This window comes from Amblyomma americanum, chromosome 7, assembly GCF_052857255.1.
Source record: "Amblyomma americanum isolate KBUSLIRL-KWMA chromosome 7, ASM5285725v1, whole genome shotgun sequence".
In the NCBI taxonomy this organism is placed as follows: Eukaryota; Metazoa; Arthropoda; class Arachnida; order Ixodida; family Ixodidae; genus Amblyomma; species Amblyomma americanum.
In genome coordinates this window covers 53,854,069-53,926,157 of record NC_135503.1, presented here as the reverse complement: position 1 = coordinate 53,926,157, position 72,089 = coordinate 53,854,069, and the positions used below count along the sequence as shown (strand labels likewise).

At 45.1% G+C, this 72,089-nt stretch overlaps 1 protein-coding gene and 1 pseudogene across 2 annotated transcripts; both read right to left on the bottom strand.

Moving 5' to 3' along the window:
• Nucleotides 1–25,596: 25,596 nt before the first annotated feature.
• On the bottom strand, nucleotides 25,597–29,806 carry LOC144097695 (tubulin beta-1 chain-like; annotated as a pseudogene). The gene is made up of 6 exons (XR_013307091.1): nucleotides 29,791–29,806; nucleotides 29,615–29,722; nucleotides 28,478–28,722; nucleotides 27,919–28,115; nucleotides 25,906–26,342; nucleotides 25,597–25,757 (listed from the first exon to the last, which is right to left on the bottom strand). The product of XR_013307091.1 is annotated as a tubulin beta-1 chain-like (transcript).
• Nucleotides 29,807–40,819: 11,013 nt separating this feature from the next.
• On the bottom strand, nucleotides 40,820–52,735 carry LOC144097113 (tubulin beta-4 chain-like). The gene is made up of 7 exons (XM_077629898.1): nucleotides 52,435–52,735; nucleotides 51,594–51,702; nucleotides 50,061–50,171; nucleotides 45,349–45,593; nucleotides 44,789–44,988; nucleotides 41,197–41,633; nucleotides 40,820–41,061 (listed from the first exon to the last, which is right to left on the bottom strand). Exons 1-7 carry the CDS (start codon nucleotides 52,489–52,491, stop codon nucleotides 40,889–40,891), a joined length of 1,332 nt encoding a protein of 443 aa, XP_077486024.1. The 5' UTR covers nucleotides 52,492–52,735; the 3' UTR covers nucleotides 40,820–40,888.
• Nucleotides 52,736–72,089: the final 19,354 nt, after the last annotated feature.

Here is a 72,089-nt window from a genome sequence, read left to right as displayed (position 1 = left end):
GTCCCGTTCCCTAAGGTTAGTAGCATATGTGAAGACTTTTTTTCCAGGTGACCTGCTCACCTTTCCACACATTAAACCTTTCTCTCTTACTAGGAATGCTGCTGCATTAAAAGGAGCTGCCTGTTGCTGCTGCTGGTGCATAACGGTTGCGTTATAATAAATGAATCACTGAGCTCTGCGTGACAAATTTTGCTTCACGTTCTGTGTTCTGGTATTAACTTCCATCAGACGACCAGTCATCATCATCAACATCAGCCTGACAACGCACAATGCAGGGTTAGGGCCTCTCCCATGTGTATTCATTAAACCTGTCCTTTGCCAGCTGCACCCACAGCGCCCGCCTTTCCTCGGCCGATATACTTATCATCGGGCGCGAGGGCCAACGCGCGGCGATTCTGCATTAAGTTGAGCAGAGCTTCCAGTTGAATAGCGTCGCAGCCCGGTGCCGCTATCGCCTTCACTGCTTCCCTCTGCAGAGTCCATGTTCATTCTGGCGCTATTTCGTGCTTCCGTGAATGGACAAAAGTACATAATTTTTATTTAAGTTGTTTTCTTTATTGCTGTTTTTCGTGCGACAAAGATGAGTTATGAAGCGGTAAATCTTGGCTATATCATTTTGTTTTGCTTTAATTGTATGGGCGCGCGAAGACTTACCGCCGCATGTGCCAGCGAAGCGGCAGTCAGGGACTGCCAAAGAATTCTCAGTCATAGCGTTTTTCACGCTCTGCCGCCAAGTTTCGTCGCTTCTTGCGGGTATAGCAGCGGCAGCGTCGCGAAGAACGTCACTTCACGCAGTTGCCGCTAAACTATCTTCGCTATTCTTGCGACTATTCGCGTCGCGTTAAGAACCAACGCCAGAGCCATATTCCTTTGCTGGCCAACGCATACGTATGGACTGATACGCTTAGACCGCAGCGCATTTCACTGTTCCGCTCAGCGGCTGTAATGCTCGACGTGTACGCACCTACGCGCCGCAGATCGGCTTCAGGCAATAATAATAATAATAATAATAATAATAATTGGTTTTTGGTGGAAAGGAAATGGCGCAGTATCTGTCTCATTTATCGTTGGACACCTGAACCGCGCCGTAAGGGAAGGGATAAAGGAGGGAGTGAAAGAAGAAAGAGAGAAATAGCGTTTTTATGGAGGAAAAACGCTAAGGCGCCCGTGTGCTGTGCGATGTCAGTGCACGTTAAAGATCCCCAGGTGGTCGAAATTATTCGGGAGCCCTCCACTACGGCACCTATTTCTCACGCACATCGGTGTTTTTGGAACTTGGCGCCAAGTAGCAGACGACAGTAGCTGTTGTCATACTTTTTTCCCTCTTTTCAAATCTCGTCATGCGATTCTGCGTTTCTCTTCCTTGGCACCGCCCCGCTCTGGGCGGATGAGCGAATATCGAAATGGGGCCCCTGAATTAGCTGAGCTAATCCACATTAACTTTTTTCCAGGGGAAATAGTAAATATTAATAATGGTCAATACGTCTTTCAAGTGTGCCATAGAATGAAACGTGTCGCACACATCCCTTTCCCAGGGATCACTTTACTAGAAAATTGAGGGCTACAATATCTGTAACGACTGCCAAACGACCCGGTTTCTACGGGACTTGCCTGCGCTCCATTACCCTGCAGAACACGCGTACGTGCACCACCGAAGAGCAAAGGTTGCAGCAGTACAGTTGTGGTGTTTGCCGCGAAAATCACTTTGATGAAAGTTGGGAGGTCCGCTTCTAAACACTGCATGCAGCTTTAAACTATTCTTACCGCTCCGCCCTAGATGGGTGCACCGGGGTAAGCAACCGTAGTGGCGTTTGCACTGTGCACTAATGCAAAGTCCCCCAACCCGTCAGGTGGATCTGATATGAATGCACGTGAAAATTGGTTTTTGGGGAAAGAAAATGGCGCAGTATCTGTCTCGCTTCTCGGCGGACACCTGAACCGCGCCGTGAGAGAAGGGATAAAGGAGGGAGTGAAAGAAGAAAGAAAGAAAGAAAGAAAGAAATAAAAAAAGAGGTGCCCGTAGTGGAGGGCTCCGGAATAATTTCGACCACCTTGGGATCTTTAACGTGCACTGACATCGCACAGCACACGAGCGCCTTTTGCGTTTCGCCTCCATAGAAACGCGGCCGTGGCAGCCGGGTTCGAACCCGGGAGCTCCGGATCAGTAGCCGAGCTCCCTAACTCCTGAGCCACAAGCGGCGGGTGGATGTCTTTCTTGCTTTGCTTGTAATTGCCTCGGAATGTACGACGCTTAGGCCAAAAAATTGGAGCTAGGTTTTTAGATTTTTTGTAGTGGCTGTACCGGCAATAAGCCTAATGTGTGGAAATTCGGACATGCAAAAGTACTTCGAAAGATATTATTGCTCATAGACGTGTTGGCACCACCGTTAAACGAACGCGATAACAGCAACGCTGAGCATCGACCAAATGCTTATCAGATACTGAAGAAAAACGCGCCTTTACCCAAAACGTTTCATGAAGTCTTCTGAATAGCTATGCGAGGTGTGATATTCGTAGAAGGGTTGATCAGGTAGCTAAATGGCGCGAACAAAAAGATGTGTCGGCCGCAGTAGGAGTTGCTTCATCACAACGAAAGCGCATATTTGAGAATTATTATAACTTGGACCTAGGTGTGGTCCCACAACGGTAGCTTTGTCACACATGTACGAATTGTGATAATTTGGACGCGTTTCTTCTGACGTCTCTACTTACTTGATTTAAGAGTGACGACGACAGCCTAAAGCATCTCTCTTGCATGAATGCCAAACATCGTTCACAAAGACTCAATAATAGAAACAATATCACTATTTATTTTATTTCACGAACATTGGAACTGTGTATGACAAGAACATATTTCATCGTCATCATCAGCAGTAGCCATCAGCAGGCTAACTACGTGCACTGCCTGACAAAGGATTCTTCATACTACCAGACTCCATCAAGACGCTATTGTGGCCGCAGGGCAGTGCGCGCACTCGTGAGCGAACTTTGGTGAGCCTCTGTGCATTCCTCGAACACACGGGCTTGACGTCCCGTCTGTTCTCCGTCAGGTAGTTACACGCAGTGACCGAACGCTCCGCGAGTTCTACCTTGAACGATTAATAACTGGACGCCCCACTCCAGTTGTAACCTACACAGTGCTGTGCGCGTGTGTGATTTATTTTTTCTTTAATGAACTAATCACGCGCACAACCTGGACACATTACTTATTGTGTAAATAGTTTGTACATATTACTTCTCCCCCGGTCCTCTATTCCTGTCCCCTCACCTCTTTCATTTCATTTCTCCATTCTGCCTGCTGTCCTTTATTTCCGCTGCCCCAGCTCAGGTGCTTCAGTATCGATGGCAGATGCCGGGGCTAGCAAAAATCTTTTCCTTCCTTTTTACTATAATTTTTAATAAAACCACTACCACCACCACCACCACCACCAATCAACCCTGCCCTGTCTCAGTTGCTGCTCCCTTGCCCGTGAAAACTTTCTAATACCCCCCACCCCAGTGAAAGGCGACCGGTTCCTGTTCCGCGTGCCCTGTCTTGGAATTAATGATAATAATTGGTTTTTGGAGGAAAGTAAATGGCGCAGTATCTGTCTCATATATCGTTGGACACCTGAACCTCGCCGTAAGGGAAGGGATAAGGAAGGGACTGAAAGAGGAAAGGAAGAAGGAGGTGCCGTAGTGGAGGGCTCCGGAATAATTTCGACCACCCGGGGATCTTTACCGTGCACTGTCATCGCACAGTACACGGGCGCCTTAGCGTTTTTCCTCCATAAAAACGCAGCCGCCGTGGTCGGGTTTCGAACCCGGGAACTCCGGATCAGTAGTCGAGCGCCCTAACCACTGAGCCACCGCGGCGGGTGAAACACTTGGAATTCACTGCGTTACTCTTAAGAACCATTGGCCATCTTGCTCTCACATTACACGCCATGTTCCTGCCCAATTCGTCTACCTGACTTAGACCAGAATAGCGTTACTTCGAGTTTGTTCCCAGATGCATTCCGCTCTGTTCCTGTCTAGCGTTACCCCAATCATTTACCCCTACCCATAGCAACACGCTTCTACCCGTAGCATAAGTTTTAATGTACCATATTTCAGTGAGCATTAAAAGTGCTTAGACTAGAAGCACATTATTCCCTGCTTCCACATATTAAGCGTGGTCAGTAGATTAAATAAATGCTTAAAATCTTTGTAAAAGAAAAATATCAAGTATTCGTGTAGGTCGCTCGTGAAATTGAAATGCAGGCGTGAGAATAAAAGACTGGCTAAGTCTACCAACTGGTTTAACAAAAACTAGTCATAATTTCTTTTCTAATTCGACATATAAACAAAAGTGCTCGCTTGCAGTCTCTAGCATATACCGATTCACTTGTCTCCTGCTACTGCTCATTGCCTAGGAGCATTTAGGGCGCACATCTCCGGAACCAATTGCCTGTTTTACTCTTAAAACTCAGGATACTGTGCTTTCTCATTGACTCTTTGAAGCTAAACCTATTCCGAATCTGCAGCTGTGTTCCGAAACTTTCAGATATCTATCAAGAATATCAAGAGGGCAACACCAGTCCGTCCTGTTTTTTTTTCCTTTAGTTTTAAATTTTTAATATGAATGGTACCCTGCAGGAAAACAATCGCCCACCACGAACTGCTTCCTCATTAGCATATCGATTAAGATCGCCCTCTGCATTCTAAAACACAGTTTTATGCGAAAGTCTGATGCATAGAATCCTATAACTAAAGGATGTATTCCAGTAAGGTAGCGCAGGCCGCTGATATTGTAGTGCGAATGCTGGCATTAAAAAACAGCTTCAAAAAGTGTGGTAATAAATATTGGTTGAGTTTAAAGCATGCGCGGAAACAAAGCGTGAATCCGGACAGAGCCCTCAAAACTTCGTCGTGGCCACTCAGACGGTTAACTAAATGGTTTAAAGCTTACAGGCCGCATATGAGCACAGGACGAAGGAAAGGCGGAAATAAGTCCCAGTCAGCCATAAACAGGCGGCCAATATTTGCTTTAGTTGGGTTTTGAGGGTTATTTTGTGGAATATTGTGAGAGATGTTTTGAGATGTTTTCGCTGAAGAGGCGTCTGTGAAAGGAAGTATTCGATGTCTGGAAAAAAAATCAAACAGGCTGCTGGAAACTTATCAAGGTGAAATTATCATCTGGAGAGAATCACGCTGGACCATAGTCAAAGAGCGTGCCCTCCGCAGACTATCAAAAGCAGCGGTAATGACCACAGACTTGTCGGAGATCAAGCAAGCAATAGGATTTGACATGCCACGTACGAGTCATTTGGGTCCCGTCGATGACTTCGGACCAAGAAAACTCTCGCAGCTGAGGATCTGGGAGCACTATGTTATAATTTAACCCTCTGTGACGTCCACCGCCGTGAACTCTTATTAGTGCGGCGCAACACTCCCGAGCGAGCGCAGAGATAAATCCTGTTTCAGTGGAGCCTCCTCCGGTTTCCCAACCCTTTGATTCTGACTTCATCGCTGCAATATTAGGTTAGCCACCGCTAGTAATACTGAGGAAACGTAAGAACAAGTTTTCCCGCGAAACCACAAACCGAATACATACCTCAACGTAAGCTCTTAATAAAATCGAAAGGAAAGAAGTTTGAGTTCTGCCCCTTGTCAAAAGAGCCAAGTCGAAGGTAGAGGAAACGCAAAAGGTAAAATATGAGGAACAGTAAGGAGGACAGAGAATCACAGGCAAAAAATGTAGACGACACCGGATGGCCCGGGACGCAGCAGATGAAAACTGAAAAGGAGGAAAACAAAGAAATAAATGAATAACGGAAGAAAAAGGGAAGGAAAAGAAAGAAGGAAAGAAAGAAATAAACAACGAAAGAAGGAAAGAAAGAAAAAAGAAGGAAAGAAAGGCAGAAGGGAGGAAAGAAAGAAAGAGAGAGAAAGAAAGAAGGAAAGAATGAAAGAAAGAAAAAAAAGAACAGCGGGAAATGTCGCAAAAGCAAAATGAGAAGAAAAAACCTGCTAGTAAAGATCGTTAGCCTAGAAAATACCAAGTTAACTCAGAAACAGGGCCGCAGAATGTAGTAGAAGACGTCAGTAAGACAGATACGAGGTGAAAATAGGAGATGAAAGAAATAGACAACACAGAGAGCTAAGGCGACATAAGCACCTTACAGGAAACAGTGATGGGAAAAAAATAAATGTGATACGGTGGCCACAGTGGAAAACAAGGGCAAACATTTACAACAAATGAAATAAATGAAAAGAGAATACATGCAGAGGAACCGTAGAGGCAAAAAGGTAACGAGTTATTATGCAGTAGAGAATGGCCAGAACAAAAAAAATTGAACGAAAAAAAGCCCACAAGGCCTGTCACACTACGTCCCTAATAGAATAAGACATATTCCGAATGAAAATGACCCAAAAGCAAGGTGCAAAAACAAAGAGGAAAAAAGGAAATGTAGAAAGAAAAGGGAGGCTGCCCCTCAAAGCATATTACTGGAGGCAGGAAACTTAAATATCCGTGTCCTGTTGGGTTTAACGGCGCATAAGCATCCAAGGTTTTTCGGCAACAAGTTGAATCTTAAACAAATTGTAAATGAAGTGAAGCGATTGAAGTAGCAAAACGAAGGCAAGATATAAAGATGTGAATAATTAGGGAAGACGCCCAACAGGAGAAAGCACGAAAGAAAAGGGGGTTTGGTACGAACAAAAGATGTAGTTTTGGGGGCGGGCTTGAGCACTGGAATGTAGAGAGACACACGGAACACATTGCTGTGTTCTGTATGTGCCCCTACGTTTCAATGTTCAAGCTGGGCCTACTAAGTAATCACATCAACTAACTCAGGAGCACGGTTTATGCAAAAAACGTTTTCTGGCACTATCCTCAGAAGAATGCCATTCTGCGGTAACACCACGTTGAAAAAGGTGCATATATGCCTTTAAACCATAGGAGAAATAGTGTTAAAGGGAAGGGAGAAAGGGGAGAAAGGCGAGCTGGGAGGACCTCGTCTGAACGACTCTTCTGGGCGCGGTGATGGGCGAGGCGCATCGCGTAAACGGGAAGTGAGCGTTATCTTTCTTGCTCCTAAACCTTCTCCACATGCGGGACGAGTGTTTCTCGGCGTAGTTTCCCTTCATTACTAAGCTCTCCAAGCAGCCACGGAGGAGATCGTCAGCGCCGTCGGACAGCTTGTTCGCCACTGTCGCAATTACGCAACAAGAGGCGCCGGGCTGGGCGCCCAGGTCAATTTCCCACTGACCTGCACGCCCGCTTTCACAGCTCCCGGTGAAGCATTGCTTGCTCTACGCGTCACGGTGTTTGCTGTTGATTTTCTTCGCCTCTCTCCCTGGAATCACGCAGCAAATTTTGGCCGTTTTTGCTTATTTGCCTGTCCGGGAGCCCGTGGAGCATTCTCTCGTGTGTTTTTTTTTTCTTCCCACTCTTCTCTTTCACGGGTCCTGCATTTTGTTTACTGTTCTTTTAGTCCTCCTACATGTAACGTTTGGCGAGACTTGCCCGCAGTTTTTTCTGTTTTTTTTACTTTCTACAAGTAGTGAGCTGTTTTGTGTGTCCATCGATGGAGTAGGCTGCGATGGCATGGCCGGCGAGTGTCTCCACCTACGTCCTTCTCGAGCTCCGACCGCTCATTGGCCGAAACATGCGAAATTGCTGCCATGCCTTTGTTGTCTTAGGGAACGGTCGATCGAAGATTGTTACTTTGAGCGAAGCTCTCCATTGTAAGGAGTACTGTGTTCAGCGGACGTTCTCGCAATGGCATCACAGAACTCCCTTCTATTCCTTGCATACTTTGGCTCGAGTATAGAGAAATCTATGTCTGACTACGCTCACATCGATTCACTGTGGTATTCAGCCATAGAAACGATTATAAACATTCATGAATGCCAGAAATATCTTTCGCCAACAGAAAAAAAAAGAATTGTATTATGCTCCATTGTCGCCGCCTTCAAAAGAAGGAAATAATTTATTTCAATAAAGAGTTTGATCATCTTTGTTCGTTGGAAGGATTAATTCGTTTGATCATATAAGGATAGGGTTAATTGGAGAGACATGGGACAGGCATTTGCCCTGCAGTGGGTGTAGTAAGGCTGCTGCTGATGATGATGATGATGATGATGTTCGTTGGAAAACTTTGTTGTTCGAAGCACAAAGAGTGTCCGTTACCGGCACTGGAGACAAGTGCTGCGGGTATATATAGTAAGGCATACCTCTGATGTAACATACGAAGTTGAAGTGCGGAATGTCTCGGTACTGCTTGAATTGCTCTTTCGCCACGTGGTGCCGCAAGTCACGTGTTTAATCAAATTTTCTTGTCAAGAGCTGCAATGGAATTTTTGTTTTAGTATAGACGTCATTTGCACATGCACACATATTTTGCTGCGCACTTCATTTACACATTGTAGTTCGTAGAAAACATATATTGTATATCTTTTATTAAGGGTTGAAGAATTTTCTGCCTTTTACAGAGAAATGTCTCACATATCTCGATGGAGACCCGAACCGAGCGGTAAGAGAAGGGAGGAAAGTGGGAGTGAAAGAAGAAATGAAGAAAGAGTTGCCGTAGTGAAGGGTTCCGGAATAATTTCGATCACCTGGAGATCTTTAACGTACGCTGATATCACAGAGCACACGGACACCTTTTGCGTTTCGCTTACATCGAAACTCGGCTGCCGTGGCCGGGTTCGAACCCGGGAACTCCGGCTAAGCAGCCGAGCGCCATGTGAACAGAATGGGAATTTAGGCACGTCATACAGTGGATCTCTTTCAGCATCGAAGAATTCCGTCAGCTCACAAGCCAGCCTACGAAGAAAGCCACATCGAAAGGACGAAAAGGCTGAGCAAAATATCTGTGTTACGGCAGCCAAAAAACTACGTCGCCAAACTATGCTTCACGCATCAGAGTGGTGCAGAAAGAGCACAGACAGCGCTGGAAATGCAGCGTAACCAGGCAAGAAGGACGACTATTATTTTGCTTAGCAACAGCCCAAGGACGCCGCCTTAACACTATTAGCATTAATTCTTGACGTCAAACAATTCATTAGTATTCAAAAAAGGAGAGGAACAATCTAATATACCATTCTTCGAAAGTCTGCTGCTCCAAGTTCTTTATAAAACTGGCACTGTGAACCAAGCGGCTGAGACATCAATTATTCCAATCATTCCAGCGAATAATAAACACCGTAAAGCTCTTTGTTTCTTGAGTATTCCAGCTGCACTCGCTGCAAGCTCCGGAAGACTATGCTTTGTTTATATTTCTTGTTATTATACAAGTTTTTTCAAGGATAAAAATTGCTACGAAGTTATTGCCACAAGTGCAATAAATGTCTGCGCTTGGATAGGTGCCGTGTTGAGATGCTGCTTAGTTACCAAAGCTTCAACAAAACGAAGCAGCAGTTTTGTGGTGTCAGAAATGTGCAGCAGGACCATCAGTCTAGATAAAAGTTTCCTGTCCAGCAGTTTTACAGAACATTAAAGCTCTCATCTCTCAAGTCATTTGTCACGTCATGGTCGGGCTTCTTCCCTCTTCGGTTCATTAGATCGTAAACTGCGTAAAAGCCACGTGAAAGAGTTGAGGAGAAAGCAAATGTTAGAAGGTGAAGGGGTAAATTTACATGTGCTTGGGGAACTGCTAATTAGAGCCTAGTCCTCTCGCTGTCGCAGTCTCCAGCTTCACTGCGCGACAGATCGGTTATCGAACGTCGCGGAGTGAAAAAAAATGAACCAAATAAGTTTAGTCGCTCTTTTACATGACATACTAAAAAGGGCTCGCGTATCACCGAGCTACAAGAATAAAGTTTGCGGCGTAAAGCTACCCAAAGCTTTTTTTTTTCTCGACAGAGTTCAACAGCGCATAACTAATAGTTGCTAAGATAACGTTAGCAGGAATAGTTCAAGCATGAGCGCTGCTTTAGCACAGTAAGGAACTCTGGACGCAATTAGTCATTGTTTTAGATGGCAAAGAGCAAACCAGGGGGCGTGCTCTTTGCTGGTACTTTTGCTGGTACTAAAGTTTGTTGGTACATTGCACAATCCCCTTGCAGGTATCGTCGCTAATTAAATGCGTCATGTTCGACAAGCCCTGAATTATTGTTATAGGTTTTGCGTTTCATCCGCTAGATAAATTTTTAGTTCTATTTTTCGGGTTGTTTGCGAGTCATGGTGAAAGCCAGTTGCTTTACCCTTTGCTTCCCAATAAGAAAACAGGAATTTTGGCTTCGGAAGGCAGGTGAAACTTTAAAGAAAGCATTTAATGAAAGCATTAAAAGTGGGTGGCATTACTTTACTTAGTGCGATGGATTATGTTACGCTTTAATCGTTACACAGACACACACACACAAAAAAGAATTACATCGACTAAGTTGTGCCTTAACATCAACAATTCAGCGAAAAAATGCTTCCGCTGTGGCCTTGCCCCTGCTGTTCGATTCCTGCATAACAACTTCTCATGGAACCATTAAACCTTAGAGCATGTGTCTCGTGCAGTTACATGCCTCTCATGCGTCAGAAAACTCGTAGCAGTTTTAAGCAATTCAAGGGAATACATTTCAAGTGATAAACTTTCCAAAAGAGCGACAAATTTGCTAGCTTCTGGATTGCAAGCCAGAGGAAAGACCTTAACAGAGACACCAGTACCGAAGCCCAGTCCCATCCGCATAAATGCATCGGATTCTAAGAGTACTTGAAATGTGTCACCACAGATGACACATAGAGCTACACCTCACATGCTGATCTTTAAACGTGGGCAGCTGGTGAACGGTAGTGGTTTCTTCGGTGACAGATTACGACACTGAAGGCGATGTTCTTGACGTCGGCAAGAATCTTTCATGGCATCAGCGTTAGGAAAAAAACGAAAACGAAATTCCGGATTAGCTAACGTAGGTGCGCATGTTGGAACCACAACACTGAATATTTGTGAAGTTTTCACGAACACTAGGACATGCTGTGCGTGCCAGATCACATCGAAGAACGGGACGTTTCTTGAAATCTTGCATTAAACGCACGTCTCAATTAAATCCGTGAGAAAATATCCGACAATGGGGGCCGTCTTTCATCGCCAGAAATTCGCTACCTTTCCACTGTGTCCGGAAGCTGGTAATAAGATAAGATAAACTTTATTTTCCATCAAAAAAAAAAGATGGAGGGAGACGGAGCTAAAAGCTGCAACCGCAGCTTGACTGGTCCCCGCCCCCCTATATGAAAACGACAGGTGGCACTTGACAAACATTTAACAACAAAAAGCATGTCAGAAGAACAATCGTTTTGACACGACTAAATGAAGAAATGCCTATTGTAACAATACATGGCAACAAAACATGAAAAAAAAAATAATAAAAAAATAATAAAAGATCTCAGGAAGGTACATTGAACATGGTTAATTGAACATGGAATTTGAACATGGTTACCGAAAAAGTGATACATCAGATTTCACGACTAACAACAGAACATCTCTATGAATTATACAATATTAATAGCGGTTACATACAGTTTGCGTTTTATTGAAGAAAAATATTCTTAAGCTGCGTAAAATTCAGCGCTAAAATGTCTACATCTTCAGACAAATAGGAGTTTAAGACCGAAGGAATGCGGTGTTTTAGGGTTTGTGCAGCGTAATTTGTTCTGCAGGAGCCAACTTTCCAGTATTCTGGATTTCTTGTGAAGTGACCTGACGAACTTTTAACGGCTAGTTGTGCTAATTTTGTTAGGATTGTGCTATTTTGCCTCCTTTCTCGAATTAATGCGAGACATAGGTTGTACTTGTACATCTCTTTAATGTGTAATAGGCCCAGCTTGTGGAATAATGGCTGTACATTAGAATCATGGGCAGAGTGTGTAATGACTCTAACTGCCTTACTCTGTAGTCTGCTAAGTTTCTGGATACCGGTCATTGTGGTCGTTCCCCACACGAGTATGCAGTAATTTAAGTAAGACAGAAAAAGAGAGTTGTATAGAAGCATCATGACATTTTTCGGTAGAAAATATTTGTTTCTGTGGAGAATCCCAACTACACTCGCGATTTTTGAGGCTATATATTCTGTGTGCTTGTTCCAGGACATCGTTTCTGTAAAAATAACCCCTAGTGTTTTAAATTCGTCGACAACATTTATCTCCGAACCATTCAACTTAAGTCTTAACTCAGACGGAACTTGTCTTGATTTCGCGCGGAAAACGATCGCTTTTGATTTCAGGCTATTAATTATTAGTCCATTGTGTTTTGCCCAATCACTTACTTTAGCTAACACGGAATTTGCAGTGCTAAACAATTCTGTACATTTATCGGAAGCACAAAAAATGCTAGTGTCATCGGCATAGATGACGAACTTAGTCTGCATATCCACGTTCACAATGTCATTTAAGTATATATTAAATAAAAATGGCCCCAAGATACTTCCTTGCGGGACTCCTGATTTAGTACAAGTCACGCTTGAAGAATAACCATTTAGCTCAACATATTGTACGCGATTTGAGAGGTATGATTTAATTAGCTCAAATGGTAGCCCGCGAACACCGTAATTTTTTAATTTTTCGAGGAGGAGATTTCGGTTGAGGTAGTCAAATGCCTTGGTAAAATCCAGAAATATGCCTACTACATACCTTTTACTATCTATATTGGTTAAAATGTATTCTTTCTGGTCAAGCAAGGCAAGTTGGGTAGATCGAAATTTCCGAAAACCGTACTGGGAATCAGTTATGCTATTCATTTTTTCAAAAAACGTTTCAAAGCGTATTAGAATAAGTTTTTCTAACCCTTTAGAAAACACGGGAAGAATAGAAACTGGGCGATAGTTATTAAGATTGTTATGATCACCTTTCTTGTGTATAGCTCGTACTTTTGCTATTTGCATGTCATTAGGAAAGACTCCAGAGCTTATGCACAAATTAAAAATGTATGACAGGATAGGTGATATAACATCGAGGACATACTTTACGGGCTTGATTTTCACGTCATGGACATCACAACTGGTTGAATTTTTTAGTTGCATCATTGTTAAGTACACTTCATTGGGGGTAACAGGATTCAGGAAAATACTACTAGGATATTCTTTATTGAGGGACTTTGCATGATCATGATTAGGTAATGCTGGTACAGGTAAATTGGCAAAGTGGTCGTTGAATGCATCCGCTAAGGCATGGCCAGATACCGTCGTGCCATTTATCTTTAGCTCGCTAACCGAGCCCGAAATTGATGAACGGCCAAGAACATCATTGAGTTTTCGCCAAGTAGACTTGCAGTCATGCTTGATTGCATTAAAATAGTTTTCAAAATAGGCACTTTTAGCTTTCTTTATTTCTTTATTAAGACAATTTCTATATTGTTTAAATTCTTTCAGCTTAGCCATATCTCGGGTCTGTATAAACCTATAGAACAAGTCATTCTTAACTCTAATTTTACACCATAGGTGATCGTTTATCCAAGGTTTCCTGATCTTCCTAGACACTCTAATAGTTCGGAAAGGAAAATGTTTTCTGTAAAGCTCATTGAACCTATCTGTGAATAAGCAGAAGGAAACATTAGGATCATCTGATTCTAGAACGTGTGACCAGTCCTCCTTGTTTAGTTCATCCCGAAATTGGTCTAATTGCGCTGGTAAAATTTGCTGGTAGGTAACTACGCGATTTACTTTTTTTCCCCTTTCTAGAGGCTTCACACATATAAAAATAGGAAGATGATCACTGAGATCGCATACAAGGACACCTGATTTAGTTTTATTGGCTGTGTAATTAGTTAAGAATAAGTCAAGCAGTGTTGATGTGCTGGATGTAATTCGTGTTGCAAGGTAAATGGTGTTTCTTATATTTTGTGCTTCAAGCAACAGCTTAAATTCTTTGATACGACCTGAAGTTGTTTCAAGCATGTTTAGGTTGAAATCTCCCCCGCAAACAAGGCCAAGTTCGCAGTCATTAACGTAAGAGAAAAGGGACTCAAGAAAATCGAAGAAAACTGGCAAGTTTCCTTCGGGGGGTCTATATACCACAACAAGAACCATCTTGTTGCAACGTAAAGACAATACCTCAAAATCTGTTGTTGATTCCGTGAAAGCTGTCAGCAATTCGTATTTTATGTCCTTCCTTATCAGCATGGAAACACCGAAACACAGTTGGTTGGAACCTTTGTTCTAACCGTTAGAATTTAGGTGTTTTACAGCTGCCTTTTTTTGTTGCTTTATCTCGACGGGAAGAGAAAGAGCCTGTGAGCACGTAATTCATTTGGATGAAGGTTCAGTCGGTCGTTACGTTCCTCTGCGTGTTTTCAAACAAAACAAAAGAAAACCTGATAGTCATCTCTTGTTAAGAATAAAAAAGAAATTTTATTTAATGTAGACATCATGCAACTCGCCTAACCTCCAGACTGTGAGTTAACCTTTGCTCCGCTGCTTTTACCCTAATTAAGTATTATTTTATGGCAGGCGCTCTTAAGAGCTGCGCTTTACTTCACTTTAGAAACGAAGTTCCACAGGGCTGTTTCTTGAGATAGTTGCTCAGATTGACGAAGACTTAAGCGCATAAAAAAAGTATCCGGGTCTTGAGCGCTGAACTCTTCGCCAATATTTGACCTTGAGACATTTAAACACCCCTGCGGTGCTTGTGTATTCTGTGAGAAGTAGTGCACAAAATTTATTATTTCATTATCGCTTTTTATATTGGAGATATGCGCTTTCGCCAGTTGCTCTTTGATGGCATTTCCGGGCTTCTTTAAGACGTGTGGCCATATTTTATTAATAAACTCAATTTTATATCATACTACTAGTAACAGAAAAGCTGACCAAAAGAGGCTAATGATCGATGGTGTCTGGGATAAAATGACCCTGTGCCACAATCGAAAAAAGCTGTTATTTCTCTCCCGAAAAAATTGAAAGTAAGGCTCACCAGAGCTGCTGCATTTTATTTGTTCTACAAACCATTCGAAAATAGAAGTCGCGGATTTTCGATGTAATCGAAACAAAAGTATCTGGAATAAAACACAGTGGAAGCTCGACTGTAGAGGTCAGCGCTTGGATACCCGCTACTCAGCTTCCCACAAAAGCTGTCCGGAAACTGTCAACACAAACGGACTCCAATGCTCAGCAAGCGAAAAGCGCGGAAATTGGGTCGCCTGAACACAACCGCGAGTAAATCAGTTCTGCAAAAAAAAGAGCTGCAGGGTCTGCCGGTTGTCTCGTTCGCTGTCACTTGTTTGTTTTGAGCGTGACTGTTTTTAGAGGCATCCTAATTTAGAGCTCCTTAAGTCTTTCCAAGTTTCAGAATCTTCTTGTTTGTTTTACGAGCAGAGCGTTTCTTCTCCGGCGTAGATTTCATGCGGCATCAGCGTAACAAGACACAACGAGGGGGGGGGGGGGGGGGGGGCTTGTGCTGCAGTGAAAAAAAAGAACTGTTGGCATATAGGCATTACCGCTCCTGTGTGCAAATAGGGCACATCGGGTGGTTTTAGGACGGGAGCAACCGGTGCTGTGTGTTTATTTGAGTTATTTAGCGAAGACAATTCGGAGACCAGGAGTATTCGAAAGAAGTGACCATGCAGCATACAAAAAGAAGACTTCAACATCGCCAAGTCATTCAGGCGGCGAGCGTGGCATTTCCGCCACCGATGTTATTACAAGCTTTACTAACCCGTTTAGCGCCGATTGCAAGTAGTATTAAGATTGATTAAATTCAACAAATATACTTAGCAACGAGAACAGAAACGCTATTCTACTGCGTAACTTCCAAAGCGCTTAACACATCTTCAACAGTTCTGTTGGCTATGAAAGACGCCCATCCGCTACAGCGGCTCTTATAGCTCACGCGATGCTTTGCAGTATTAAACACGCCGCACCAAGCGATGCCACCCCACATCATGACATGTTATGTCATATATCATACATTATATCATGCCATGCCATAACATACCATAAGTAACCATACCATACGATAACAACAGTATATCATGCACTACCATGCCATACTATACCCTACCATCGTATACGATACTTTACCTTACCATACCATACGAATATCATGCCTTGCAATACCACACCATAATAACAAACCATACTATACAAGTCTTTTCTTTGTCGCCTCCTTGTGTAACTGTGAATATGCAATATATAATTTTTCTCTTCCCTTTCACAACGTTCATTTTGAATTATCCGTCGGTGAACACAGAAACAAAAACTACAATTGCCGCGTAAAAATGAGCGGCTTTGTTATCTGCGCACGGTGTGGTGCACTTTCTCCTGGAGCCCATAAATTTTTTCCTCTTTATGGTGGCTTCACTGATGTAGTGAGGCGGGTCAAGAAAGGCAGGCTTAGTCTTTCTATTATTTATAAGAAATCTGCGTTCAGGATAAGTGAACCATATAAGAGTTGCAGGAAATTCGAAGCAAGCAAGCTTCCTATACGAACGAAGCTCGTGATATAGTGAAGCCCTATCATCTTGAGAAGGCTTTGCGTCGCATGTTTTATCGCCTCATAGGTGCGAGGCCATGACGTATTGTTTTCGGACTTGTTTTTTTCTTCAACAGCAACCTGCCTATATTATGCCTATTTTTACTCGTCGTTTAAAAAATTGTAGAAAATGAAATTTTTCTGCTACTTCTCACGAACGCACAAAATCATAACTTCTGTTTATTTGTTCATCAGTCAGAACATAATGTAACGCGAACAACGCCTGTGAACAAAACACTCACGTGCTTATACGCCCAACGTCAAGCTTTGCCAGAAGCGCTCGCCTGTTCGCAAAATGCAACGACCGATTAGTCTTAGAAGCCAAAAGGCCGCCACCGTCTGGAAGACGTTGAAGCAACGAGCGTTAGCTGTTTGGTTTACTAGAATTGATATGAATGAGATTAAAAGGAGGTTTCGGCGGCCTGGCGTTCTCGGCATATGTGAAGCGTTGACAGCGAGGCTCTCCGCCCTGCTTACTTCCATGGCCCTTCCGTAAGGCGACTGTTTTATAACGTCGCCGCTGGCAGATGCAGCACACTTAACAGTGCAATGACAGATGCAGCACACTTAACAGTGCAATGAAGCCGGCTTTCCCGCACCAAAGCAGGAAATACCATACTTTGGCGCCTAGGACTAGGCATCGAGCTGGCACCACTAGATGCCAAGACAAAAATATTTAAGCGCTTAAGCGCATCGCTCAGGCAGTACTAGTCACGCCACAACCTTAAAGTATGCATCCTGCTAACCACGAGAGGAGAAGGAAAGCTAGGGAAAAAGCTCTACACAGAATGTACAGCCAGAATGAAGAACGGGTATTTGTAGATGCCGCAGAATACCCGCAAAAAAATCGTTCGCACTAGCGGCGGTGGACACGCAAGACAGACTCATAGTCTCCGGCACATCTGAAACGAGATCCTCAGAAACAGCAGAAGAGGTGGCTATCGCCCTTATTATCATTAACACAAGGGCTGATGCTGTGCTAATCGACTCTAAATTCGTCATACGCAGTGATGCGAGGGTCAGAATTTCTCAGGACGCAATTAAGATACTGTGTCAAATAAAAAACTTAGAACAACTGATTTAGTGTGGGTTCCGGCTCACTCGAGGAATCCTGGCAACGGAACAGCACGCATTAAAGCACGAGTATTCTTCAGCCGAGCAGGGGACGCCGTAGTTAATGAGAGTTTCTCGAAGGACGGCCTAGCATAAAATCACGGCATTACTAATCATTGTAAACTAGAAAGAACGGTCTTCCCCCCTCCAGACAAAACTTTGGATAGGGAGGAGGAGACCACCTGTAGGCGACTGCTGACGCCATCCTTCATGACTTCGTAATATCGAAATTTTATCCCTGTGATTGCGAGCCTGAATGTCTGCTATATGTGGCAAAAAAGCCACTTACGATTACATATTGGAGAATTGTAAAGGGGAACCGCTTCCGGAAGCTCTAATACAAGGTCCTACTCTCGGAGAATGGGAAGCCGTATTGCTCAGCTCTGAACTGGGCGTTCGAACAACCCGAGCCACTGAATGGGCTACTTGGGTCGCTGTCAGCCGTGAACCGATAGACACCTAGCATGGATCATCTGCATTTTGCCTTTTCTGACGAAATAAATGTTTTGCAGTCTACTCATAACTGCGTGGATACTACGCAGCAGGCGCTCAAGAAACTGTGCCATCCAGTCATTCAGGGTGTTTTCTTAAGAGTCGTTTCAGGGCATTTGGCGAAGTGTTTTTTTTCTACTCCGCATGACGAGGAAGATATATCGAGGCACTGATTGTACGCACATAGTCGTCACATGACCTCAGGCGCGAAATTGCTATGAACACGGACATGCCTTTCCTAAGAACCTTTGCGCTGTGATAAACCAAGACCCAACCGTCGTTTTCAGCGCCCTTACAGCTGCGTCCTCCTAACTCTACCTGCTTATTCTACCGCCATTACTAGTTTTCCGCAGTTAAAGAACCACCAGCATTACCTTTCTACCCGCTTCCAGTTGCGGCCACCGCTTTGACGTTGCACAGCACACAGCCGCATTTTGTTTTTTTCGCATTCATCGAAACGCAAATGTCCCGCATACGGGTTGCTTCTCAAACCAGTCTAGTGATGTGTTCGGCTCATGACCATTTGTGGAGTGCCTGTGGAGTAATTTGGGGCCAAGCGTTCGGCTAGGCGACACTCAGGTGGTACTTACCGTTGGGTAAGGACTGGAAGTGCAAGATTGTAGAGCACAGGGCTGCCAAACTGACTGGCGGTGAAGCACGTTTCACTGCCGTCGTCCAGTTGGCGGAAGCAGACGCCCCATGCAGACAACGCTGACTGCGCAATAGAACTTCGCTCTGGAATGAGTTCGAGCCGGTGCAATGAGTCCAGCAAAATTTGTACACAAAGCCCTCAATGACGTCATCAGCAAAAACAAAAAAAATTATTTCGAAGGCTCGGGGAATTGAAAGAATTCTAGATGCGCGGTGACCCATGGGTCACATGGGGATTGTGTGACCCATGGGTCACACAACCGCGGTGCTTCTTGGAGAATAATGATGAACCTAGTGTATGCGTTGCCTTACGACTGCATGCTAATGAGCAGGTGTGTAACAAGAAAGGAAGGAAAAATATAGCTTAAAACTTGATGTCTTCGCCTTCAAAGAACGTAAGAAGCCTTGCCCTTCGTAGTTTTTTTAACGTGATGTTGGATCTCATAACAATGCACTGAGGCGCCCACCGGCCGACAGCGGAGAGCTAGCAACACTGTGACCAACGTGTTTTTCTTTGATGAGGAATGATTTTTAAAACTCGGTCGATAGTTTTCTTCGTACAGCGGACGGCTGAGAGACTGCTGGTGTATCCTGTTCTCCTGCACTCAATCACACCGTACATTTCGGCTGTACTATGAAATAAGGTTTTTGTTCTCCGTAACAGTACACACAAGATGACGCCACACCTACCACGTGGCCAATATTGCATTAGGAATCGTGAACATTTTGTTTCGAGGGTTACTCTGCACCACAAACTATAACGTGCATCGCATGCGGTACGGACGACGCTAACAGCAAGGATGCGTAAGCCACAAGCGAAATCCCGGCTTCCAGCTGCTAGCACGCATCCACACGTGCATAGGTTTAGTCGTTGCTAACCGCTGCCGACAACGACCGGTTTACGCTTCGCCACCTGCACTGCGCACGCCTATCCCAATGAGCTCACGTTCCTAATGTTCCTCTTACTAAATACGCAAACGCCTTTTCGTAATGTTGAGCCCCAGCCGCTACTGCGTATGAACTCAGATTTGTTATCGCGCCTTGGAGACCACAGCTGAGAAGCAGGGCACGATAAGTGACGACTCTTTGCCGGTGCTCTGCGCATTCGTCTTGGACTATAGTTACGCGCAAATCGTGAAATACCTACCTTCCATCACGGAGGCAGTGCGCCTAAGACAAGGATATCTGCTTGTTGGCATACTTCCGTTCTACAGTACGTTATAATGGTTTATGGTTTATGGTGGTTTAACGTCCCAAAGCGACTCAGGCAATGAGGGACGCCGCAGTGAAGGGCTCCGGAAATTTCGACCACCTGGGGTTCTTTTACGTGCACTGACATCGCACAGCGCACGGGCCTCTTGAATTTCGCCTCCATCGAAATTCGACCGCCGCGGCCGGGATCGAACCCGCATCTTTCGGGCCGGCAGCCGAGCGCCATAATCACTCAGCCACCGCGGCGGCCACAGTGCGTTATGAAAAGGCAACTGAGGCAGCATAGGAATATTTAAAGAAGAAAAAAGACAAGCTCAATTAAAGGAGCGCACGTTGTTGTGTGCGAAAGGTATGTGTATTTTTCTTTTCAAGTTAGGTTTAGATTTCATTTTAATGTTTGTGCCTAGACGCACTGTGCTATGCCTGTGAAAATGGAGACTTTCCAATGCTCACTAAGCGCACCTGTCTTCGCTTTGTTCATGGAATGACGCATCGCCAGATAACCTTAATTCCGTCGCCAGTAGACCGACTTTACAAGCAGCTGCGCTACGCCAACGACGCCGCGTTGCACCCTGGGAGTTGTCGTGCACCGGCTGGTGGCCGTGTCAATGCAGCACGTGATAAATGCGTGCGGTGGAGTCCTGTTTGCGTCTACACAGTGTTTTTATGTGAGTATGCTGGTTTCATTGGCAGATCCTGATCGCGCCATGGGCTTCAATAAAACTTCTTTTTTGGCGAGTTGGTGCACATCGATCATGCAAAAAAATTTTAGCACAATTAGCAATTTTAACATAAAAGTGTGGCACACACAGACAAGGAGAAAGACGGCGCACAGCGAAGCATTGCTTGTTTTTAACTGAAACGGTAGCCTTGTGGTAGAGCATCTGCCTCGTATTCTGTAGGTGCTGGGTTTTGATCTCCAGTGCCGCCGGGTCCCCGCCGGTTTTCTAATGGGTACAAGATTGCCGCGGCCTGGTACTTGGCTCTTCTGGAGCGAAATGCTTCATAAAGGGGCCTTTGGTCACCTCACTATACCTCGATGGAAAATCTATCCGCGAGGAGCCGAAATCCACCTTTTCCTGTAAGAGCCCATTGTGGCCCTTTTCAGGAGTGACAGATCAAGTCTTCAGAGGCGGAATTTGAAGTCGAGGGCTTCTTTCCCGAGCTATGCAACACTAGGAGTCGAGCACCAGGTCAGACAGAGCTTTTAACCATTTCGAGAAATCGGTGGGCACTCGGCAGGCAGCGGGAATCGAACCCATCACCTCCCAAGGCCGAGCTGTGACACCTGCCCCAAGCAGAAAGCTCCGGATTCTGCGTTTTCTTGAAAAGAAGAGCGGTCACTAAAGGAGTACGTCGAAGTTAATAAGAGGGACTGCTCCGAAGTTCAGTTCAGAGAATTCGGCTGTCAGCTACCTGTAGATTACATGCATGTCGGCGACTCGTAAAGGAAAATTTTAAGCTCCACATGTTCCTTATATGCGCCGTCAATGTCTGCGGAAGGCACTTAAGTAATCGTTATCCAGGAGGCGGTCAGTTTCACTTTCCCGCAGTTCATGAATTCTTTTTTACATCGATTTCTTGCTCGATGTAAGGTTATAGTGGAGGAAATGTGTGAATTTTTTGTATCATATTCATCATTCCCAATTGCCTGAATGCTCGATGTACACATTCACCTCTGATACCTCAAGAAGTAATTTCTAAATATTTTTTTTACTATTTCATGCAGTGAGAAAGGGCGGCGACAAAGGAGTTCAAATGTGACGCAATCACTCATATTTTGCTGCACATTCATTTTTGGCCAAAAGTAACATTGGCTTTCAAGCCATTTGCTATGTACATAGCAATATCACGTGCGCCTTACTGAGAATTTTCGCAAAAGATCAAAAAAGAAGAAACAGGGTCCACAAGTTAACATTTAATACCAGCGATCAATGAACATGTTCAGGCTAGTAATGAGAAATTAGTGAGTCGTATGATAAGGACCTTCGCCGCTAAAATTATTATTTTCAAATAAAAAGAAAGATTTTTTGTTTCATTCAATAATGAACCTGAATGTCACAAAAGTAATGACTAAGGAACGCAAGCGTTGTGCACAAAGAATCTTCCCTATTTATACTTCGTTTCACCTTTTACACAGATCACAAGCATTTTTCAAAATCTTTTTACTGAAAGCGGCATTGTTCGCTCGTGCTACAGTATTTTCTTGCTGGTAAGCAACCAAACACTGAGTGAGTAAATTTTTGCTTGTTTTTGTAAGAAAGAGAAGATCAAATCCGTGATTATTTTTCCAACAAAGAGTACGGTAAATAAACAGGACAAGAGAACGTCATCAAGAACCATCGTACGTTTCTTGACCTAGGTGAATGGTTATACGGCCACTATGAAAATTACCAGGGCATATGCTGTGGCAACAACTGCAAACATTGTATGAGAATGCAAAAACACGCGCATCGTTCGACGTAACGACATTGTGATGAAAAAAAAAAAGGTCGCCACCCTCTGAAAGACGTTGAAGTAACGAGCGTTAGCTGATTGGTTTACTAGATGAAGAAAGCGAAGCAGAACGCGCCGCTCATCTCGAGAAACGGAATGTAATACCCTTTGAAACGGGGTGGATTGCAACCATGCTCGGCTACGCGTGCACGCACGCCGCCTAGCGGAACGATCGCCGCCTAGCGCCATCGAACACAGAAATTACGAGGCACGTCTACCCATTGTCGAGTAGCACCCAAACGGTATTTGCTTCATTTGGGGGGTCAAGTTTGGCCTAGAATTCCGCTTGCGGTGCGATATGGTAACGTTTCAATTAGTAATGTATACGAGGCTTGTATACATATATAAGAGGCTGCATGTATACAAGGCTTACGTATTATTTAATTGTGGTTTTATTTCTATACCACAACACTTAGCGTTTTATTTGCCAACCAAATTCGGTATACAAGTTTCCCCGGATGGGTGCCCATTGTTGTCGGAGTATATATAGCGGAACGAATGTATACATGAATAGCGGACCCGTGACGAGACAGTTTCTCTACCCGTTTTAGGATATTTTTTGGTGAGGAGGGGAGAAAGAGATGAGAGGGCACAACCAACTATAATAGCCGCCATCTTGGATTCAATATATTGAAACTATGCCGCTATTTCGTCCCCTGACGTCATACATAGTTCCAAGCCTATCCGCTATATTGGACCGTGACTTCATCACTGGCACGTGGCAGGTGGTTGTTTCTACGATGCTATTGTAGATAGTGCTACAAGTCTGAATGCGAGATGCCCTGTTTTCTAGTTTCAGCCACAGATGGCGCTTTGATCTCGGCTGAACACTTGATACTTTTCTGTAAAGGGCTTCTTCACCCTACAGTGGAAAGCAGCGGGGCTGATTTATCCAAGGCACTGGGATTTAAGGACAGTGAAGGGAAAGTAGATTTTAAGCGGGCAGAAGTAACCAAGAGAATGTTGTCTGATTGGTGGCTAAAATCAAGGCAAGAGTAAACTTTTACAAGTCATGGCTAGGTGGCTTGAAACACCGCCCGATTTAAAGGGTTCAACCTTATCCATCCATCCATCCATCCATCCATCCATCCATCCATCCATCCATCCATCCATCCATCCATCCATCCATCCATCCATCCATCCATCCATCCATCCATCCATCCATCCATCCATCCATCCATCCATCCATCCATCCATCCATCCATCCATCCATCCATCCATCCATCCATCCATCCATCCATCCATCCATCCATCCATCCATCCATCCATCCATCCATCCATCCATCCATCCATCCATCCATCCATCCATCCATCCATCCATCCATCCATCCATCCATCCATCCATCCATCCATCCATCCATCCATCCATCCATCCATCCATCCATCCATCCATCCATCCATCCATCCATCCATCCATCCATCCATCCATCCATCCATCCATCCAACCATCCGTCCTTCCATACATACATACTTACATACATACATACTCGAACCTGCGCTAACTCTTTTTTTCCGAAAACTGTCCGTGAGTGGAACCGGCTTCCGGCCAGCATTGTAGAATGCCCTACTACTGAAGCATTTATGAATGCTGTCAGAATGCGGTCAGATAGTAATTGATGATTACGGAGTGTTCTTGAGATTTTTTTTTGGGGGGGTTTCTGCACGCAACTTTCCTTCATCTATTTTTGCTTGTGAGTGCATCTCATTTGTTGAAGGCAGCGTGTTGTGCCTTGATTCGTTTTGCGCATGTCACTTATGTTTTTTTTCTTCTCCCGCTCCTGCTTACAGCCTCACCTAAAGGCTAGCACTACTGTGTAAATAAATAAATAAATAAATACATAGATACATGCATACATACATACATACATACATACATACATACATACATACATACATGCATGCATGCATGCATGCATGCATGCATGCATACATACATACATACATACATACATACATACATACATACATACATACATACATACATACATACATACATACATACATACATACATACATACATACATCCAACCATCCATCCATCCGCACACATCCATCCATCCATCCATCCATCCATCCATCCATCCATCCATCCATCCATCCATCCATCCATCCATCCATCCATCCATCCATCCATCCATCCATCCATCCATCCATCCATCCATCCATCCATCCATCCATCCATCCATCCATCCATCCATCCATCCATCCATCCATCCATCCATCCATCCATCCATCCATCCATCCATCCATCCATCCATCCATCAGTAGGAGACCTCACGAAATCTCCAAACGTGCTTAGTAGTTGCTGCAACAGATGGCGCTGTCATCAAGGGCTGTAGCAGACCCCACGAAATGTCGAAACGTGATGAGTAAGAGCTAACGTTCTCAAAAAATGCTTCTAAGCGACGCTCAAACACATTTTAAATGCTACTTGTAGAGGCTAGAGTAAAAAGCGGATCAGCGCCGCAGTTACCCCATTCCTCCTGTAGCAGCAGTAGGCGTACTCAGGCTGATGATGATAGATTAAAAATCGAATAAGCTGTCCTCTAGAGCGAGGAGGCTAGAGGACATCTTGCTCACTTTTTACTCCATTCTGCTTATTGTGTAGTGACGGCTCTGGTTTCATAAACTGAGCGCCACAGACACCACGACGGAAAGAGACTACGGGCGGGTCTATCGCCATTTAGACGCCGCGAACAATCAACAACATACAGCCGGATGGCTTGGCTACTTCTGGTAACCGCGCGCTTGCCTAGTGGGGTCTGTGAAATTATTCGGGAAGCGCCAGAAGTTTTTAGTCGTAGGTTTGCGCCCTTAACCTTTAACCACAGATGAAGAAAACCGCCGAAAGCCTTAAGGATTACTGGTTACAAATCTGGCCCCGCCAAAAAAAGATCCTAGAAACAGCATTAAAAAGAACTTTCAGCAGCAAGTAGAAGCCTCCTAAAAATAAAAAGGAAATTTTCAGCCACAGGCAAGCGGTTTCATTAGCTTACACACCGCAAGAACACTGCACATGAAAGCTAAATGGCCCAACGAATCTCCTATGGTTCATTTGTGAACCTTGTTCGCAAGGTTAAAGAAGAAAACTTAAATAAACCCGGTTCAGGAATTTTAAGACGAATTGTGGACAAAAACACACAACACTTTATTGAATAGCTAGAAACGAAAGCTCTTATGCCTCCACACAAGTAAAAAGAAAAAAAAAGTTATTCCGCCTACATCTGTTCGGACTCTTCCTCATCGTCAAATGTGGCCTACTGGTACTGTTGGTATTCGGACACTAGGTCGTTCATGCTGGACTCTGCCTCGGAGAACTCCATCTCGCACATGCCCTCCCTGGTGTACCAGCGCAGAAAGGCCTTGCGGCGGAACATAGCTGCAAACAATTTCATAACAAGGGTGCACGGTCACACTCCTAGAACTGCCCCCGAAGATGCGCTTTCCAAAAAACAGGCAGCAATGGGCACCTACAATGAAAGCATGTGCTTTTAAGAAGCAACTTTCAAATCAAACACGATAGTTACCTGTAAACTGCTCAGAGATTCGCTTGAAAAGCTCTTGAATGGCTGTGCTGTTCCCAATGAAAGTAGCCGACATCTTAAGACCTCGATGCGGTATGTCACAGACCGCAGTCTTGACGTTGTTCGGTACCCATTCGACGAACGAGCCAGAGTACTTCTTTCGGAAGTTGAGCATCTGGTCATACACTTCCCGCATGCTCATTCGGCCTCTGAAGACTGCAGCCACTGTCAAGTAACGGCCTTGGCGGGGGTCGCAAGCAGCCATCATGTTTTTGGCATCGAACATCTGTTGCGTCAGTTCCGGCACAGTCAGAGCCCGGTACTGCTGGCTGCCGCGGGAAGTGAGCGGAGCAAAGCCAGGTATAAAGAAGTGGAGGCGCGGGAAGGGCACCATGTTAACGGCCAGCTTGTGAAGATCAGCATTCAGCTGTCCAGGAAACCTACAAGAGCAGTGAAGAGCCCTGATAAATGCCAATATACGAAAATCCCGGTTGCTTAAATAGGCTGAGATATTTATTCGCATGTGACAAAAGTCATTAAGAGGCTAATGTTTCTGCAGCAACGTAACGATATAAAATGGCTTGTCGTTGCACAGTGTGTGCTTTTAGAATATTGCATAGAAAATTGCAGTATTCCGGTATTGAGATAATTCGTGCAAACGATTTGGATGTGCACGAGACTTATCACGAAGAATTGCACTGATTTTCTGGCTGTTCGAAGTCCATATAAAGTGGTCGGCCAATATATTCAATTATTACGACAACAGCACTCAGTTTAGGAGGTACTTCAACGGACTTTAATGCTGTTTAAGAGGCGCGAATGTCTTGGACCACATTTATAGATTATGACAAATTATAGTTTCAGTCAATTAAATAAATAAAAAAGAGAGGCTCACCGGCACCACTACTGTATCGCGGGCATCACATAAGACATCCAAAATAAGATGCGGTGCTATTCAGGCGCCTTCAAGCGGCTGATGGGTGCCTAGCGCAGTCGCTCAACAGCATATCTAAATTGTCCTTAATGCAGCGCAAGCCTGCCTTACCATCGAGGTGATCGAGCCTAGTATGTCCATGTTTTGGATAAATACGGAGTGTTCTCGAAAACATACCTGCCTTGTAGACGCTGCTGTAAACCTTCGAAAATAAATGACAAGCTCTTCACGATAACTGAACCCTATGTATCCTCAGAATCATGTGCACGCTCTCTGCTACGCTGATTCCGAAAAAATATTGTTCGTCTACGATGCTGCACTCATGCTGAAAACCTGACAGGACCTGGATGGTCCTTTCGACCCGTTAACATCCGGTGACATGACTGCGGCAACTTCATTGGCCCTCCGCCCTGAAGAGTAATACACCATGGTAACAAGGATAAAAGTTGAAAAAACATTTCTACATTTAGGCCTCCATGGATTAGAATCATAGGCATGGAAACTAGATTTACGGCAGACCTTGCTGAAGTAACCTTGTACTAGAGTAAGACCAGCCACGGTACGACAACGGCTTGCCATTCACACGCCAGCGCACTAACACAGCGCTTACATCGTCGTCGATATGCAAGCCTTCTACGCTGACACTGAAAGACCTCTACAGATCTGCGCCGCTATGCAAGATATGTAAAACCATCGTGCTGCCCATCACCACGCGGAAGGATCGTACGGATGTAACGCTGCCAGGTTCCTGGTCATGTGGTAGTAGTGCTTCCCCAACGAAGATATACACCGATTATCTCCAATCCCACAAAAGTTTCAATTAAAAACTGCCCACAAACGTGGTCATTCTTTTCCTGTCCAAAAGTGAACTCGCTTTTCAGAGAATCTACGTGCTTGCTAACCTGACTACTGCCTCGCGGAGTACTGCGGTGAAAGGGTGTGCGCCTGTCCTGAGACATGCACGACTTACATAGTTGTCCCCATAACAGACTGCGGGTCTTTGCAGCTATAAATCTGATTGTTTTTCGAATTTTGGGCCGATGATTATATTGCGCTTGTATGCAGGAAAGCTGAACACTCACCGAAGGCATGTAGTCACACCAGACATCGTTGCGGCGACCAAGTGGTTGAGGTCTCCGTACGTGGGAGTCGTGAGATTCAGCTTTCGGAAGCAGATGTCATAGAGCACCTTGTCGATGCAGTACGTCTCGTCGGTGTTCTGCACGACCTGATGCACAGAAAGGGTAGCATTGTACGGCTCGACGATGATGTCCGAAACCTGCAGAAAACGGCAGAAGGACCACGATGACCAGGTGCAGGTGGGCATAAACTAAAATTATACGAAGACAAGAAAATAAAAAAGAAATAACATGTTTCATGTCCAGCGGCGGTCACCGTCACCGTGAACACGCGAGTGAATTCTGTTCGATGTTATTCTGATACTTTCTTGCGCAATTCGAGCGATCTTCGCCGCTTTTAAGAAAACGAAACTAGCAGATGACACGGTACAACCACACGCGACGCGAAGGCGTGTTAATGAAGTGGTGCGCAGGAAGCACATGAACCCTTGTTCGTGCTAACGCCGTTCAGCACTGTAGCACAAGGACGTTCAAATTTGTTCTCATGGGTATTGTCACACACCTTTGGAGAGGGAAATACACTGTAGGTGTTCATGATGCAATCTGGGTACTCTTCGCGGATCTTCGAGATGAGCAGTGTGCCCATGCCAGATCCAGTACCACCGCCAAGGGAATGGGTCAGCTGGAATCCCTGCAGGCAATCGCAGGACTCCGCTTCCTTGCGCACGACGTCGAGTACCGAGTCCACTAGTTCGGCACCCTCAGTGTAGTGGCCCTTAGCCCAGTTATTGCCCGCACCACCTTGACCTGAGGGGGGAACATTGTCACAGGTGTACACTTGTGCAAACTCTATCCTGAAGGAAATAAGTACTGGAATATGCAATTAAGGAAAGCCATGCACTGGGCGCACTACACACAGCAACGTGAAAGGCGGGAAAAACACGACTTCTGCTGCGCGGTGGACGTACCGAGTAGAGGGATAAGGAACGCACAACACAGTTGAAGTTAACACCTTGCGCAATTTTACGATAATGTGGCGTGTGAAATAAGTTGAAAATATATGTTACGGTCTCCAAACAATTCAAGAAGTCATGGCTTGTATTGTACTCGGCTGCAGAACACAATATCTCAAGCGAGTCACTATGTAAAACGGGTGAGAAATGACATCAACACAGGGGCGAGAGAACCTCCTCCTGTGATCATATCCTGTGTTATATCTGTCGGTAACCTTTTGTTTTCTGCCGGATTTCCATCGCAGAGGGCCACCTCTCTTCCTTGTTTAATGCGCCACCTATCCGTTTTGCTGAGTGATGTGGTGTTGTGTCAAAGGCGGATGGAAGCTTTTTGGAAATACCGCATTGCTGAATCTTCCCTATATGCTCATTTCACGGCACACCACATTCTTGACGAACCGCCAAGCTAAGCCTAAGTTTCGCCAGAAACTGATATGAATTGCTTTAGATTAAACTCATATAACTTGATTCCGTTGCCGGATGAATTTGACTGGCACTCTGGCTGAATTAAACTCAGCGAGGATACGTATTGCGTACAGAAATATGGGTGCAAATTTAGCCAGTTCTGCGCTATCATATTTAGTCTATATTGTGCGCTCTGGTGAGTGTTTTGATCTGGTGTGTTTTAAGATGAATTTGTGCAAAATTATGGATGTTGCTACAAGAAACGATGAGCAGCCTCTTACCAAACACGAAATTGTCCGGCCGGAAGAGTTCTCCGAAGGGTCCCGAGCGGACGGTGTCCATGGTTCGCGGCTCCAGGTCAGCCAGGATGGCCCGAGGTACGTATTTACCTCCTCAAACAAAAGTAAATATAACATAGCGGCAACAAAGATACCCTACAGTTACTACAAATACCTGCATCTCGACAAAGCCATCTAAAGAAGAAATGAAAATACAGCGCGCCAACAAGAGATGTGTGGGAAAATAAAAGCAGCACATAGACCCTTGCCCCACCCCCCGGCTTTTAAGAAGCAAATTTCCTGTTGAGATTCCTATTTCTGTGCAGAATTATTAAACGTACGGTGTAGTATATGGGACTAATATTCCGAAACTGTCCGAAGCGACCGGGAAGCTTCAAAGTGAAATCAAAGCAACAGCAGGAAGACGCGTACCTGAGGCCTCGTTGTAATAAACATTGATGCGCTCCAACTGGAGGTCCGAATCGCCACAGTACGCCCCGTTTGGATCGATTCCATGCTTATCGCAAATGACCTCCCAAAACTGCAGGTAGGTAAAGATATCAGCAATAAATGTCGTGTCACATCGCCCAGTGGCAACCATCAAAACGCATTTAGTGGCTGGAATTCACAGCCAAAGCAACATAACTCTTAGAGCTCCACATTTAAACTGATGTCTGTCGTTAACTAATCAACTGCCATCGATTCTCAAACCTCGTGTGTCTTACTGATGGCGGAAAGCTGGCAGGGCTTAAGACCACTTTAGGCCCTTGAGTTGCGTCATACACGAAAACCTGACCATGCGAAAAAGAAAAAAATACGGCAAAGAATCCCCGCCCGCTTCTCTTATGCAGCAGTCATTTGCCACGTCAACTATTCACCAAGACCAATTGTCACGAAGATTCTTACAACTGAGGATAAAGTCTGAGCCATATGTCATAAAGGAACAAAAATATTACAGCGCTCCTAGAGCGCGAGCGGTACTTAAAACGTCAGAGCGAAAGCAGTGGTCAAGAACAAGAGATTGGATGCGCGCAGGGGCACAACGTTGTCCCACGAAAGAGGCCACGACTAAGCACAAAATTAGAGCGTCTGCTAAGAGCCACGACTGCTTCACACGTAATTACTTTCGCCCATATCCTGAAACGAGATTCCAGACCATGGCGTGTAGGAAGTAACGTAATCGCCCAAGTAAAACAGGCCGGGACAGGCGCTAAGACCTAACGACAACCGCGATCCCCTGAGCCGTGAAATAACCCACGAGGTGGTAGAGCCTGCTTACCTTCGCCCTAATCTGGTTGCCACACTGGCCTGTCTGGATGTGGACTATCTCGCGCATGTTGGATGCCACTCCGAGACTCAGCTGTCAAGATGCCGACTGCCTGCCCGGTTCAAGGGTCCACGTATTCGTAGCCTTGCGCCGTATCAACACCCACTTCTTCCTCACCTGTACATGTTCCTATGTGTACGCGTGTCAACTCAATAGCGCCTAAAGCAGTGCCGCAGCCTGTTCCTGCCGTGGTAAATGCGTTTCTGAGCTCATATATAAGACCTTCAGTTCACGTACAGGATCCCGTGTAAAGGATATGCGCCGTACAACGCGAACTATTTCTCGCTTCGAGAAGCGTCCGGCCGAACGGGATACTTTGAAGGAAGGAAGGAAGGAAGGAAGGAGGGAAGGAAGGAAGGAAGGAAGGAAGAAAGGAAGGAAGGAAGGAAGGAAGGAAGGAAGGAAGGAAGGAAGGAAGGAAGGAAGGAAGGAAGGAAGGAAGGAAGGAAGGAAGGAAGGAAGGAAGGAAGGTAGGCAGGCCTCAGATGTTGCTGGCACATACCCACTACGGGGGAGTGGCCAGGACACAGGCGGTTAATTGCTGGATACAGGAATGTTTTGACGGGAAAAGGAGTGGTAACAGTATGAAGTCTGATAGATTGGAAGACGGAAGGACAGGGGTCCTGTTAACTTGGAGATCGAGGACGGGACAATGGTTAAGTGTGCATAACAGTATACAATGCCTGTAGTGTTTCAATGCGTACTGACTGAGAGCGGGAAAAACGAATTAGAATGGTAGTCGCTGCGTTTCTTGAAGAAAATTTTGCACAGCAGAGCGCGCACTCTTGTCGCTTCGTCCAAGCAAAGAAACGCCAATGGAAAGAACAACCGTGGAGGACACTGGCAAGCCCAGTTGATGAAATGGAATTTGCAAAAGACGCTTCCTCAAATGAGAGAAGCAGCGGCAGAACAGCACGAAGTGATCGATTGTCTCAGGTTCGGCACAAAAAGGGTACAATGGGGAAGCCGCCAGGCCAGATCTGTGAAGGTAGAAATTTAGAAGGGGAACCCGGCAACGCAAACGTGTGAAAGAGACCTCTAGTCTGCGCGAGCGCCAGGCTTTGCTACTCCAAGGATGCAGATATTCGGGAGATGATGTAAGAGCCGAGGCAGCAAATTTCTGAAATATCGTGTAGCTGCGAAACCTCGCCGCAGCACTATATGCACACGTTGGCAGGACAGCAAAAATTGGGCCGCAAAGATGGCTCTTGCTAAGGAATTTGCAACCTCATTTAAGTGAAAGGCCATATGACCTGGTACCTAAAGCAACCTTACCGAATTTAGATAGAGCGGAATCAGGAACTTAAAGAGGCGTAATGCCCGAGACTCAGTGGGTGAGGATAATGAAGAGCAAATGGACAGAGAGTCTTTCATAACCACGACAACGGAAACGGTAGTTTCCAATTTTCGTAAGGCTAAGATTACTGCTAATAATTCAGCCAGAAAAATTAGTGAAGCCAGGAAGACGAAGAGAAAAAGACCATTCCAGTGAAGGCGAAAAAATTCTCACACCTGCCTTTTCACGATCCTGAGAGGCATCGGTACCATTAAGAACATGAGAGAGAAAGGACCTTAGGTGGTCCTGCAACAGACCCTGAAGAAGCGGGAGCTGGCTGCAGCGGCAAACTCGGCTGCTTCTACTTTCTCTTCTCAGTGCTCGAAATTGCTTTCGCTTGAAAGACCTCCCAGTGCATTCTGAACCTTATTTTTACGTTTTTGTTTCGTTTCGATTTGTGCACGTCTGTTCAGTCCTTGAATTGGAATCTAAGTGACCGACTGGAAAAAGGCCGCCCCCGTCTGGAATATGTTGAAGGAATGTGCGTCAGCTGTTTGGTTTACTAGGCAAAGAAAGCGAAGAATAACGCGCCCGTTGTCGAGATGCACCCCCTCAAGATACGTCCCAAACGGAATTTGCTTCGTTTGGGGGGTCACGGTGGGTATAGAATTCGGCTTGCAGTGCGACATGGTAACGCTGCAATTAGTAACTGCATGTTTACCTATTATATAAATGTGATTTTATTTCTAGACCAGAATCCGTAGGGTTTTACTTGCCTACCAAATTCCAAACACACCGGTCCCCGGATGGGTGCCAATTGTTGTCGGAGTATATACAGCGGAACGAATGTATACACATATACCGGTCCCGTGGTGAGAGTTTTCCTCCCGTTATATGATAGTTTTTGGGGAGAGGGAAAGGGATGGGAGGGCACAACCAATCTGTATGGCCGCCAACTTGGATTCGAGAAGTCGAAACTAGACCGCCACTTCGTCCCCTGACGTTATACTCACATAGTTACACTTCTATCCACCATATTGTACCATGACGTCATCATTGACACGCGGCAGGTGGTTGTTTCTACAATACCATTTCAGATGGCACTACAAGTCTCAGCGCAAGATGTGCAGTTTTCTAGTTCCTGTTACAGAAGGCGCGGTGATCTCAGGGTGGTAGCGAACACCAAGAAATTTCGAAACGTGATGATAAGAGATAATGCTCTTAAAATTTATTTCATCATCATGAGCATGAATGTAGGCCCTCGCGGTAGGAGACCTTAGTCGAGGGCCTCAATAGCTGTTGCTGTCCGGGTTGCCTGGTCGATCAGTCTGCGCTGATCATCCAGGTCTGTGCTCTGGAAACATCGGCTTCCCATTTGGCAGGGGTTCGGTGTTGGAGGCTGGGTTGGGGGTTTGGGTTTTGGAGTTTCAGCATTCCAACACGAAGCGATAAAGATTTGGGTCCCCTCCGCAGGAGAGACATTGCTCTGGGTAGCGGGTTGGGTAGAAGTTGTTCCTGAGCGCGGGACTATAGAAGGTGTTAGTTTGAAGCTGGCGCCATTTGGCGGGTTTTTCACCGTGAATAAATGTGGAGGCTAACGAAAAGGTTCAACTTTACTTAGGGCAGCGCCACGAGCTATGGAGAGGAAAATTAGTGGTGTGACGTTAACACAGCGGAAGAGGGCAAAATGGGACAGAGATCAAACGCGGGCTAGTGACATCTTATAAGAAATAAAGAAGAGGAGGAGGAGCAGGAGGAGGAGGAGGAAGAGGAGAAGTTTAATGGAACAGGAGAGGTCTGCCTGGTTGTCGGCCTGGCCTACCCAAGGAAATAGAGAGGAGGAAATGAGCTTGGGCGGGGCATGTAATCCGAAGGCAAGATAACCGTTGGGCCTTAAGGCTAACGGAGTGGATACCGTTACGAGCGCCGTTCTGCTTGCTGTCCGTTGGGTGTCCACAGTGCCCACGGAAAATTGTCCGATGTTGGTGAACGTACCACGGCGAAAAGCCATGCGTATGCAAATGCACTTACCGTCACATCATCCAACCTGCAATTTTACATGTGGTGAAAACAGGATTAGACATCAAATCAAATCAAATCATATTTTATTCTCCAGAAAGTATCTGGATGGTCACCTGGGCTAAAAGCTGTACGGACAGCTTGACGAAGGCCCAGGAAACCATTACATGGCAGCAGCAGACAAAACGAAATAACAATGAACAATACAGTAGTGGTCGTCAATAAATAAATAGAAAAGAAATTATACAGCGTATGCATGAGAGCAACACAGCAGAAATAAGATAACAGAATGTTTATCAATAATGAATGAATGCAAAAAAAAGAGTACCGTGATGATAGACATTTTCTCAGATGACATAAGAATAAATACAGATTACATTTTCACAAAGTATGTTCGCAGTTGTTTTGGACTAAATCCAGCAGTATCTTTATATTTATTTAGAAAAAAATGGCAGATTGTGAGCCAAGGATTGCAGCTTGTAATCAGTTCGAAACTGTGGTAAGGACCAAGTGTCAGTACAACGAGTGTTAACTTTTGGTGTACGATATTCAAGGGAAGCAAGTTGTGTCAAGAAATTACTCATACCTGTGGAAGAAAAGTATGTTATTTGTAACAAACGAAATTCATATATGCCCCACACCTTTCACTGTGCGTCGCTCACCTACATGGCAGCCAAAGAATCGGGGACCATCGTCAGAAAAAAAAGATTTCGGAATTTATGACCGGCTGCAATGCCAGATGAGGACATAACCGGGGCAAGGCCAGGTACGGGCAGGGCGTGAACACACGTGAAGCCTGCTTCGCGGCCAAAGAACTGGTGTGTAGATTTTTTTAATTGTGGAGTTTAACGTCTACAACCGGCACAAGGGGTATGAGCAACAGTGTAGTGGAGGGCTACAGAATAATTTAGCCCAACTGGGGCTCTTTAACATGCGCCACTTGTCGCAGTACACGGGTATATTTGTATTACGCCTCCATCGAAATATGGCCGCCGCGGAACGAATCGAACTGGCGACCTTGGTATCAGCAGACGACCGCCAAAGGCACTGCAGCGTCTCCGATATGGGGCTCATCGTGTAAACAGACCTTAACATAACGTAAGAGGAACAAAATTGGAGCCTTCCTTATTAGCCATGGATATCCGCATACCTAGTGTACAAAATTAAGCGAAGAATGGTTGTATTTGCGCTTTCCCTGTACTGTGCACCAAGACAGTGGTTTAAAATAATTTCCTGTGAATTAAACACCAGGCCCCAGCAGAAGAAGAGACAGAATTTCTTAACAGTATTTGTAACGGTGGAAAGCTGAGCGCGATTTGGAACGGGCCTCCTTACGCACGGCATTGGTCATTAGCTAGATTAAATGTGCTGAGGATTTTTTTGTGAGAACATGACTGTGACCCCTCCCTTGCGAAATTCTGTACATGCAATTTTAACAGCTTTTCAGAGTATGTTGTACAGCTTGCGCATTGCTTCCCGCGCTAAGGTGTCCAAGATGCCCCAGCATCGAGGAGACGTGTGCATTGCGCTCGTCCAACCAGGATCAGTTCTAACGATACTCACACATTGTGGTCCGCGCATGTGGATCTAGAGAGCCGAATACGACTCTCAATGTGCAAGAGAGAAGTTGCGGCCTTGGTGGCACTTGATGTTGCTAAAGCCTATGACAGCGTAGAACACACGGTCCTTATTAACAAACTTGCTCAGCTACATCCACCGCACTACATCTATGCTTGGATTTGTGAATTTTCAAAAGATAGATTTTTCTCCTCTACTCATGGATCTTTCTGTTCTAATACCAATGTTCAATCAAGAGGTGTGCCGCAAGGATCTCTTTTGTCTCCACTGCTTTTCAACTTATAGGTTCCGGACATGCCCATTGATCCAAACACTGCAGTTTATGTATACGCAGATGATATAGCTTTTTTCGCATCAGCAAAGGATATCCATGCACTATACTAGTGTTTGCAGGCATACCTGAATGCTATCGAAGTCTGGTTGAACCAAATTAATTTATCACTTAATGTCAGCAAATGTGGCGTGCTGGTAGTTCCGCCCGGCACTTCTTTGTACATCTCGCTAGTATACCGCTCCACTCAAGTTCCACAGGTGGAGTCGGCTAAATGCCTAGGCGTTACTTATGGTCAAAGCTTGCAGTGGCGACACCATATTAAGAATAATGTTATTAAAGGGGAACGTGCTCTGGGCTGGTTGACACGAGTTGACAATAAAAAGTTTGATATGCGTCGTGACACGTTACTGTTGCTTTATAAGGCTTATATGAGACCGATTCTAGAATTTGGTTGTGTCTTGTTCTCTGGTAGCGCTAACTACAAGCTGCAGTCATTAGCTTTACTGGAAAGGTGTGCCCTACGGCTACGCCTCGGGCTCTCAAAATCAGCTTCAAACGCTGTCCTTTATCTGGAAGCCCGTATCCCCGATCTCTTTTCCCGCTTCCAACTTCTAACAGTGCGTACTTTCCTCAGGTCCTTTGACCCGGCCCCCGGCGTTCGAAGTTCCATTTTTCTTTCTCAACCACACCAGTTTTTCACTAATCATTGGCCACGCTATCAGCATCCGCAAGTTAGGTTCACGCGGAATCTGTTAGCCCCGCTTCAGGTTAATCTGATCTCCTTGCAACAAGTTGCAGATACGCAGGCTGACCCCGCCTTCTATTATGACCATATTTTAGCGTCCCACGCGAAACATATGCGCACAAATATCCTAAATGGTCTCCTTTCGGAGCACCTACAGAATTTTCCTCTTCTTACTGTTATCTCCACTCACGCCTCCAGCAGCTGTGAGAAGGCGACGGTTGAGATATATTCGCAGGAGCTGGCTTGGAACTATTCCGTTCGTATCCCAGATTATACTCGTATATTCTTCGAAGAGTTTCTGGCCATTGGTTTGGCTCTTCTCAATCTTCCTAGGCTTGTAGCATGGGTTCTTATCCTTGCAGACTGCCTTTCAGTTCTAGTCTCTTTCCAAAATTCGCGAAATCCTTTATTGAATAGTTCGCTTAAGTTTTTTTTTCCGCGCACAGTGCGTGAGATCCGCTTTGTCTGGGTACCTGGGCATTCGGGCGTCTATTTCAACGAGGTGGCTGATTTATTGGAAACGTCAGCTCTCAGCGGTCCTGTAATCTATCCTGTCCCTCACCTCATTCTGTTAGAAACTTCACGTTTCGAGCGCTTCCAATATATTTCAGCCAACCTGAGTGATCCATTGCTGAATACCGTGGGTTTTAGCCACTTAAAGTTCCTATGGAATATCCGGTGGTGTAAATCAAGGCTTTGTGAGGTGGCAATGACGCTTCTGCGATGCAGAATCCCTCACTTAAATTTGTACCTATGCAGATCTGCGTTCGCTGCTACAAACCTTTGTGTATCATTGGGGCAAGTTGAAACGATAGATCATTTTCTCCTCTCTTGCCGGCGGTTCGCAGTTCAGAGAAAACAGTATTTGGAGGTCCCTCTTTCGAGGCTAGGACCACTGTCCCTTCCAATTATTCTTTCGTTCGGTGCGAGTGCAAAGGGATTCCCGTTAAGCAGTGTCTGCGCCTACCTTCATGATTAAATAAGTGCAACTGATCGATTACCTTGTTAGCTGTATACAAAATTTTGGCGCAGGTCCAAGAATGCACGATTCTATTCCTGGTAATTCATATTTCTTTCATTCATTTGACTGTTCCAATTTTTATATTGATTTAGTCTTCTCACGCCTTTTTTCCCCGCGCAAACACCTCATTGGGATTATCTACTGAACCTTGGCCAATGCCCCTGCGTGGGTATGACCATGCTTACTAAGGAGAAGAAGAAGAAGAGTCGCGACGACCGTGAGGACCCCCATGGATTTGTCGTAATGTTTTCCCTTCTGCTGTAGCATGGGCTTACGGCTTGCGCTAGAATACTTACAAATGCGACAGCTATCCCATACACGATCTGCGCTGAAGGGGGATTGTGATCTATGACCAACCGTAGGAGATTTTTGTTTGTCTCGAAAAGTTCATGACTCGTGCCCGTTAAAGGGTATCAGCTCAGAATCCGGCGCAAGCCAAGTACTGCGCAAAAAGTGTACCTTATATTATGGATGAAAGCATGGCGGAACGCCGCAAACTTGTCTTCTTCTTCTTTCAGTGAATCATGAGGCTGCCGTTAAAAAGTGAACACTGATCAAATTGTTCGTTTATGCAGTTGAATGTCAGTAAATAAATGGTATTTGACTCATCCATTCGTTGTGCTTACCCAACTGAAGCTTTAGAAATTGCATCCGCTCGGAGTGGCTTGTGCTTGTCGGCGAATAGAACGAGGAAAACGCTACTGACGAGAATAATGGGTGCAGTGGACGTCGTGAATTCTAATCTGTAGCATATTCTCTTGCCATGGGATGCTTAATGTGTCCTGCACATGAGGAAGGAATTCGTTTATTTATAAGTGTCATCTGGAAGGCCTGGGGCTGCTATAAGGAGAGGAGCGGAAATTCTGTAAAATATACCATTATTTCTAATATACATTCCACAGGTAATACATGCTTAAAAGTTGAAATTTTGCGCTTTGCTGACCACCTATAAATGTGGACTATATTGCATTTTTTTCTTTCAGTACCGCCTAATGTGACACAAAAATCGCAACGCTTACACTATTGTCATGTTTTGTGATACTTGAGCCGCGCCAATTATTATATGCGCTGTTTGCACTCCTGACTCTGGTAATCAATGTAACGGGTGTGGACATTCTAGTAATTTTTTTTTGCAGCCAAAATTGAGCGCTGTGAACTAGACACTGCGTGCGGGCTCTATAGCGGACATTACGGTACGGCGATAAATATGAAACGAGTTCTCGTCGAATTCCGCGTTATATTGCCACGACCGAGATGACATTTGAGCGCAAAAGTCCTTGCAGTCGCCGACGGCAACAGACGGCACAGATCACGGGACAGTAATTTCAGACTCCCAGACAATCAGTCGTAATTACGCAAGCGGTGGCCTCATCAAGAATGTTTTCCAAATATTTCGCCATTAAGGCACCAGCTGAGAACCATATACCATGACATGGGCCCCAGGACACGCCGCACCCACCGGGATCCAAAGCACAAACGCCACAGCTCGCGCACACACTAACCGAGCGCTGGGTGACGAAGTGGGAACCCATCCAGTAATGCAAACGCGAGGATACATACTTGAGCCTCTCAGGGCCAACAGGAAGCGCTTCCCTACCCTCTATGCGAAAATTGGAAGGGACACTTAAGCTCCGCTTTAAGGAAATGACACGATAGTGTAATGGATTAACTTCCATACATACAAAAGGTCATTCTCTACTTTGGATTCAAAATTACCTGGGACTTCTCATACCCCACCTGACGCTATGGTGCAGGGGTTAAGCGATGTACTACCGCCCTCCGATGGCAGCTGTTGCCAGCGATGGGCCTTGTGCAACCCAGGTTGCTCTTCCCGAGCGACCAATCATTAATTTAGCTGCCACCGGCCACGGTGGGAAGTACGTGGGAAATTTGCTCACTATCCGGTGGGCAGGTTGTGGTGACCGCAAGGTCACGCGACCTAGGTGGCCAACCTTCCTGCTAGATTGCTCTCTGAGCACCACCTGCCGGATTCATGCTCGTGATTTTTCGCTCACAAAGGCAAAAACGCCATTGTCGACACTGGATTTTCGAGTGAACGGGGCATTTAACGCTATAGTGTTACGAGCTGGTGACGCTGACGCTAAACTGCTATAGTGACAAACAGCTGTTTTCCTCAGCCTCTCGCCGGAAATATCGCTCCCGTTTTTTGGTGGAACGTGCTTAGCCCCAGTTTCTGTGGTTACCGCAGTACTCAACACATTCGACGTTGGTTGAGACGTGAGGGTTGAGGGTCGCTCACACTGGCGAATCGCCTAATCTTTTCGCGACGAACCTTTCTGCGCAGCGTCCCAGGTTAGGGCTATGCCGCTCACAGAATAAAGAGATATGGGCCTCATGGCTCGATCGCAACAGGTTCAGGAGCTCCGAGAAGCTCGAGTATCGCTATCAAGCGGTCTCAAACACCAGTTGCTTTCCGGTCGGTATCTTCTCAACGTGCTCTCTCTCCCTCAATGAGGACGGCCTCTCATAAGTTTCATGCTAAAAAACGTTAAAATATTAGAGTTAAAGATGACAGGTCGTACGAAAAAAAACCCAGTCACGTGACAGTGAAGGTACCGAGCGCAATGGTATTCTTCGTATTGCGTTGTTACATGTTCTAAAAACCGGCTAATCTCACCCGAGTTTCGACAGCGCAGAAAGATGCCTCATGTACACAGAGGACCTTATGAGACCAATTGCGGCTAATCAAAACATGATCACCTTGCGTCTGCTATAAGACTGGTTCGGCAAGTACATTTTGAAGCAATTTTGGGATGGCGTCGAAATGCCGAAAACTCCCGAGACGCTGCCGGTAGCAGAGCGAAACTGCCAGTGTAACGCCGGTCACAGATGTTTACAGATGTGCGCACATTGCAATAGAGTAAGGTGTCGTTACATCACGTGGCCACCCTTGTGACGCAGTCCGAACCTACAACGTACTAAAAAGTACAGGCACCTCGCTCGAAAGGAAGGATCGATGACAAACAAAAACTTTATTCTCAAGTGAAAGAAAAAGCACTGCCTGTACAAAAAAAAACTAGGCCTCTGCCTGGGTCTCTTCGAACTCTCCCTCATCATCAGCTGTGGCCTCCTGGTACTGTTGGTATTCGGACACCAGGTCGTTCATGTTGGACTCTGCCTCGGTAAACTCCAACTCGTCCATGCCCTCTCCGGTGTACCAGTGCAGAAAGGCTTTGCGGCGGAACATAGCTGCACAAAAAAAAAATATATCAAGCAGGCGGGGTCACACTACATTAAATACGTCGATCCACACAATAGGCACAAACGAGCTTTAATAAAAGCATTTGCTTTTGAGAACCATCTTCAAATCACAGACGTAGTTACCGGTAAACTGTTCGGAGATTCGCTTGAAAAGCTCTTGAATGGCTGTGCTGTTCCCAATGAAAGTAGCCGACATCTTCAGACCTCGAGGCGGTATGTCACAGACTGCAGTCTTGACGTTGTTCGGTATCCATTCGACGAACGAGCCAGAGTGCTTGTTCTGGATGTGTAGCATCTGTTCATCCACTTCCCGCATGCTCATTCGGCCTCTGAAGACTGCAGCCACTGTCAAGTAACGGCCTTGACGGGGGTCGCAAGCAGCCATCATGTTTTTGGCATCGAACATCTGTTGCGTCAGTTCCGGCACTGTCAGAGCACGGTACTGCTGGCTGCCTCGGGAAGTGAGCGGAGCGAAACCAGACATAAAGAAGTGGAGGCGCGGGAAGGGCACCATGTTCACGGCCAATTTGCGAAGATCAGCATTCAGCTGTCCAGGAAACCTGAAAGAGCAGTGAAGAGCCTTGATAAATGTGTACATAAAGGCCAGTGTAGGAGAATTCCGATTGCGTAAGTAGGCTGAGATATATATTCGCATATTACAAAAGTCATTAAGAGGTTGTAGGTCGTGCAGCAACATAACCATAAAAAATGGCTTGGATGTTGCACAGCGGGTTTATTTAGAATATTGCGGTATTCCGGTATTCAAAAATTTTGTGCAAACGATTTGGATGTGCTCGAGACCTATCACAAAAAATTGCACAGATTTTCTGCCTGTTCGGAGTCTATAGAATACTGGTCGGCCAATATATTCAATTATTCCGACAACACTGCTCCATTTAGGAGGTACTTCAACGGACTTTAAAGCTGCTTACGAGGCGCGAATGTCTTGGACCACATTGTCTTAAACCACAGTCGCAATTTCATATATTTTTTTTTCCTTGACTTTTCCAAAGCGTTCGAGCGGGTGTCGCACAAAAATTGATATACAAACTCAAGGGTTTAATTGGTGATGGTCCCGTCCCACAATGGATCAGCAGTTTTTGTCTGAACGTTAACAATTTGTAAAATTCGACGGAAATACCTCCGACATTATTCCCGTTTTATCTGGTGTCCCCCAAGGCTCTGTACTGGCGCCTCTAATTTTTGCTATTTATTACTGATATAAGTAAAGGAAATGAAGTACAAGTGGGACTGTTTGTAGACGATTGCGTTCTTTATCATAAAATTAAACTTCAGTCTGACTAGATCAAACTAAATAGCGCTTTGCATAAAGTTTTTCAGTGGTGCCATGATTGGAGTATGGTCATTAGCAAAGACAAGACTGTTTCTATGTCCATCACAAAGAAAAACATTCCGCTTAAGTTCACTTATGGTTCTGAGCACTGCGCTACGAACTGTTAGGGAATACCGATATCTGGGTATCCTTATCTCATCCGAGCTGAAGTGGACAACGCACGTTCAGTATGTAGCAAATAAGACAATGAACAAACTGTTTTTTCTCAAAAGTGCCTTGGAAAACTCGCCTCCCGAAATAAAGCTTCTGGCATACACTACGCTTATCCGCCCGGTATTAGAAAATGCTAACATTACACGGTTCCCTTATACAGACACTAGCGTAGCCGCACTGGAAAGTGTGCAGCGAAAAGCTGCGCGATTTATGCATAACCAGTACAGGCGCACACATTCACCTACTGAACTTTTGCATCGCGCAGGACTTCCGCCTTTATCTATCCGATCGAAACTGCACCGCTTGAAATTCTTCTAGTTTCTTCTGCACAATTCATTTAAGCTTAACTCTGAAGACTGTCAATATAAGCCACTCCAGAATCACCCGCCGTAAACATCCTCTCACACGTAATGAATTTTTTGTTGCAATAACACATTCTATTTTTCTTTTTTTCCGCAAGAAGTGCGCGAATGGAATGCACTTGACGCTTCAAATTGTAATGCAGCCAACAGTCCTCAAATTTTTGGAGCTTGCCGAGCTGTGTATATTGCCACAAAACTGACTAAATATTGGTAAAATGTTGTTGATATAAACTTTGTTCTGTATAACTGATTACCTCGAATTTGTTGGTTATTGTCTTGCTTTAACTAGACCCATCCTTTTCATTGTACAACTGCTTACTGTTCTATAACTGTTTTATCTGGAAGTTATGCATTTTTTGAAGTGCGCTCACCCCTGTAAAAACCCCGCTTGGGGTTGAAAGTATATCGAAATAAAAGAAAAATAAAAAAATAAAATATAGATTATGACAAACTGCAGTTTGAGCCATTTAAATTAATAAGAAAAAGAACCATACCGCCACCGTTACTGTATCGTGGGCATCAGTTAAAACTGCCTAAATAATATGCGAAGCCATTCAGGCAAGTGCAGATGCCTTCACGCGGCTGATGGGCGCCAACGCTGTCGCTCAACAACATAGCTAAATTTCCTTCTTACCATCGAGGGGATCGAGCCTAGCTCGTCCACGTCCTGCATATATACGGCGTCTTCTAGAAATATTCGCACCTTACACGACAACCTGCCTTGTAGTCGTTGCTGTAAACTTTCGAAAAAAAATGGCAAGGCCCTCACGATGTATGAACCGTATGTCACCTCTAATCACGCACGCCCTTTACCACGCTGCTTTCTGAAAAAAATATTGTTCATCTACGATGCAGAACTCTTGCTGAAAACCCAACAGAATTTAGCGTAACTGAAGAATCAAGCAGATTTCTTGAATTGATTGGAATGGGCCTGCATAGTTCCTTCGACCCGTCGACATCCGATGAGATGACGACGGCAACTTCATTTACCCTCTGCCCGATAGCGTAGTACCCCATGGCAGCGAAGTTAATTATACGATTAGACCTCTATGAATTGGAATCGTTGGCATAGATACTGGATTTACGGCAGACCTTGCTAAAATAATCCTGTACTACAATGAGACCAGCCACGGTACAACTGCCTGCCGTCGAAAGGCCAGCATACTGACGCAACGCTTACAACATAATCGTCAGCATGCTAGCCTTCTACGCTTACACTGAAGCACCTGTATAGATCTGTGCAGGTCTGCAAGATATGTAACACCATCGTGCTGCCCTTCGCCACGCGAAGTGATCGTACGGATGTAACGCTGCCAGGTTCCCGGTCATGCCGTAATTTTCCTACTAGAAATTTGGTTATTTTACTGTCCAAAAAACAACTCGCTTTTAGGAGAATCTGCGTGCTTGCTAGCCTGACTGCCGACTCAGGGACAACTGCGGTGAAGGGCTGTGCGCCTGTCCTGAGACATGCACGACTTACATAGTTGTCCCCATAACAGACTGCGGGTCTGTACACCTCTGCAGCTGTTTGTTTTTCGAATTTTGGACCGATGATCATATTCCGCTTGTGCCGCCGCGGTGGCACAGTGGTTATGGCGCTCGGCTGCTGGGACGAAAGACGCGGGTCCGATCCCGGCCGCGGAAGTCGAATTTCGATGGAGGCGAAATTCTGGAGGCCCGTGTGCTGCGCGATGTCAGTGCACGTCAAAGAACCCCAGGTGGTCGAAATTTCCGAAACCCTTCACTACGGTGCCTCTCATAGTCTGAGTGGTTTTGGGACGTTAAACCCTCATTAACCAAACCAAACCATATTGCGCTTGTATACACGCGGAAGCTGAGCACTCACCGAAGGCATGTGGTCACACCAGACATAGTTGCGGAGACCAAGTGGTTGAGGTCTCCGTACGTTGGAGTAGTGAGCTTCAGCGTCCGGAAGCAGATGTCATAGAGCGCCTCGTTGTCGATGCAGAAGGTCTCGTCGGTGTTCTCCACGAGCTGATGCACAGAAAGGGTAGCATTGTAGGGCTCGACGACGGTGTCCGAAACCTACAGAAAACGGCAGAAGGACCGCGATTAACAGGTGCCGGCAAGCATTAATTCAAACTCTACGAAAACAAAAAAAGCAAAAAGATAACATATTTGATGTAAAGCTCCGGTCACCGTTACCGTGAACACGCGAGCGAATTCTGTTCGATGTTATTCTGATACTTTCTTGCGCGATTCGAGCGATCTTCACCGCTATTAAGAAAACGAAAGTAGCAGATGACGCGGTACAACAACACGCGCCGCGAAAGCGTGTAAATGACGTGGTGCACAGGAAGGACATGAACCCCTGTTCGTTTTAACGCCGATAAGCGCTCTAGCACAACGACGTCTAAATTTGTTCTGATGTGCATTGTCACACACCTTTGGAGAGGGCACTACACTGTAGGTGTTCATGATGCGATCGGGGTACTCTTCACGGATCTTCGAGATGAGCAGTGTGCCCATGCCAGATCCAGTACCTCCGCCCAGGGAGTGGGTCAGCTGGAATCCCTGCAGGCAGTCGCAGGACTCCGCTTCCTTGCGCACGACGTCAAGCACCGAGTCCACCAGTTCGGCACCCTCGGTGTAGTGGCCCTTAGCCCAGTTGTTGCCCGCACCTCCCTGACCTGAAGGGGTAACATTGTCAGAGGCGTACACTTGTGAAAATAAAGTTAATCAGTACTAGAATCAGCAATTAAGGAAAGCCATGCACTGGGCGAAATGCACACAGCAGCCTGGAATGCGGAAAAAACTAGACTTATGCTTTGCCGTGGACGTAGCGAGTAGATGGATAAGCAACGCACAACACAGTTGAAGTTAACAGCTTGCGCAAGTTTACGATAATGTGGCGTGTGAAAGAAGTTGAAAATATATGGTCACGTCTGCAAACAATTAAACAAGTCATGGCTTGTATTGTACTCGGCTACAGAACCAAATCTCTCCAGCGAGTCACTATGTAAACGGGTGACAAATGACGTCAACACCGGGGCGAGAGAACCTCCTCCTGTGATCATATCCTGTATTATATATGTCTGTAATCTTTTGTTTTATGCCGGATTGTCCCCGCAGAGGCCACCTCCCTTCGTTGTGTAATGCTCCACCTATCCGTTTTGCTGAGTGATGTGGTGTGTGAAAGGCGGATGGAAGCTTTTGTAGCGAGAGCTACGCTAGGGTATAGCCGGCCCATTTCGGGTAAGCGTGTCTAGTCACTACTGCTAATGAGCCACTAGTTGCACCGAGCCATAGGTGTCCCGCCGCTGCGCCGCGCCGCACCTTTCCTAAAAATTTGATTTTCAAGTACTCTATGTTTTTCTTCTTTCCATCCCTCCTTTATCCCTTCCATTATGGGCCGGTTCTAGTGTCCACCGAGATATATGAGACAGTTACGGCGCCATTTCTTTTCACAAAACCAAACAAAACAAGTGAGCCGCCAGCGCTCAGTTGGTTCATTGGTGTTTACAACGTAGAAGCCGTTCATTTTTACGAAAGGAAACGCGCACAAGTGGCTCCCTGGGTCAGTGGACACCTCACTTTCGCTTTCGTGTAACGTGGCGGTGGCATCCAAGTGCAAGAACTTAGTTTGGATTAGTTCAGTTAATCCAGGGTATACAAAGCGAAAGGTGTCGGCGTTCACTGTGTTCTTCGGCGTTGACAATGTTCAAGACGGCATTGGCTTTGAACAAAGGAAGGGCGCATAACTGGCTGCCTGGGTATGCGGACGCCGCATTCGTGCTTTGACGCATGTGGCAGTGGTGAGAGAGAGATGTGGCCTGAATGCAATAGTGCTGACAGCGTTGTGTCTGACATGCGGCAGTGAAGAAATGGCTAGGCCGCAGCGTTGATTTGGTTATCAATATCTCGCGATCAACCATTAATTGCATGCCATCTCCCAGGGTGGCAGGGAGGGCGCGCTGCCTATACAATGTGGGGAACGCAATCAAAGCAGTTTTTTGCAGTAGACACCAACGCCACGTACATGAAAGCGAGATTTAGGTCTCCAGTAACCCACGGAGCCGGTTGTGCGCCGCGGTGGCTCAGGGGTTAGAGCGCTCGGCTACTGATCCGGAGCTCTGGAGCACTAGGGCATATAATCAGGCTTGCGATGATTATATGCCCACTAGATGCATGCGAATTTCCGGACCCCGTAGAGTATCTGTTGCGGGTCCAAATGAACCTATTTTTGGAAATGTGGCGGAGAGTTTGAAGGATGCTTCAATCCCGCCATCGGTTGGCTCGGTATTGCACTACCTCCGGGATCGGCCTTGTCTTTAGCGCGTCTTTACTATCCTGTCTTTCTATCCCATCTTTCAACTCTCCTACAATCTGCACGTGGTAGAGATTGTGGCTCGGCTAGAGCCAGTGAGCAGGCCTGTGCACTTTCGTTTTCTTTCTTCCTGGCAACAACAGACAGACAGACAGATCCGGAGCTCCCGGGTTCGAACCCGACCGCGGCGGCTGCGTTTTTATGGTAGAAAAACGCTAAAGCGCCCGTGTGCTGTGCGAGGTCAGTGCACGTTAAAGATCCCCAGGTGGTCGAAATTATTCCGGAGCCCTCCACTACGGCACCTCTTTCTTCATTTCTTCTTTCACTCCCTCCTTTATTCCTTCCCTTACGACGCGGCTAAGGTCTCCAACGATATACGAGACGGATACTGCGCTATTTTCATTCCCCAAAAATCAATTATTTTTATTATTATGCCTATCCTTTCGTGAAAATGAACGGCCTTTTGAAAGTTGTCAACGCCAATGAACTATGAACACCGTCGGCTGACTAGTTTTGTTTGGTTTATGAGGAAAGGAATTGGCTCAGTATCCGTCTCGCATATGTCGGTGGACACCCGAACCGAGGCGTAAAGGAAGGGGTAAAGGAGACAGGGAAAGAAGAAAGAGAAACCTCAAAATTGAAAGTTGGATTCTGAGGAAAGGCGTGGTACTGCGCAGCGGTGCAACACATGTGGCTCGGTGCTACTAGTGGCGCAAGCACAGTAGTGACTAGGGAGCGCAAGAGAGAGAGAAATATACGCGGTGTGGCGCGCGTTGTGACGTTATGTGCTTCCTCGGAGCACCGCCACGGCGAAATCGCAAGTTTGCGGCCAATAAAGCAGCACCCCGACCCACGCATCGCGGGAGGTGAGCGCATCGACAGTGTCACCCGCTGTCGCGCACTTACACGGTCACAACGGGCAATTATCCTCCGCGCGCGCATTGGCTGCGTGTGGCCCGGGGAACGACGGGTGCGCCACGGAATCGCGACGAGCGATGTGTGTGACGGATGCGGTGCAGTGGAAACACTAGAACATCTGCTCCTTCGCTGCTCCGCGTTCGCCGATGCTCGTCGCGATATGCTCGCGGCCTATAGGGCGCAGGGCATACTACCAGACTCCATCAAGACGCTATTGTGTCCGCAGGGCAGTGCGCGCACTCGTGAGCGAACTTTGGTGAGCCTCTGTGCATTCCTCGAACACACAGGCTTGATGTCCCGTCGGTTCTCCGTCAGGTAGTTACACGCAGTGACCGAACGTTCCGCGAGTTCTACCTTGAACGATTAATAACTGGACGCCCCACTCCAGTTATAACCAACACAGTGCTGTGCGCGTGTGTTATTTAATTCCTCTAAAATGAACTAATCACGCGCACAACCTGGACACATTTCTTATTGTGTCAATAGTTTGTACATATTACTTCTCCCCCTGTCCTCTATTCCTGCCTCCTCACCTCTTTCATTTCTTTTCTCCATTCTGCCTGCTGTCCTTTATTTTCGCTGCCCCAGCTCAGGTGCTTCAGTATCGATGGCAGATGCCGGGGCTAGCAAAAATCTTTTCCTTCCTTTTTACTATTATTTTTAATAATACCACTACCACCACCACAACCAGTAAAGCTTTCGTTTTAAAACCCCCTTTGATTGCCTTCCGCACTTTGTAAATGCAGCGCATCCACCCTGCCTCTGTCTCAGGTGGCAGTTGATGATCGCGAGAGGTTGATCACCCAATGAACGCTGCGGCCTATTGCTGCAGTGCCGCGTGTCTACCACGAAGTTTCAGTGTTTATGTATGCAGCCCACATCTCTTCACCATCGTCACGTACCTCGAAGGGCGAGGGAAGCTTCCACTGACCCGGGGAGCCAGTTTACACACTTCCTTAAGCGTCTATAACGGTGTCAACGCCAATGAACACATTGAACGCAGACAGCTTTTGCACTTTATATCCTCGATTAATGGAGCCAAGAATAATTGGTTTTTGGGGAAAGGAAATGGCGCAGTATCTGTCTCATATATCGGCGGACACCTGAACTGCGCCGTAAGAGAAGGGATAAAGGCAGGAGTGAAAGAAGAAAGGAAGAAAGAGGTGCCGTAGTGGAGGGCTCCGGAATAATTTCGATCACCTGGGGATCTTTAACGTGCACTGACATCGCACAGCGGTAGTGCGAGAAAAAAGGGACGCTTCCTTCATGACTTTTAAGGATTGGCTACAAGTGCTACTTAAGGAGTACCAGTAAATCTGGAAAAAATAACATGTTTCTTAACTGTACATATATGCAAGCTATCCTCAAAATGTTTACCTCAATACCACACTAGTGGCCTAGTGGTTTGACCAACCGCCTCGCATGCGGGAAGTCCAGGGTTCGGTCCCCAGTGCCGCTGGGTACCCACCATTGATATAATAGGCACAATCTTCCTCTTGCCTGATGCTCGGATTTTCTAGAGTGAAATGCTTCGAAAATGGGTCTCTGACCCCATCTTACGTTTTATTTTCATTTTATTTTTGAAATGGCGCATGTGTTGCCTCTCTCGTTGTATGCTCTTTTCACGGCGCACTATATTCTTGATGAACCGCCAAGCTTGCGTCTCAATCTTGGTGGACTAGGTTTCGCAAGGAATTGATGAGAATGCCCATAGATCAAACTCGAAGTACTTGATTCCGTGGCTGTATTAAACTGACTGCCACTCGGACTGGATTATAATCAGCGAGGAGTCGCTGTGCGTACAGAGATGTGCGTACAAATTTAGGCAGTTGTGCGCTTTTAAGATTAGTCTATACTGTGCGCTCTTGTGGGAGTGTTTATGTAGTAGGCTTTAAGCCGAGCAGCCCCTTACCGAACACAAAGTTGTCCGGCCGGAAGAGTTGTCCAAAGGGTCCCGAGCGGACGGCGTCAATGGTTCCCGGCTCCAGGTCAACCAGGATGGCCCGAGGCACGTATTTACCACCTCAAACAAAAAAAAACAAATATCACTTAGGGGCAACAAACATACCGTACAGTTATTACAAGTACCTGCGTCACAACAAAGCCAGTTAAAGAAGCAATAAAAATAGAGCGCGCCAACTGAAGATGTCATAGCAAAATAAAAACGGCACTACTAGGACCTTGCGCCACCTCCCGGTTTTTACATAGCAGATCCAATTATATTTAATCAAAGATTTTAATAACTTTCAGCAGAAAGACAGAAGGTGAAATGTTGATAGATAATTTGAGATGGATCAAAATGATGTTACTACATTAAAGTCCTGTTGCAACTCCTGTTGCGATTCTGTTCCGTATTACGAAACTTACAGAGTAGTATATGGGATTAACTTTCCGAATACTGTACATGGGCTGTGATCAACGTGGTAGTGCAGGCCTCTGGATAAATTTGCACCACCTGGGGTTGATTTACGTGCAATAAGATCGCAGAACACACGGCTCTTTAGAATCTCGCCTCCATAGAAATGCGTCTACCGAATCATGGATTTCATGATCGAGCCCCTTCCAAATGAAGCACAGCGGCGGTATTATTAGCAAACGTAGAGTTAAAAACGCCTTACAAACTCACTGCAGCAAGAGGAAACGTTGGAGAGGGAAGACTTACTATGTCCTCGTCAAACCTGACGAGGGAATTCAAAACTCGGGTTTGAACCCGACCGCGGCGGTTGCGTTTTTATTAAGGCAAAACGCTAAGGCGCCTGTGTGCTGTGCGATATCAGTGCACGTTAAAGATCCACAGGTGGTTGAAATTCTTCCGGAGCCCTCTACTACGGCACCTCTCTCTTCCTTTCTTCTTTCACTCCCTCCTTTATCCCTTCCCTTACGGAGCGGTTCAGGTGTCCGCCTATATATGAGACACACTGCGCCATTTCCTTTCCCCAAAAACCAATTATTATTATTCAGAACTCATTCTCGTTGTTAACATTCATTGCCTATGAGAAAAAAAGCCTTTGATAAAGAACCTTCAAACTAATCCCTGCGGGACTTCTGGCAATGCAACCTGAAAAGCTGCAATGGCCTAACATAACATGCCGCAAGCAGAAGAGGCCACTAGACGTTGCACTGTGATCTAACTAAAAATGCGCGATCGGTTGTACAATTTAAAGCTCAAAGATCAAAGGCCTGCCGTTGAAGAAGCTCCATTGAGAGTCCAGATAACAGCTTAACACCACAAACAGCGCTGTTGAGACAGGACCGAGAATATGAGACACCCATACACACAGCATTCGGTTTTGTCTTTCGCTTGCTGTATTTGTTGAAGTCATCTGCCAACCTGCCCGGCAAATTTCCGTAATGCTTAGCAGCGCGAAACAGCCGCAAGGCAAGTTCAACGCGACGGGCAAGCTTCAAAGTGAAATTTTCAACCGAAATACTGCCAGACGCGTACCGGAGGCCTCATTGTAGTAGACATTGATGCGCTCCAACTGGAGGTCCGAATCGCCATGGTACGCCCCGCTTGGATCGATGCCGTGCTCATCAGAAATCACCTCCCAAAACTACAGACGGGAAAAAATATCAGTAATCAGAGTGGCGTCACATCGCGCAGTGGCGACAATCAAAGCATATTTACAGGCTGGAATTCACAGCGAAAGTAACATAACTGCTACAGTTACACTTGTCAACTGGTGTTTGTAGTCAACTCGTCAATTGCCATCGATTCTCACGCGTCATGTGTTTTGCTGATGGCGGAAAGCCGGCAGGACCTAAGACCACTTGAGGCCTTTGAATTACGTCATACGCAAAAACTAGGTCATACGAAAAAAAATGCCGGCAAAGAATCCTCGCCGATCGCTTTGCGGCAGGACTGTTCCATGTCACCTCTCCGCTAAGACCGATTGTCTCGAATTTTCTTACAACCGGCAATAACGCCTGAGCTATATGGCATAAAACAACAAAAATATTTTAACGCTCTCAAAGTGCGAGCAGTAACTAAAAGGTCAGAGCAAGAACAGCGGTCAGGAATAAGAGATTCGATGCGCATTAGGGCACATTATTGTCCCACGCAAAGAGGCCACAACTAAGAACTAAAGCAGTAAGTCTGCTAAAAGCCGCGACTGCTTCACAGGTAATTACTTTCGCCCGTATCCTGAAACGAGATTCTTGAACGCGGCGTTTAGGATGAAACGTAATCGCCAACGTAAAACGCGCCGGGACAGGCACTGGGACCGAATGGCTATCGCGATCCTTTGAGCCGTGAAATAACCCACAAAGTGGTAGAGGTGGCTTACCTTCGCCCCAATCTGGTTCCCACACTGGCCTGTCTGGATGTGGACTATCTCGCGCATGTTGGATGCCACTCCGAGACTCAGCTGTCAAGATGCCGACTGGCTGCCCGGGTCAAGGGTCCACTTATTCGTAGCCTTGCGCCGCATCAACGCTCACTTCTTCCTCAACAGTAGATGCTCCTATGTGTACGCGTGTCAACTCAATAGCACCTAAGAAAGTGCCACAGCCTGTTGCTGCCATGGTAAATGCGTTTCTGAGCTCATATATAAGACCTTCAGTTCACGTACCGGATTCCGTGCAAAGGATATGCGCCGTACAATGCGTACTATTTCTCGTTTCGGAAGGCATCCGACCAAACGGGGTTCTCTCAACTGGCTGCAGGGGCAAACTCGGCTTCTTCTGCTTTCATTTCTCGGTGCTCGAAATTAGTTTCACTCGAAGGAACTCCGCGTGCATTCTTGAGCATCTTTTTTCATTTTTGTAACTTTTCGACTCGTGCATGTGCGGTCGATTCTAAAATTTGAATCTAACCGAAAGATTGTAAGACTTTGATTCATCATCATCATCAGCAGCAGCAGCCTGACTGTAGCCCCCAGAGGTTGGAGACCTTAGTCCATGGCCTCATTAGCTTTTCCAATCGGGTTTGCCTGGTCGATCAGCCTGCGCTGGTCATCCTGGTGTGTGCTCTCGTAACAGCGGTTTCCCATTGGGAGGGAGGGGTTGGGTGTGGATATGGGAGGTTGGGTTGGGGGTTTGGGTGGGTCATTATTATCACCGTCGTCATCAGCCTGACTACGCCCACTACAAGGCAAAGGCTTCTCCCATGCCTCTCCAATTATCCCGGTCCTTTGCCAGCTGCGCCCACCTTATGCCTGAAAACTTAATCTCATTCGCCCACCTAACCTTCTGCCAAATGTTGCAAGGTTGAGACTGGGTGGTTATGTGCCAATATATGCCTGGTGAACAGCAAGCTTTTAACACAGACAATTTGCACAGAATTTGTTCATTCTGGCAGTCATTTTACTAGGTATAATGTTCGATACTTTTGATGGATAATGGAATGCTTTAGTAAATGTGGGTTCACAATACGGGCCTCTTGCCGTTCCTTGTTCCGGGCGGCGTTCTGCTTTCGGTGCGTTAGGTATGCACACTACCAGCAGAAAATTGTCTGATGTTGGTGAACGTAGCACGGCGACAGGCCGTGCGTATGCCTAATCCACTTACAGCCGCTTGCTCCTACCTCCAGCATCACAGGTGCTGATAACAGGATTAGACATGCGCATGACCTTTCACTGTGCGATGTTCACCAACATGGCAGCCAAAGATCCGGGGTCCGCCGTCAGAAAAAAGGATATCGGAATTTCTGCTGGAACCCCTGGTGCGCAGATAGCCGGAGCCAGGCCAGATACGGGCCAGGCGCGAACTTAACGAACTGAAAGTAGAACTTCACGTGAAGCCTGTTTGGCGACACAAAAACTGGTCTCCAGATTTTCTTTTTTTTGTAATTGCCAAGTTTAACGTCTCGAACTTACACATGGGGTATGACGAACACCGTAGTGGAGGGCTGCAGAATAATTTAGCCCAAATGGGGCTCTTCAACATGCGCCACTTGTCGGTGCAGCACACGGGTATTTTTGTATTACGCCTCCATCGAAATATAGCCGCCGCGGCATTAATCGAACTCGCGACTTTGGTATCAGCAGACGACCGCCAAAGGCACTGCGGCGTCTCGGATATGGGGTTCAACGTGTAAACAGACCTTAACATAACGTAAGAGGAACAAAACTGGAGCCTTCCTCAATAGCCATGGATATCCGCATACCTAGTGTACAAAATTAAGCGAAAAATGGTTGCATTTCCGCCTTCCCCTTACTGTGCATCAAAACAGGTGTTTAAAATAATTTCCTGTGAATTAAACATCAGGCCCCTGCAGCAAAAGAGACAATTCCTTAACAGCACTTGTAACGGTGGCAAGCTGAGTGCGATTTGGAACGGGCCTTCTTACGCTCGAAATTGTTCATTAAGTGGATTAAATATGCTGAGGATTTTTTTGTGAGAACATGACTGTGACCCCTATCTCGCGAAATTCAGTATATACAATTTTAACAGCTTTTCAGAGTATGTTGCGCAGCTTGCGCATTGCTTCCCGCGTTAATGCTTCCAAGATGCCCGCAGAATCGAGCAAGCGTGTCCATTACGCTCGTTCAACCAGGATCAGTGTTAACGATACTCACGCATTGTAAAAACAAAGTGAGTACACAAAAAGAGACGCGACGACACTGAGGAGAGCGATGGATTTGTCGTAATGTCTTCCCTTCTGCCGTAACATGGGCTTACGCTTTGCGCTGGTATATTTACAAATGCGACACCTACCCCAAACCCGATCTGCGCTGAAGGAGTAGGTGATTTGTGGTCGACCGTCTTTGGTTGTCGTTGGTCTCGCAAGGTGAATGACTCACTACCATTAAGAGGGATCAGCTCAGAATCCAGCGAAGGTGGTGGTGATGGTAGTGGTTTTATTAAAAATAATAGTGAAAAGGAAGGAAAAGATTTTTGCTAGCCCCGGCATCTGCCATCGATACTGAAGCACCTGAGCTGGGGCAGCGGAAATAAAGGATAGCAGGCAGAATGGAGAAATGAAATGAAAGTGGTGAGGGGACAGGAAGAGAGTATAGGGTGCGTAAAACGTGTACCTTATATTATTTAAAGGAAATTTGAATTTTTAGAGATGAAGGCATCGCGGAACACCACAAACCTCGTCTTCCTCATCTTTGGGTGAATCATGAGCTTGCCGTTAAAAAATATAAACACTGATCGAACTGTTCGTTTATGCGGTTGAATGTAAGTAAATAAATGTTATTTGATTTATTCATTCGTTTTGCTTACCCAACTGAAGCTTTAGAATTTGCCTACGCTCGGAGTGCCTTGTGCTTGTCAGTGAATGGAACGAGGAAAACGCTAGGGACGAGGATGATGAGCGCAGTGTAGGTCGTAATTTCTAATATGTAGCATATTTCCTTGCTATGAGATGCCTAGCATTTCCTGTATACTGTGAAAGGATTATATATATATATATATATATATATATATATATATATATATATATATATATATATATATATATATATATATATATATATATATATATATATATATATATATATATATATATATATATATATATATATATATATATATGATTGAAGAAACATAACAGGATTTAATTCACGACGTTTCGGCTGGAGGACCAGCCTTTTTCGAGTGTAGTACAGCGTTTGAAAGACGCAGCTTTTATAAAGCATGCGCGAGGTACAAAGTTACAGCAAAGCACGAGTTCAAAATCTAGGGGGGGGGGGGGGGAAGAGACCAGGAAGAACAAAATTTTGTTTACAAAGGAAGAGAGAGAATCGGTGACAATCTAAGAAGCAGTCTCCTAACCTGAATGGAGGTGTTCCAAGGGGCCGGAGAGAAAAATTTGATAGAAAAGAATAAAAAGATTAAGATAATAAAACAATATAAACAGGGGAAGATTCTTTCCCACCACCTAAGGGCTGCCTTGGAAAGGCCCTCGAGGCGTCGCTCCTCGCAGCATTTTGGTGACAAGCGTGAAGGGCTCGACCCCTGTACAAGGAGGAAGCAACATTCCAGAGAAACTGGTTGGGGGGGGAGGGGAACGAGGGGGAGTAAAGAGGAATGCAAACGAGGCCTCTAATAAAAGAGAGAGAGAGAGAAGAAAAAAGAAAGAAAGAAGTGAATAAAGGAAAGAAGACCCATTGTACAAGGCTTGGTAATATGCATTCAGAGAAGGGTGGTGGCAACACGACATAATATAAAATAGGACATAAAAGGGGGGAGGGGGGAAGATTCTTTTCCACCACCTCAGGGCTGCCTTGGAAAGGCGTGAAGGGCGCATTTTGGTGACAAGCGTGAAGGGCTTGACCCCTGTACATGCAGAAGGCAACATTAAAGAGGAACTGGTAAGGGGGAAGGGAGGTGGGTAAAGAGAAATGCCAACGAGGTCTCTAAAAGAAAGAAGAGAAAGAGAAAAACAAAGAGAAAAAGGACAAGAGAAAGAAAGAAAATTAGGGAAAAGGGAAAGAAGAGCCATTGTACATGACTTGGAAATATCCATTGAGACAAGGGCTGTGGCCACACGAGAGAAATAAAAAAATACAAGTTCCTAATCAATCCTTAGACGGGCACTCCGTACACACATATACAAATGCAGAAAAAAGACGAGGCTAACAATAAATCCAACACCAGAAACGAACTGCAATGAGTCGCAAGTACATTGCAAGTACTCCCCCTCGTTACACCCCCCCCCCCCCCCCCCCCTACCAGTTTCTCTGGAACGTTGCTTCCTCCTTGTACAGGTGTCGAGCCCTTCATGCTTGTCACCAAAATTCTGCGAGGAGCGACACTTCGAGAGTCTTTCCAAGGCAGCCCGGAGTTGGTGGGAAAGAATCTCCCCCTTTTTTATATTTTTTACTATCTTAATCTGTTTATTCTTTCTTTGTTAAAAAAATTTTTTTCGGCCCCTTGGGAACACCTGCATTCAGGTTAGGAGACGCCTTCTTAGATTGTCACCGATTCTCTCTCTTCCTTTGTAAAAAAAAATTTTAACCACTCTCTATTTTTCTTTTTATTCGTCTAGGACAGGATTTGAGATCTCATAAATGCAACAAATAAAGATACAAAATTTTAAACCACTGAAGGAAATAATATGATGCAAATAAATGCACAAAAGCTTAGGTGAAACAATGTGAAAAACGACATAAGCACTAGGCTCAACCTTTTCGGTACTGCAAGTGATGTGGCATGAAAGCCACACTAGGATCTTCAGTAGAGCATCCCTAGCGACGTTTCCAGAAGCACAAATATTTCCTTCACGCGGTGACTGGCTGGGGTTGCCGTTTTATGCTGCAGGAGTGGAATCTGCGTTGGCACATTTTCACCAAGTTACCCTAAACATCGTTATCGCAGGCATCGGAAGATTGTTTTCTCTATAACAGTGTAGCGAACCCATCGCTGCTGTTGTGGCGAGTCTCAGCAGTCACATGAGGGACCTCATAGTTTCAATTTTAACGGAAAGATATGCGCATACACATCACGCTTCCGTGATGCGAGGCGCCACTGTAAGCTGCTTTTTCTGTGGACGTTGTGGCCGAAGCCATCCCCTAATTTTTTGCTTCCTACGGTTGGTTGGTTGGTTTTTAGGGACAGGAAATGGCGCAGTATATGTTTCACACATCGGCAGACACCTGAACCGCCCCGTAAGGGAAGGGATAAAGGAGGGAGCGAAAGAAGAAAGGAAGAAAGAGGTGCCGTAGTGGAGGGCTCCGGAATAATTTCGACCACCTGGGGATTTTTAACGTGCACGGTGTTTATATTTTTTGATCCGCTTTGAATTTCGGTCAACATTCTGCTACCCATAGGATTACATTCATCCACTCCACTCGAATTCCCTACTTCGGGACTGCTCTACAATAGAAAAATCAGAAAGCAGAAACTGAAACTTACGTTCCCAGTGCTTTTGGCCTTCAACCTGAGGCTGGCGGTTGGAATGAGCTTTCGCCGTCACCAGAAAATAATTGTAAACGGTAGCCTCTAGAAATATGGGCCAATGCGTTAACCGGTTGTGGTCACAGTATTGCATGTGAGTTTGCCAAAGACGGATTTAAAGACAGATAAAGGTATGAGATAATACTTTCTAACACTGGCTTTTGCACAAATCACAAGATCTTTTTGCACAACTCACAAAGGAGGAAGTCAGATTCATAAGAGTGTGTATTCAAAGGGCAGTCCATATGGAGGCTCCTTCCGCTAGTTCACAAAGTTCTTGACTGGTTAGCCTTTGGGGTATTTCAAAGAGACTACAGCATACTTGTATTTGAGCCAGCTGGACCAATAACTGTCTGCTCCAGCGCTAGAAAGCAGCAGGCTCTGGGTGTGCAATATACAAAACACTGTCCAGTTTCGTTACACAGGGAGACGGAAAACATTGCTGCCGTTCAGAGACCCTTCAGCTACGGCGTATGCTGATTACTTTTAGTGAGAAAATTTGTGTCATATCAGTAAGGTCCACGTGTTATGATTGCAACATATGCTTATACTGCCATCAGCATTATTCGTATATTTGCAGGGAAAGCTTTCATTCAGGAAAGGTGAGAACATATATAATGGCATTTCATTCTTTCTTTAGCCTTGACTTTATTATAATCATGTGCTTCAATTCAGCCTGCTGCTATCCTAGTTTTTCGAGGTTCTATGTCGCAATCTTTACATGACTACTTGTTTTGCAATACGGAATAAACAGCCATTGCCAATTTTGACCTGTTTACGCTTCGCGTGGCTACGCTCTCTCTTTATTCTGCGGCGACGGTAAAGGACTGCGTGAAAGTCGGCGGAGGAAAGGATAAACGCTTGATACAGTAGTTTCAGAAGCACTTTGAAAGCGCTCAGCGACGCGCTATCCATCTTAACGTGGACGTCTGTTCAAGCCCGTATGCTTCAGTGTTCATAGCATGCTGACTAGGGCACTTCCCTACAAGGAAGTAACCCGCTGACAATTCTTTCAACGCCCACTTGGCAAGCGAGCGCATATAAAAAAATTGTAGGGGACACTTAAACTCCTCCTTAAGGATATGACGCAATAGCGTAATGTGGTAATTCTGATATATGCAAGCCATTATCTACTTAACATTCATAGATCCCTGGTATTCCTCATACTCTTCCTGTTGCAATGGTGCAGCAGTTAAGGAATGCGCCACTGCCCTGTGATGACAGGTGCTGCCACCGGTGGGGCTTGGAAGACACAGGTTGTTCTTCCCGAGCGACCAATTATTAACTTAACTGTCACCTGCCACGGTCGGCAGTTTTCTCGCCTTCCAGTGGGCAAATAGGGATGACGCCGCAAGTTCGCATTGTCTGGATGGCCCATCTGCCTCCTAGGTTGCTCTCTGGGCAACACCTGCCAGAGTCATGCTCGTGATTTTTAGCTCACAATGCCGACGCCTGGTGAACGCTTGGATTTTCTGGTGAACTGGGCCTTTCACGCTATTGCGCTAAATGGCGCTCGAACTTCGCGAAAGCAGAACAGGGTTTCTTAACGGCAAGTTGGCGGTATGCCCACGCCAGCGCTCCGAACGGTGGGACCGTGTTCGAAAAATGCAAATTCTACCTAACGCTTCACACTCCAAGTGTAAACTAGCCAATCACTGTAGCCAGTGATGGCCGGTGAAAAGTAACCAGTAAACAAACATCAAGCGCAGGCAGCATATGTAAAGTGGAATCTTCGGGACTTCGCGGCAACGTGGGTCAGGCCATGAAGTGCGCTGGCAGTGATTAGTATGTAGGAGCACAGTAAATCTAAGCTACACAATGTAATCAATCTGCTTTGTTAGTAGGCGCATAGTAGGCGCAAAATTTTTAGCGCACAAGTTGTTTCGTTGTCTACAATTCACCTGGATGAACAGAGCATCCGGGAAGGAAGGACATTGTATCCAATAGTCTGTGGTCGCGTAATATTCCTCCACCTGTTTACAAATATGATGAGCATAAAAATGTGTAAAAAATAAGACTACAGTTTCCAAGAAAGGTAATAACTAGTTGCAGACTGTGTGCGAAGGTTTTATAAGGTTTCAACAGAGGCGAAGCCATGCCGTCTGGAAGATCTTTTTTTTTGTACTTACAGGGACACTCATGACAACTCCAGCCCACCGCATTGGCTCAGTGGTTATGGCACTGGGCTGCTGACCCGAAAGATGCGGGTTCGATCCCGGCTGCAGCAGTCGAACTTCAATGGAGGCAAATTTCTACAGGCCAGTGTACCGTGCGATGTCAGTGCACATTAAATAATCCCAGGTCGACGAAATTTCCGGAGCGCTTCGCTCCGGCGTTCCTCATAGCCTGAGTCGCCTTGGGACGTTAAACCCAGTAAACCAAACCAAACTTATGACAATTCGATCAACTTATTGCTCTTGATAAAAATACCTGTACGGCTCTTTCTTGATATGTTAACATTTGTAGCAAGTAGAGTAACTTAACGTATAGTAACGTACCACAAGTAGCCGAGCGGATTTCCTCTGGTCTCCCGTTCGAACTTCTTCGTCGCTTTATCCCTAGTGACATTTCGTTGTTGAGTAGCGGTTGGCTCTCCGGCGGCTCCTGTTGTATCTTACGAGCCCTGCCGCCAGCATTTTGCAAAGTTCTTTTTATTGCGCCTTTTTTATATTTGGTAGCACGTTCGGGCTCTGACAGCAGACGTATTGGAATAAGAGGCGGAGGATTATGGATAAGTTTAGGGTGGTAGCTGTTCTGCATCACATTCTCCGCGCTGTGATGTCATACCAGGTGCTCCACACAATCCGCACCTCTTCCACGTGAGGATAACCTCAGACCAGCCAATTATCAGTGTTCATTCAATCACAGTGTTTCGTGGCTTATACGTTGGATTAGAGCTTGGTGAAAAATGTAACCTGGAACGGCAGTTAAGGAAAGTCAATTGATATATTATTTTTTTTTATTTTTATATTTAAAGGAATCTTGCGAATGCTCGCAGGAAGGAAGGTCTTTATTGAAGATAAGAAATAAAAATATCCAAGGACGACTCCTTACCATAGATTCTCAGTTTAAAGAAATGCAGGGTATAGCTTCATATACTTTCTTCTCTTCACACCAAGAAAATTTTCTTTGACTGCAGCGAATTGTGTAGAAACATTTGATTAAAAGAAGCTTTCATAGATGGTGCCAACTCCATCAGGTACGTAGCGAAGCAGCCGCACTGTAAGCAGCGTGCCAGTCGGCCATTCTACAGCTTACCATTCGCGAAGTGACACAGTTAAATGCGCTCTGCTCTAGTAGCTTTCCCTTCACTGCCAAAAAAATAAAGCTTGTGTCGGGTAGAGCTGTTTAAAAAGCGTGGAGATTTGAGATGATTAGTCATACATGTCCAACATTCTTGTTCAAAATTTTAAGGTGCTGTTATGGAAACATTGAAGGCAAGAATTCATTCTTCTGACCTGCAGCAAAATCTTTCTTTTAAACTTTCTTCATAGCTCTCATGAAGCAGTTAAAACTGTCAAAAACCAAATACCACTGGGTATCGCTTATGATAACAGCAAAAACGTTAACGGCAAAAAAATGTAAGCCTATGAAAAAGGAATTTGCAGATATATTCGTTGTTATAGTGAAATCTTGTTGTGTATGAAAAAATTGTGTTCATAAATTTTGTTGCTGTCGACCTTTAAATAAAAGACCCTTTCCTGTCTTTGTTAAGCCACTAATTTAGCAACAGTGCGCTGAAGTGTTTTCCGTAGATAGCATTTCTTGTTGCCATCTTCGCTTGAAATTCACGGCATTTAATGATAATTATAATATAAGCTACAGTTCATCACAAATTTGATTAAGCCTCATTTGTACGCTGGAGTCACCCATCTTAAACGTGACTAATGTTCGTATTGTACAATAAAAAATATTTACCGAGAATTGTAATATTTATGGCCAGTTTAGCGAAGGTAATTAATGAATTACACAAAGCACCGTATTATGCAGATTCTTAGGGGTAATAACCAAAAGAAAATTCAGATACTTAATATAGAAAGTTATAATAGATATTTCAAACGATAAGCAGTGGAGAGAAAAGTTTGTTCAATGACATATAGTGAATTACTTGTCCTAAAAAATAAGGATGCCAGAGGGCTGCCAATCAAATAAACATCGGTAAAAGGCGGGATGAACAAAATGCCGGTCCTGTTATCTCAGACCTGTAGAATTTGCGTGGTGCCTGTTTTTCTTCCCACGAGCACGATTTGCTTTTTTTCACCCATCGTCATCATCATCATCATCAGCCTTACTACACCCACTGCAGGGCAAAGGCCTCTCCCATGTCTCTCCAATTAACCCTATCCTTTGCCAGCTGCATCCACCCTTTGCCTGCAAACTTCCTAATCTCATCCGCCCACCTAACCTTCTGCCGCCCCCTGCTACGCTTACTTTCTCTTGGAACCCACTCCGTTACCCTTAAAGACCAGCGGTTATCTTGCCTTCGCATTACATGCCCTGCCCAAGCCCATTCACCCATCGTAACATGAGGCTACGCCTTGAGTTTGAGAATCAGGGAACGTTGCTGTGAATGTCATGAGCGCTTCGGGGGATACGTTCAAGAGCGTCTGCTGTTTTATTTCTATGTCCAGGATCTCCTGCCCAGCTCACCCGGTCACATTTACCAGCGAAAATACGTAGACCACCAATTTTGACAAAAAACAGCCATCCATTGTTAGTAATTGTTTGCCCAAAGATAGTGTGGGGCGCTCATCTGTATAAATAGCCCTATAGGAAAACACGTGTAAGAATAAGTGAATATTTATCAAGAGTAAATAGATACTCTGCTATCTACAACACAGGTAAAGTGTGTTTCGTAAGTTTAATGTACTGTACGAGTACTCGGATATTATTAATTTAATAGTTTATACTATTCAATTGTTCCTTTGGGAGGAACGAAAGTTTCCAAAAACATGCTCGAATAGATATCGAGATTTATCTTGATTCTCGAATGTATTCTTTATTTGTGGTACCTTCATTTTTTTATACACTTCCGAACATGCCTTTTGTCGGACAGAAATGCACGCAAATAAAACGACACTAAGGCATGCACGTCCGATATGCACTCATGTTCACGACTCTCTAGGGCGCTAATTAAGCAGACCGCTGATATCGTTTGCCCCTGATATCGAGCAGGGATTTGCTACTTTTTTTTTCAGGTTTCCAATTAATGAGCTCACTTAAAGCGCCAAGCACTCCTTTGTGGTGAAAGAGCGCATGATTGTTTATGGGAAAATCAGGTCGGTGCAGAGCAAGATCGTGTGTGCAGCTTTTATTAGAGCGATCGCCAATATTCAGACAAAACTACTACTGAGCATATCTTTTCGGAGTTCTCGGTGCCTAAATAACGCTCAATGGAGATAAATAAAGAACGAAGATTATTTAAAATCAGCGAGGATCAGCGAGATTGTGCCTATCTACTCGCTATCGAAATGACAGACGCTGTTTGAAATTTTAAAAAATTCCGGGAACTAATAAAATGACTAAAAGGTCGCATAAATGCTTGACTGTGATAGCGAAGAGCCACGTGTCTAAGAGAAAATAAGCTACAATGTTGTATTTGCAAACAACATAAGAGTGTAGTAAAAAGTGCGTAAAATCAGTAAGGTGCCCTGCGTGGTTGGAAATTTTCCGGGATGTGCCTAACGGTATATACTGCGCCATGCCATGGTGCCAATCGGTCAACAACATTATTTACGTCTACATATGACGCTTGTTTTCATCGCGAACAAATGTGGGAAAAGGAAGCTAATGGCTGATTAGCAATTGGTGGTAGAGGCTTCCTTTTTGGTTAATTATTACAGCTCTTGTTTCTTTAGTTTGGCAGGTACAGGTGAAGACAAGTGTAACTGAGTCATAGAGCCCACGGTGACATTGTGCTCGATGCCATCGCAAAACAGCCCCCAGAAAAGAAATTTCTTGTTTTTCAAGAGGAACTCAAATCTTTACCAAGAAGAGGTCCCGCTTCTACACTGACTCTTGACCACGGTACTAGAAGTTCGTAATTAGGACAGAAATACGTAAAACATGATATGAAAAAAAAAACGACTTGAGATATTGAAGCCAAGAAAGATCAAAATTTCTTGTTAAAAAAATAAAAGCAGCACATTTACGGAAAATAAATGCCAGAACATGTTGTCGAAGTACAACTCAGTTTGCTTACATCCATAGTGCAGGCAATTGCTCACAACAATACTTCGAGGCAAGGCTTCTTCTCGCGTCCAGTGTTTTGGTGGCTACCGATCCTTCATTGTCAAAGACACGTCCTCGCTAAGAACGAGCAGTGCGGAGATAAAAGCTACTCGGTGCTTATTGGGGCGCCATGTCCTCCGTTCTGCAACTGCGTTTCTGTTTTTGTTACCTCTAGACGGGGCGCCTTGATACATTTTAGGCACACTTGTAAGGTATGGCCTGGCTCATCGCTGCATAATGCGAAGGTACTCCGTCGCTCCAATGCCACGTGACCGGCTTTTCAAGTGTGGAAGAAGTGCATATGGCTAGTACCCACGAAAGTAAGGACCTCCTTTTTGCGTATACTTATATATTTTATATTTTAGAAAAGAATTTTTAAAAACCTCCGCACTTTATTAAGTGTGCTTAAGTTCTGCTCTCGAACGTCCGGTGCAGACGGCGCTCAAAGTTTTCGCGCACTTTGCGGTTGCAACACTAGCCTTTCAGCTGTTTAGCATCTGCTCCCACTCAGTTATGTTCATTCAGCTGTCGTGGGACGAACACAGCCGCAGACTAGCTTTGGTAGCTCCCGCACGGAGCGCTTATCTTGAAACAGTGCATGCGATTTTTTTTCTGTCCTCGTTTTGGATATTTCGTTGTCCGAGCTGCATCAGGCTTGTGTGTGCCTAGCCAGCACTAGCTGTGGGAAAGAATACGAATTTTAATCGCATAGTTCCGTAGTCAACATTGCCGAGATTTGCTTTATAGTTGACTGCTATCGTCAAAATTTGAAAAAAAAATTACATTTTTATTCTAGAGACACTGGAACACTGACCTAAGCTATACTATGCATGGTTCGTTGAGAGGAGCCGCTAAAAGTGGCCATAGGAGTAAACGCAAGTTAGTGTTCTTAGCGTACGTCTGGATTACACTTTATTAATGCGACCCACTCCTCCGTTCAGTGCACGTAACAAGGGACGCTCTTGCTGCCTTACCCAGCCTTCGATATATCGTTTTTCTTCTGTGTGTCCCCCCTACAGAAATGTCGAGCTGATTTGTGATAATATATCACTAAAAATCTGTTTTTATCGCATGCCTCGCTGCACCACAGCCTCCGAAGAAGGAATGTGCACTTTATACAGGACAGCAGCCAAAAATTATTTTGAGATTCAGTTCTGACGGTTTGATGATGGTGGTAGTGTAAATTTACAGGCGAGATTAGCCTTTCTGTCACCTGTCGGCAATTGGTCCACCTGAGTCGCTGATTTAAATTATTGTGTCTCTATCTTTGTTCCATAAGACCCGTGCCCTCTAAAAACTTCGTAACACTATTCACCGCTACGTTCGGAAGCTCAGCTGTTTGCATTATTCGTCCAAGTTCAGTGCAGGCCTCAGCTCATTATAACCGTAGTAACAGTGCTTTCTGACCTCTTCTGAAGCTTTTAGCCTGGCCAATAACCAACCACTATTAGATCTTTGAGTAAAACGTTCTCGATGCAAAAACAATCTAAAACCTTTTTAGTGTGCGTCTATGATTTTCAAAATGGAACCTTATTAGTTCCTGCGCATAAGCGGCAGCCGTCCGCCTATTGAATGCACCTGGCAACACAAAAGCAATGTCAGAACTTAAAATCCACTGGTTACTGCGTAGTCTTTTATTGTTCTAGATTTGATGGTTTTTGAGAGAAAACGCTGTGCAAGCAGAGTAAAACATAGTTCGAACATGTTCCCTGGTAACAGGAGCTTTCGTTTTATGACCGACCAGTTTTTTTTTTCGCTGTGAATTTGTACTTAAGTTTTTAAGCGCCTCTTTCTCTATGTTGTCCGGACTGCTGAAATGTACTTTGGGAGCATTTATATAGGTTAGATTATACGACCGGCTAACTTTAACGTTACGTGTAGTCGTTTTGTGGTTGTAAACAGATCTGATGTGAGCCGGGTACAGAGCTTTTGCAGAAGTTTGCTTCGAAAATATTACGAAACGAACCTTGTCCAATATTTACCTACTTTATCTCTCGTCTCTGCCACTAAACAAGACATATGCCTCTTTTTTTTAAAGCCTTCAGGCTCTAACGGGTGCCATGCACGACAGGGGGCACCATGGAGTTTCCTAATTCACACTGAGCTTAGGAAGCAGGGTTGCTATTACTCCGTCACTGACGTTATAGGCGGCGCTAAATGCAACTCCGGGGACCTTCGAATTTAATGACCAATAAAGTGCCTATTCTTATTTCGTTTCCTTGATCCGCGAAAGAAATACTCCGTAGACTGTGACTTGCAATCACTTCCCAGGTGGAGCAACACCATACCCAACCATTTTGGACAAAAGCATTTTTGAGCGGGAAAGAGTTTATGGGCGCAATTTTTGATGCAATGAAAGAGTTCACTATAACAATCAATATATCCGCAAATCACTCGGCGGCAGTCTTCTATCTTTTTTTATTAAAGTTTTTTCTACCGTCAAAATCATTTGCCATTGGTTTACTATTGTTCGCTGAGATTGATGGAAACATTCTAAAAGAAAAAATTTGGGGCATATAAGAAGAATAGACCGATAATTTCAATATCTGCATAACTGTGTCTTGTAATTTTTCAATTCTCAAAATTTTTGTTTGAGAATACGGGACATGCTCGCCTGTGTTTACTTCTCTCTTGTTCCATTTTTCATGTACTGTTTCGAAACAACGATTTTGTCACACGTTCCTTACAGTGAATCTGACAGAGGAATAGGATAGCGAAACGTAGTGACGTGTATAAGGAATAACTAAAAACAAAGTTGAAGTATTTTTTTTACCAACGTGATTCTTTTTAATTTCTACAGACTTGTTTCATAGCATGTAAGAGAAAGATTTGCAGTGCGCGAGACTGAGATCGTTATTCATTGCAGATTCTCGCGCTGCCCATAGAAGCACACTGCAACGACTACGAAAAATCCACGTCCCCTTCAATCACTGATGGTGCAAGTTTCGATCCTTATTTCCTCGGTTCACATTTTTTTACCGGTCACGGACTCATCTCGTAACTTTCTTGTTGCATCGCCACGCACAGCAACCTGAATTCATACCTTAAAATAACTGCTGACACGATGGCACTAGTCCCTGACTCGAGACAAAAACGGTCATGTGACAAGTAACCGACACGTGTTTATGATCTTTGGAAACCCGGGATTGTCCGAAATGTAACATTGCTTCGGTTTGTAAAACTCACCTTCTAGCGGGCATCTGGTTGAATGGATGACCGGACGTTTGCATGTCACGTCATACGCTTCATAATATGCAAAGCGGCGATACGCATCCAGAAAAAGTAGCGTGCGGCAAGTAGCGTAAGTGATCTTCTACCGCCGCGTCATTATTTCATTTAAGTATTTCTTGGTTTAATAAATAAATGCGCTCATTATTTAATTTTGCTTGTGAAAAGCATAGCTGCTAATAATAAGATATTTCTAACCTAAACATTGCAATTTAACGTAATCTAATGCTACCAAGGGGCCTATTTAGTGGAGTTGGCAAGAATTGTGTGAGCACCTCAGCATACAAAAACTCCAACTTCTGAGCACCTCAATTTTCGAGCACGTCAGCCACCAAGCACCTTAAACCCGAACGGTTTACTCTTTTTTGCATTGGGGAATAGATCGACAACTAAGTATTATATCTGAGAGATGTTTAGTTTGCATGTAGCGCATGCTCGCACGCACGCACTCTGTAATAAAGCCATGGCAGTTGAGAAATCAGCTTTGTGCAAAAAGTGCCCAGATGGTATCAGTAAGGAATGTACAGCCAAGCTATGCGTCGAAACCACGGCCTTTCATCCATAACAATCTGAGAGGGCTGCGCGGACGGTAAACATTGCTTCTAACACGCCATACTTTTAGCGCGTTCTCCTTGACTGTGAAGGAGAGGCAGACCACAGCGAAATCATTCAATATATGACGTTGTTGAAACCAGGCACGAGTATTTAACTCCTGCTGCTCTTCCGCCAGGGAATATGTAATACAGAAAACAATACGTGCAAAATTTCTTGCTTCGGGCTCGCTACGTGCGTCTAGACAAGTTGTCCGGCCAACGCAACCGGCGATTCTGTAGATGGCTTTGATTTTGGTGCCCTATGAACAGAGTCCAAAGGCGGTGTCCTGTGCTGCTTCTCACTTTAGTTCCCGGCTTATTTTGATTGGCCAGCAGCTCTGCTCGTCTTTATTCGGCTCAGCTGTTTGTCTTTATCTGCTTGTAGTTGTTCACATCTGGATACTTTGGGCTTCCCTGCCGCGTTCAAGGTAATACGCCGCTTGCCGCTTACGGCTAAGTTCGGTTTGGTGTCGACGTCAATTAGCTGCCTGTAAGGCACGGTCCTGCGTGTAGCGATGTTGTGCTTCTTTGTGTCTAGTTACATGGAATGTGCGAGGCGCTGCATCCTCATCAGCTGCTTCTGTAGTGGTTGTTGCAGCAGCGGAGTGCCCGCCATGATGTTACTAGACGAACGGCTGTGGAGGCTCTGCAAAAGAGCGCGCGCTTTTCTCAATTTCGCTATGCGCTGAGACGTCATGCGGGACGCAGTGCCATCCTGGGCTAGGCGCGCTAATTGGTTCCTGCGCTGGTAGTGGAACACAGTCAAATTTAGGCTTATGTTTAGGTTCATGAGGTTTTAACGTCCCAAAGCGGCTCAGGCTATGAGGGACACCATAGTGATGGGCTCAGGAAATTTCGACCACTTGGGATTCTTTGAAGTGCACTGACATCGCACGCAACACGGGCGTCTAGAATTTCGCCTCCATCGAAATTCGACCGCCGCGGGGCCGAGGTCGAACCCGCGTCTTTCGGGTCAGAAGCAGAGCGTCATAACCACTGAGCCACCGCGGTGGCGCAGACGGTCAAGTTCCACTCTGAAAAAGCTTGCTATAAGAGCTTTGAGTTCCGAAATTGCGGTGCCTTACTCGACAATTCGCATGCAGCAGCAGCCGAGCTTTTGGCCAAAGTTGATTTAAATGCATGCGAGATATCGAGCGTGAAAACTCTGCGTATGGCGTGGGTGCTAAAACACTATACGATTTTTAGCTACCTTCTCTACGGAAACAGGTATTATGCGCAGATTCAATTTCATGATCATTATTCCTTGCGGAAATTAGCCATCTGACTAGAGTTGTCAGTGAACGGCGTCCTGCCCGCGTTCGTCTTTATTTTCGTAGTTCACAGGACTTTTCTGACGGTCCTGAGAGTTTTATTTTTCAAGCTTCTCAGGAAATCTAACTGTTTTTTTTTGCGCCACTGTATATGTAATCAGCCTTGTTGCTTTCTGTTGGCTTATTTGGTTGCGTTCAACATTGGCCAGACGTTTCAGTCCGTCATGTGTCCTCCAATTCCTGCCGTGTTCCCCGATGGAGCAACATTGTATTGTTGCCTTTTGGCACTTGTTTTTACGATTGATTTCATTTGCCAACTGCGCGAAATGCTTGTTCGAGTGACAAATGAAAGCCTCAGGGAATTAGTCTCCTCATCCGTGCATTTAATCGTTTTTCTCTATGCACTCAATCTCTCTACACTTTTTTTGTGGTTGACGCGTCTGTGAAAGATTACTTTTCTGCGCTCATCCATTTCCTCACCGTCCCTGCCTTTTTACCCAATGAAAGAACGTGAAAAGTGGCCCGACTTGCATTAGGTCAAAAAACAATCAGAACAGTGATATTCCACTTCTGTATGAGCAATCTCACCCGCCTAAGCACCTTCCCTTTTCACTAGCTATCTATTTCTCTTGGGTATTAGAAAGTTTTATTGCGCTGCCGTCCCTCATTTAATCGTATTTATTACAAATGCTTTTTGCCTGGATTTTATGGTTCAGGTTGTACCCTAGGCCTCAGTGCCATAAATTCATGGCAGAGAGCATAGGCAGAAGTAACGTCTCTGGGGCCATCCAAATACGGTTCCGAGGGCCGTATGGTTTATCTGTTGCCCCCACTTTCTTCGTGTATCCATTCGGCATTGGTCCCCGCGGCTTTGAAACAAGCGAAATAGGTATCTGCAATTACTTTCTCCGACCTAGATTTCGTGCAGAATGACGAATGCCGAGCTGCTCTTATTCCCGTTCGCTTTTTTTCACTTTCTATTTTTTATTTTGCATCAGCGGCGATAATCATGCGTGCCGGCCATGCATGAAGGAAGAAAATATATGTCAAGAGATCAAAATAGATATTTAAAGAGATAATCTGGTAACCTGCCCTTTTCATGAACAAAAACTAAGATTTAGTGATGTCCTGGGACAGGCAGAGTAAGGCCATGGACTTCAGAAAAACAGTCACCAGACAGGAAGCGCGCCTGAACGTAATAGTGAAATTAGTGACAACCGACGCCATATATCATACGATAGGCCTTTCTTCCAGCTATATTTAATAAAAATTACTTCCTAGCTCCCGTGGGATTCATAATTCATCTTCCTAAGTATTTAAAGCTTCTAGTTTCCTATCACTTCGCATTACAAATGCTAAATGTGCAAAGTGAAAAGAAGACGGGAAATAGTGTCAAAACCTACACATAGACAAAAAATGAGAGAAGAGAATACTGAAAAGATTTAGAACGGCATGCGCCTTACATGTCATAACGAACATCACTGCAAGTTAGAGCCAGCAGACACGACAAAAACCTTTTTGTCCTTTTGCTCTAGTTTTCGTCTAACACTCGCATGACCTTCAAAACAGCAAGCAAAAACTATCTGCACAAAGTTAGCGAGAAGGAGTGTTTGCATCAGTGACAACGCCTTAAATATAGAAGCCAAGTTCGGGGAGGTCAATATGGGAAGGCTAACGATGATTCCGTTTCATCGCGGTATAGAGTGGCATTCAGTAAAGAATCGTAACGCTTGCCGTGCGCATGCTAATCGTCACCGTCCACTAGACGTTAACAAGCGGAAACTTCATCCATTATAATAAATTTCGCGGTTCACGAAACAGTGGTATATTCAGAGTGCGAGACTTTTCAAAATTCGTGGGTCATTGCATCAGTCTTGGTATGTGCTTACTTCTTTCAGTTTCGGCATACTGTAAGACGTTTGAACGGATGCTATAACGGCAACACATCAAGGCAGCAATTTTAATGGTGATCTGTATACAAGGTTCTTCAAGAAAACCCATACTGAGTCAACCTTCTAAACATAAAGCGTGTTCATAGCTTAAAGTTACTTCATTCCTCTTTCAGCGGAAGAGCGCGTGCTGTCATCATCTCAGAGCTTTTGTATGCTCTATGATTGTGGTGTTCTTAATTTACTAACCCAGAAGGGTTCCGGGGAGTAGATTTGTGCATTTGAAGCCCAGCGCCTGCCCCTCACGCTTCGTTGTAAGTACATAAAAGCGATCTCACACCGGTTGAAGTAAACTGTGTGCTCACTTGTCGACTTACGTCTTAACAAGGTTCGACGCTCTTTCACCATATAAGGAGTTGTTTTCGGTTCACGTCAGCTCCCATTAGTCTCTGTCTTTTCATTGATGCTGGTAGGAAGTGTTCACTGAATGATTTTGTGAAACTTTATACTCATAAACTAAAAATAGGCGTGGCGTGAAAGTTGAAGTGACAGGCTGGTTGCACAAGGTAAAGGGGCCTGGGAGAACTTTAATATTGTTTTTTGGATTCGTGCCAGATAATAATGGGCTTCACAGGCTAAGATGAAAAGAATGGTTGCTTATCATCACTTTTTCTGTATTACTTGCTGGAAAGAAACAATGCTGGTGTCGATGTGAGAAATAAAAGTGCCATTGCTAGGAAATTTACAAAAAGAACATTTTAACTGAATAGATTTCATGAGTAAAGCTTTTATGGCTTCCGACTTATATTAACACCCTCAACAAGTAGACGCACGACGTGAACTTCGGTGCACATCTTCTACCCACACTGGTATACAGGCTTGT

Bases quoted from the DNA above. Each gene is read 5' to 3' on its own strand.
- LOC144097113 (XM_077629898.1), bottom strand. From the start codon at position 52,491: ATGCGCGAGATAGTCCACATCCAGACAGGCCAGTGTGGGAACCAGATT. The intron at 50,172-51,593 runs GTACGCGTCTGG...TTTTTGTTTGAG, and splicing joins CTACTACAATGAGGCCTCCG to GTGGTAAATACGTGCCTCGG. The intron at 41,634-44,788 runs GTGAGTGCTCAG...CTGCTCTTTCAG, and splicing joins GGTGTGACCACATGCCTTCG to GTTTCCTGGACAGCTGAATG.